General features: G+C 43.3%; 1 protein-coding gene and 1 long non-coding RNA gene across 3 annotated transcripts; both read right to left on the reverse strand.

Moving 5' to 3' along the window:
- Positions 1-8,831: 8,831 nt before the first annotated feature.
- LOC103646800 (uncharacterized) lies at positions 8,832-12,303 on the reverse strand. Its single transcript, XR_002267230.2, has 3 exons — positions 12,212-12,303; positions 12,041-12,123; positions 8,832-8,904 (listed from the first exon to the last, which is right to left on the reverse strand). It is a non-coding gene; the product is annotated as an uncharacterized lncRNA (long non-coding RNA).
- Positions 12,304-16,946: 4,643 nt separating this feature from the next.
- LOC109944013 (uncharacterized) lies at positions 16,947-21,003 on the reverse strand. 2 transcript variants are annotated; one of them, XR_002267231.3, is made up of 3 exons: positions 20,088-20,997; positions 19,917-19,999; positions 16,947-17,093 (listed from the first exon to the last, which is right to left on the reverse strand). XR_002267231.3 is itself a non-coding variant. In XM_020548377.2 (2 exons), exons 1-2 carry the CDS (start codon positions 20,359-20,361, stop codon positions 16,975-16,977), a joined length of 393 nt encoding a protein of 130 aa, XP_020403966.1. In that variant the 5' UTR covers positions 20,362-21,003; the 3' UTR covers positions 16,953-16,974. The 2 variants fall into 2 exon arrangements, 1 of the variants encoding a protein (XP_020403966.1); XM_020548377.2 differs by lacking the exon at positions 19,917-19,999 and having other exon boundaries at positions 16,953-17,093; positions 20,088-21,003.
- Positions 21,004-72,089: the final 51,086 nt, after the last annotated feature.

The raw sequence follows: 72,089 nt of genomic DNA on the forward strand, positions 1-72,089 counted from the left end.
TGTGTGATGGTGGATATGGATGGCACTTAGATGTGACTTGCATTCATCGTGTCGTTTGTATATGTGCGTGTCAGCCATCATGCTGTTAGATCTATTTGCAGGTTTTGGAAACCTCCCCGTACAAGGGAAGTGCTGCCGATTTTTTTGACATGCTTGTTTATTTTTTACAGAGAAGATACTTGTCTTCCTGACCACGCGGGTCTGCCTGCACCGCGTCGCGTCGCCACTGCACCAACCCGCCACAGCCCCGCTAGCCTGATTCCACCGTCACCCTAGGTATAACCTCAATTTCCGCATCATGGTCGTAGATCACGTAACCCAGTTAGGTGTCTCCCGTTCAAAAGAGATACGGTGTAGATATGCAGATCTTTGCATATCTACAAATGTATCAGTTTCGAATTGTCCACGTTTTTTGGACAGCCCGCGGTTGCGTAGATGGTGTTAGTTTCCATGCTCTACTCCGGTCCGAGACAGAGTTTCGGCGTCACCTCCCTGTTGTTCTCCGGACGGTACACTCTCCCTGCCAGGATGTGTATCCGGAGAACAGCGGGGAGGTGCTGCCGAAATTCTATCTCGGATCAGAGTAGAGCATGGAAACTAACTCCATCTATGCAACCGCGGGTGGGATTAGGACCTATCCTCACCTATTAGAAGGTAGGAACGTAGTGTACATGCATTACATGTCTATATTAAACTATACTCGGTTATATATGTTAGAGGATGGAGGACCGTGAGTGGATGTACACGGGCCGCGTTCGACATAATGATGTCACCCCTGAATGGATTAGGAAGACCGATGCTTTCATGGAACGGGCATTTGGCGAAGCTGCTAAAGGAGCTAGTCTAGTCCCTTGTCCGTGCAGCAAATGTGCCAACAGGAAAAGGAAAACAAAGAAGGTCATGGTAGAACATATTTGGAAGAATGAATTTACGCCGGACTATACTCGGTGGATCTTCCATGGTGAAGCGCATCGCACGAGAGAGGAGGTGGTGAGACAACGCGTCGAGGATTACGATGCTGATGCCGGGGTAGCGGACATGTTGAACGACTATCACGAGGCACAGTTCGCCGAAGGACGTATGGAGGACGAGCCAGAGGTGACCGCAAAGGCATTCTACGACATGTTTGACGCGGCACAGAAACCCCTTCACGGCAAGACAAAGGTTTCTCAACTGGATGCCATTGGGCGTATAATGGCGTTCAAGTCGCAGTATAGCATGAGTCGAGACACCTTCGATGGTTTGTTGACAGTTATTGGCAGCCTGCTTCCGGAGGATCAAGTTCTGCCAAAGAGCATGTACGAGGCACAGAAACTCCTTCGTGCACTCAAGATGACGTATGAGCAGATACATGCTTGTCCGAAGGGTTGCGTCCTATTTAGGAAAGAACACACTGAGGCAAAGTATTGTCCGAAGTGTAAATCGTCTAGGTTCATGGAGGTAGACTCTGGTGATGGACAGAAGAGGCAGCTCGACATCCCCGTGACAATCCTACGCCACCTTCCGTTCATACCGAGGATCCAGCGTCTATACATGACAGAGGAATCCGCGAAACAGATGACATGGCACAAAAAAGGCAAACAATACAATCCTGACAAGATGGTTCACGCATCCGATGGTGAAGCATGGACCCACTTTGATGCCATTCACCATGAGAAAGCCAAAGAGGCTCGTAATGTTCGTGTTGCGCTGGCCACAGATGGGTTCAATCCCTATGGAATGACCGCTGCCCCATACACATGTTGGCCCGTGTTCGTTATCCCCATCAATCCCCCCCGGCGTATGCTTTCAAAGACAGAACATATTCGTATCATTGATAATTCATGGACACACGGGGAATAAAATGGGCGTGTACATGGAGCCTTTGATTGATGAATTGGTCCGTGCTTGGGAGGAAGGGGTATGGACGTACGACCGAGCTACGAAGACAAATTTCAAAATGCATGTTTGGTACCAGTACTCCATGCATGACTTTCCAGCGTATGGGCTATTTTGCGCCTGGTGTGTTCACGGTAAGTTCCCATGCCCAGTTTGCAAGGAAGCTCTTAGGTTCATTTGGTTGAAGAAGGGTGGCAAATATTCGTCATTCGATAAACATCGACAATTTCTCCCTCCTGACCATGCATTCCGACTAGACATCAAGAACTTTACGAAAGGTGTCGTGGTGACAGACCGCCCACCTGCAATGATGACTGGTGCCGAAGTTCGCCAACAGATAGATGGTCTCATGGCCAACCCAGAAGGTGGTTTTGTGGGATATGGTGAGCAACATATGTGGACACATAAGTCGGGCTTGACTCGGCTCCCCTATTATGATGACCTGCTCCTTCCACACAACATTGACGTGATGCACACTGAAAAGAATGTCGCCGAGGCACTTTGGGCAACAATTATGGAGATTCCTGATAAGTCAAAGGATAACGTAAAGGCAAGAGTGGATCTGGCAGAGTTATGTGATAGACCAAACCAAGAGATGAAGCCGCCTAGTGGTGGAAAGACATGGAGAAGGCCTAAGGCCGATTTCGTCCTGAGCAGGGTCCAGAGGAAGGAAGTACTGCAGTGGATCAAGATGTTAATGTTCCCTGATGGGTATGCAGCCAACCTTAGTAGGGGGGTGAACTTATCTACTCTGCGAGTCTTAGGGATGAAGAGTCATGACTTCCACATATGGATTTAACGAATTCTTCCGGCGATGGTTCAAGGCTATGTCCCGGAGCATGTCTGGCTAGCACTTGCAGAGTTGAGTTATTTCTTCCGCCAGCTTTGTGCAAAAGAGTTAGCTCGGACCATGATTGTAGACTTGGAAAGGATGGCACCCGTGTTACTGTGTAAGTTGGAGAAGATCTTTCCACCCGGCTTCTTCAATCCGATGCAGCATTTGATTCTTCATCTCCCGTATGAGGCACGAATGGGGGGGCGTGCAGGGACGTTGGTGCTATCCAATCGAGAGATGTCTAAAGACTATCCGAAAGAAATGTAGAAATAAATGCAAAATCGAGGCTTCCATTGCAGAGGCATACATACTGGAGGAGGTGTCAAACTTCACAATAACTTACTATGGTGACAAACTGTCGAGCGTGCATAATCCACCCCCTCGTTACAATGATGGCGACAATGAATCGGACCTCAGCATTTTTCGAGGGCAACTCGGAAGCGCGAGTGGTTCGACCACCAAGACCCTGAGACATGAAGAGTGGCGCCATATCATACTATATGTATTGACCAACCTTGAAGAGGTGACGCCATACATGGAGCCATTTCTTCATGAATTATGGTGTCGATCAAGGGACCCAACTCCACAGGAATATGATACCCTTCTTGGAAAGGTGCGGGAAATGGATTGCCCAATTTCATTTCCTGGTTTAAACGTAAGGTACGTGCTTAGTTTGTCATTTGAAGTTGCTCTTACGTGCGAATAATATAACAATCTAGCGTGTTTGAACTTGCAGGGCCAAAGAGAGCCGTCTATGAGTGCCGAGTTGAGACAAGTAGCCAATGGCTTTGCCTATAGGGTCAGGAAATTTTCTGGGTATGACGTTAATGGATACCGTTTTCGCACAACAAGCTACGACCAAAGTCGACCCAATCGAAAAACCACGTGTTCTGGAGTCTTTACGCCCGGGCTTGACGAGGTCGAGTATTATGGAAGAATTGAAGAAATATATGAACTCAATTTTTATGGTTCCAAACCTCTTACTCCAGTGATATTCAAATGTCATTGGTTTGACCCTGAAGTTACGAGACGGACACATTCTAATCTTGGGCTAGTCGAAATTCGACAGGATTCCACCTTACCAGGAGACGATGTCTATATTGTGGCCCAACTGGCCACACAAGTGTATTATCTTCCATATGCGTGCCAAACGAAACAACATCTTAAGGGTTGGGATGTTGTGTATAAGGTATCACCGCACGGTAAATTACCTGTTCCAAACGATGAAGATTATAACTTAGACCCGGACACATATGACGGAGAGTTCTTCCAAGAAGATGGGCTCGAAGGGCGATTTGAGATAGACTTAACCGAAGCGATCGGAATGGAAGAAGATATTGAAATGGTTGTTGATGAGGAGGATGATGAGGTGCAAAATGAGAATGACTTAGAAATGCTTGAAGGCAATGCCAATGACGAAATTGCGCCTTCATATGGTGTTGACTATGAAATGGTTGATAGTGATGATGACACTTATGATCCGGCTAACCCGGACACATATGAAGATTATTTTTAATCGATGTAATGCTATATTTCATTTATTTTGCATATGTTTCTAAATACATATTTTTTTATCTGTGCTTAATTGCTTACTCTTAATTGCGGGTTGTTGGACAAAGATGGTGGGCGGTGGGACGAGGACGAGGAGGGGGAGGGGGAGGGGGAGGAGGAGCACGCGTAGGACGGAGGAGGAGGCGCAGCAGGACGACGTCGTACAGCAGCAGGTGGAGCAGCAAGCCGCTGTCGATGCGGCGCAGCAGGACGACGACGATGCGACGCAGCAGGACGACGACGACGACGCTGCTCAGTAGGACGTCTTAGGTTCTGGCTCCTCAGGTTCGAGGAGCATCTACCTGCGAGGTCCCGCGAGTCTCCCTCAGCGACCCATACTTTGTGACAGACGTCCGTTGATACGACCCGATGGAGAGAGGTAGGTAACTTTAGATGTTGTTGCTGCTTTTTCATATTATATGTTCAAATTAATAATAGAAACTAATACTTTATCTTAGTCACTTGGACAGGTCTTGGATGGTTTTGGAGACTGCAGGGGGTCACGGCCGCAACCCCAATGGCATCCTCGGCCTTCTATGCAGGGAACACTTCCCTGGACTTGTCGAGTACGCCGGAGTGACGAGCCCAGCATACACCTTCGACCACTACGCCGTCGCCCCCGATGCAGTAGATTGGGACGACAGACAATTCAACAACAAGGCGGAGCGGGTGAAGCAAGAGCTGTGGGTAAGTCTTCATCGCACTATATTGTTTAATAAGTCGCATTTGTTGCATATTCTTGAAATAATATATGGATACATCGTCTTTGTATGTAGGATTTCTTCAAATGTGAGGCTGGATACAAGGCCAGGGCGGATGTGGTGGCTACCACGAGCTGTAAGAAGCTCGTCGTGGACATGCACTATGAGGCGCGCATCCAGGCCATCGTCACTTACCACGGCTCTGTCCTTGGGGAGAAGGTGAGCAAGAAGGACGCCCGAACCATGTCGTTGACTCCAGACCAGTACTTGCAGGTAAATACAAAACTTTATTATTGGTACTAAATATGCTTAATTTTATCTTCTGATATGCCGTGTACTTGTATTTTTTTAGATGATTCCTCATTGGTGCGCCGCGCATCCTGAGTGCTGGGAGCAGATGGTGCAGAGGTGGTGCTCGGCTGAGTGGGACGAGGCGCACAACGCTAGCCGGGAACGACGTTTGATGATGCAAGGTCCCTCCCACCATCAAGGCAGCCGCAGCCTGGGCAAATACGTGGAAGCATGGGTACGCGCTTTTTTATTTAGGTATATAACTTTCGATTAGACATGATTTCTAACCATCTCGTTGGTTTTCTCGCAGTCGGCGGCACATGGTGGCGCGCCTTGCTCCAAGTTCTTGGCATATGCTATGGCCCACAAGGGGAAGGCGATGTCCGACGTCACCTACAACCCGGATGACGGGCCCGAGGCGTACACCAACCCCGCCGTCCACAACCGCCTCAGTGAGTACACCGCCATGGCCAAGGAGGTCCATGGGCCAGATTACGATCCGAGGACCGAGGACATCGACGAAGATGTCCTCATGAGGGTCGGAGGAGGCAAGAGGCATGGGCGGTATTGGATTACCGACGGGGCAATCGACTCGTCCTCCACTCCCACTCTCTTTCAGGTGCGAGCAAGGAGCACGAGCGCGAGCCCAGCCATACGACCTCGGCAGGACAGCTCACAGCATCGTATCCAGCAACTCCAGGTTATTCCTTATCTATTCATCGTTCATTGATTATTATATATCTTCTCTTTGCATTATCGTAACATTAGGGCGAAATATTACAAACTCAGCTAGATGATGAGAGGAGGCAACGTGAGGAGCTAGAGAAGAGGATGGCGGAGATGTTCGCGTACATGCAGAGCCTTGGCGCCGCACAGGGTCATGCTCCACCACCTCCGTTGTTCCCTACAGCTGACCCTACTGAGTTCACTACTCCTGTGAGTATCAAAATTTTAGTACTGCATGATATATATTCATATGTTCTCACACATGCAATCTCTTCTCTGTGCAGGGTCAATCGGCGGCGTCGAACAACCCTCACGCTTCGTCCAACCCTTCGCCGAACCAGTCCAGATGCCCACCTCGTTGATGATCTGTTTTGTGATGATCCAGACTTATATTTGTGAGTGTTGGTGATGTTAGTTATACTTGGTCTTGTAAGATACTTAGTGAGACTTATGTGCTGTGAAACCTGATTTATGTGGTGATATTTGTGATATATATGGTGTTGATGATAAATGTGTTGATTCTGTGATGCGATTGATATATAATGTGATGTGAATGATATATATCTTTTGTTTGTTTGGATGGAACAGCAAAAACAAATAAAAAAAGGGACTTCCTGGTCACTTTGCCGAGTGTAACACTCGGCAAAGGGTAGCTTTGCCGAGTGCTATGACCATGGCACTCGGCAAAGAAGGAAACCTGGGAACCGGTAAAGCCATCTTTGTCGAGTGCTGACCATGGCACTCGGCAAAGAAGGAAACCTGGGAACCTGTAAAGCCATCTTTGCCGAGTACTGTGGTCAAGGCACTCGGCAAAGGGACTGGCAAAGGGGCCCACTGGAGGACTCTTTGCCGAGTGCCAGTCCACTAGACACTCGGCAAAGAAGCCTCCTTTGTCGAGTGCCTACGAGAGCTCTCGGCATAGGGACTGGCGGTGGGGTCCACTGGACCCGTCTTTGCCGAGGGTCGTGAGAGCAGACACTCGGCAAAATTGGCCTCTTTGCCGATTGCCAAAGAAGACACTCGGCAAAGGATCCGTCACCGTCACTTGGCGCCGTGATGGTGACTTTTCTTTGTCGAGTGTCAAATGGCACTCGGCAAATTCTTTGCCGAGTGCCCGACAAAAAGTACTCGGCAAAGAGGCCGTTGCCGATGTCCAGTTCGCCGAGCGTTCTTTGCCGAGTGTCTGAGACACTCGGCAAAGGAGCTGTGTCCGGTAGTGATGAGTTCTACGCCAGCATGCAGGTTCACTCATGAAGGTTTTTATGCACGAGTCACTGGAAACTAGTGTATAGTGCACGTCCATGTGCGCGCACTACAGGAAACAGATAAATCTATATCGGCCAAATTAATTTACGTCGGCTCATAAGAAAACCGATGTGGCGGAACCGCCCGAATTATTCCAACTTAAGTGCCTAAGTCCCGCCTTAGAGGCTAGACCACACTTAAATAGGAATAAACCGTCAGTCCCTCGGATCTAGTCCGATAAAGCCACTTAACCAGGATCGAATACCACTAGCTCACTCGAAGGTGAGGCACAGAGAAATACAATAAAACATAATACCACAAATTTAATAAGTACCATTAGTGATTACATTACCGGAGTTTTAGAAATAATAACCATAAATTTAATGCAGCGGAAATAACTAACGGAGAAAACCGAGTAACATGGCGAAGCCTGGCCATGCTACTCCTCCTGGTCCTCTCCTGCGGAAGCAATAACCCTCTCGACCATCTATCCCGGTGGCAGGGATGAAGGCCAAGTCACACCAGCAACCAATCATCCTAAGGAGTACCTGCAAAAATTGTGCCACAAGCAAGGCTGAGTATACTAATACTCAGCTAGACTTACCCGGTGTGAGGAGTCTACTCCTCTACCTCTAGACATGCAGCTGTTTGGCTGAGGGGTTTGGTTTGCCAAAAGCACTAGCTGAGTCTAAAATCAAGTTTTAGCTTTTCAAGTTTTAGTAAGATCCTTTTTAAACTAGATGAGTACCTAGCTACTCATACATGGTATCAAACATTTTTAACAATCAACATGTTTTGCCAAGTCAACACATTTCCACTTGTTACTCAATGTAGCAGCATGGATCAAGCAGTCTCATTAGCTGCGAGAAGCAGACGATTCGAATCGAGTTTTTATCCTTGCAAGGTAAACCTAAACACACGACGTGGCGAGGCACTCCGTCCCCACACACATCAACCGTCCCCATCGATTCTCCGTTAGCAGATCAGGGCTCACCGCCTTGGCGTACAATGCCTCACTGACCCGACTGCCGTCGTGCAGTGACCACACTTGTACCCACCATAACCGGAATGGGAGACCTCGTCTCAGGTCGCGTGAGGGGATATGTCCACTGCCAGGTTCACTCAGGTACTAGGCTTACCGATTTACCATATTTCTCGGCATGTGCATAGTACGTTCAAACGCTTGACTCACGGTACCACACCATAATCCTTATTCAAATTTTTATCCCGTAGACAACCAATCCCCATGGATTGTTGCCCACAAACCAGCATCATTATGATAAGAAGGTGGATACAACCAATTCCCTGATCTCGCGCGAGTGCTAGAAAAATCACTCGACTTCTACCGAGATCCTAATTAATAAAGCAGCTACTCGTCCTAGCATACTAGTATCCATCTTAATAGGATTCCTGAGATCATGCAACTAGGGTTTCAACACAACTCCTACACCTAAGTGCACAATCAATCCTACAATCATTAAGTGAAGTAAAATATCATAAATAACAGGTTATGCATAAACCGGGGCTTGCCTTTAATTTAACACTTAGACAGTGTTTGCTGGGGGAGGTACTCGCTTGGCGAGCATCCAGTGGTTAAGTCCATCCTTCCTTGGGTCGTCCACCAACGGCATCCTGTGGTTGGCACCATATCACGTGCATGATCACCATCTCTCGGTCCTAAATGAGATGCAAGATGCATATGTATGAATATAATGAAAAGTTATCACAAGATATACAATACACGGTAGCGAACTAAACACCAAGTAGTAAGACACTGCAACGACTATACGCAAGCGCTAGCTATTCGTACGTTATCAGCGTTCATCATTAACACCATTAACAAGATGGCCATATCTTATTTATTTACGCAACACAAATACGATATCACAGGTACACACATTTATTTAATTGCTACGACTTTGCATTAGTTCCATTGATCACACAAAAGCATCACAACACAAGTTTAACAGAGGACCGATGCATCAATGTCGATGGACTCATCTATCACAATCAACTATAGCAAGCAAGCACCTTAATCTTGGAACACATGTTAGCCTATATTTAGCCATTACGAGTCTATGTCCGCTAAGTGCTAACTAAGCATTTTTAGCCAAAAGGGTGAACTCAATCATCAAATGGGCACTTGCAGATTTTTGGACAGCAATACAGCAGTCACTTGTTTTAATCATAACTTTTCAAATATCAATCCAAAACTAGCAAACTAGGACTTTCTGGAAAGCTTAGAAAGTGCTCTAAAATTTTGGTATTTTTATCACAACATGGTTCCACACTTAGCAAGGCCAAAAAGTGCAATCACAGCAGCTCTGTCCAGATTTGGACAGATTCAGACTTGCAACTTCAAAAATTCACAACTGAAGATTCAGACATCCAAACAAATTGATTCTAGACTTTCTGGAAAGCTAATTAAATGTTCTACAAATTATTTATAAACATCTCTGGCTGGTTTAGCATGTATCAAGGGTAAAATATACTATGAAGGCTGTGCTGTCCAAAACTGGACAGATTCAGTCTTCACACTTCAAACACATGTAACTTAATCTTCAGACCACCAAAAATAGTGATCCAAGACTTTTTGGAAAGCTTAGCAAAAGCACTACATAACTTTTATAATCACCAAGAAGTGATTCCAGGTTTAATCAAATCAAACATTACAGTTTTCGAAATCTGTTCTGACAGAGGACAGAACACAGCAACCAGTTTGTAAAATTCCTAACTCTTAAACTATCAGGCATGTGTTTATGAAATTTTAACACAAGCAAGATCAGAAAAGCATCTACAACTTTCTTATAATGACCATGAACAGATTGTAACATTAACTTAAGCAAACAGTGCAGTTTCTGAAATCTGTACAGAAAGTGGACAGATTGAGTTACTGAATTTGTAAAAAGCATAAATCCTAAACTGTCAGACCTATGGCTGTCAAATTTTAACACCAGCAAGATAATAAAGTTATCTACCACTTTTCTATAGCATATATCTACAGAAAACACAATTTAGTTCATAAAATATATAGCACGACAAAAACAGCGCGTGCAGCCCAAAACAGCAATTACTAAAATTCAGCTTCTATACAATTCAAGAATTTCCGCATTTTAGAGACTTGACTTACTCTAACTTAGATCAAGACACACTTAAACATAGTCACACAATAGGTGACGTGACGGCTACGTAGTCATGCCATCACTTCACCACATACCCCTAAGTAACAAAACAACTCTAACCGAACTTGTCATTTGGCCGGTCGATTCCCAACCCCTTTTTCATACCACCACCACACCACACATCGCAACATATACTAATCCAATCATACTTCACATGGCAATTATACAGAGTTGCAGAGGGACAATATTAACACATAGGTAAGCGACATTTCTTCACGACTCTCGGCTAAGTCACCAAACAGACGACATGATGAATACGAAGGCATGTCACCATTTCATCACACACATTCATCTCCTATATGCGCACTAATCCATTTCTTGCGACATATGTACTCAAAATCAATCCACACTACACAAGTACACTTATCTCTTATTTATGCACAGACTTAACACCTTTCGGGATAAAGTGTCCCTATAACACCTTACACATAATTGCTTTAGGAACTTATTAGTTTACTCGAAAACATCTATTCAAGTCATAAACACAAGCATACACTCATTTGTGAAGCACAATTTAAGGAACGCCTAACGTGTAAAGACTCGACTTATAATTATAGAGGAAGTGATGACTACTTACGGCATGTCATCACCTCTCTACATAAGCCAAAACAATTTCTACTATCGACCAAGAGTTCTAAGGGTGTGTTTGGTTTGACTTTTGGCTTTTGCCCCCTAAAAGCCAAAAGCCAACCAAAGGGTTAGATCCAGGAAGCAGCTTTTTAAAAGCTGGCTTTCTCACAGTGCAAATCTGAAAGCACCCCTGAACCTGCTTTTAGTGGCTTTTCGAATGGAACTGTGAAAACATATATCGAAGAACTTTTAACGACTTTTAGTGGTTTCCACCAAACAGTTTTTAGCTTTTTAACGGCTTACAGCCTACAGCAGCTTTTTCCACAGCTCACAGCCCACAGCAACTTTTTTCACAGCCACAGCCCAACCAAACAGACCCTAAGTATTAAACACACTGTTACTTTCCACGCACAAATCAACCTCAACTTAACACTAGTGACCCCGATGGATTCTTACTAAACTCATCATGCGCACAACCTTGTCTCGCATACAACCATATTATGGCGTGCACTCGAGACACTTCAATCAATGTGGCACGACCACTAATATATGAACTCCGATACTCATGTTTTAATAATTCATCCTATACGCAACTAGCATTTCCTAACTACTCATCACATCAATAAATATACTCCCTATATAATCACGAATCCCATCACATTGCAATAAACCATTATACTTTTCGCATAACTACATATCGATACATTTTCCAAAACATAATCCGCATTTTGTAACTTAGTTTTTCGCATCAAACAACGCATTGCATATTTTCTTCCTACCAAGATATAAAAACATCGGAGTTCTTTTCTACTTCATTTTCCTCTCTACACGCTTCCACCCATACAAATGTATTTTCACACAAATAATCACACATGCACATCATCGACCGAAACATAATTAGAATAACTACAAATCGCACACATCAAATAACCTCTTGTTCTCCAATCGCAAACGCGATCCTAACAATGCGCATAACCGAAACATTTTATACACATCCACACATACATGCACTGCCTACCATCAACCAAAACATACGTATTGTAAACTATAAATCAATCAACCTGAATGGGTCGTGACTAGACGCATGGCTGTCCACATGGCTCGGTATTTCGTCGAACGGGCAAGGCACGACGTCGACCACTAGCTGCGAAAACACACAATTTGTTGGCGGCAGTTCATCGAACATCACACACATTGGAAGATAAACATCGAGAACAGCGGGGGTTTCTCACCACGGTTTTCGATGGCGTCGCGGATGGGCTGCGCAAAACAGCGAGCACACGGCGGGCGTCGACGGCGTGTTGTCCACTGGGCTTCACGAAACAGCGAGCCGGCAGCGCGCGGCTTGCTACGCATTTTGACGAACAGCCGGCGGGCACCACGACGGACAGCGAGGAAGGGGGCTCGCTGTTGGTTTTCCATGGAAGAAAATGGGGCGCGCTGGATAGAGAGAGCTAGGCGCAGGGACAGCAAGGGGCGTCCATGGAGGGGGCAGATCCGGCCATGGCATGCTCCTGCTCGCAGCTCTGCGCAGAATCGCGACCACGGGGAAGAAGAGCAGAGGAGCCGAGCTGCTATTTTCTGGGCGCCATGGGGAGCTAAGGAGAGGTGCAGGGGGGTCGAGCCCATGGAGGAGCAGAGGGACTCGCGCCCATGGAGGCCCTGCTCATGCGTGCGTGCTGCTGCAGGGGCGCCGAGCACAGGGGGCAAAGGGAGGCGCTGGAGGGAAGGGACGCCATGGGCAAGGAGAGGGAGGGAGCTCGCCCACGCCATGGATAGCAGGGGGAAACGCTGGGGAGCTCGACCAGCGAGGTTGCTGGCCGACCATGGAGACACCCTGCTGCCGAGCGCCATGAATCCGCGGGGAATGGAGGTGCTGCTGCCCTGCGCGAGGAAGGAGCAGGGGCGCCATGTACAGCAGAGAGAGGGAGGAAGGGGGCCGAGCTCACTGCGCTGGGGAAGAAGGCTTGGGCGCCATCCATGGGAGCGGCTGCTCCCTGCTCTGGCGTGCGTGAAGGAGCGTGGGCTGCTGCCGTGAGGGAGAAGACAGGGAAAGAGAAGGTGGCGGCTAGGAGAATTAGAGGGGTGGGAGTGCAAAATAGCCAAGGGCAAGGAAGGAGCACCCCTATTTATAGAAAAAAAGCTAGGGTTAGGGTTTCAAATGGGCCAAATGGGCTGGGTTGGGCTGGCCCAAACACGTTATCGGGCAGCGCTAATTTATTTTCGGAAAAAGTCTCGTGCGGATTTCGTCGGTACGCAAAACAACGTGAACTAGAGTTCGGACGAACGAACGGTTGCGTGATTAACTCGGCCGGGAGTCTATTTTGAATTCGCTCATAAATTAATTCCCTACGCGTGATTGGAAAATAAATCGTCCTGAGATTTGATCGGCCTTGGATTTTAGTCGGAGAAATCGGATCGTGACATTTTTAAAATCACGGTCGATACGAGGTTGTGAATTTGGTTCAAACATAAGATATTTGGCCAAAACAGATAAAATTGATTTAGAGGACGACATATTGAGTATTCCGTTTGAGAGTACGGATCCGAATAAAATAGTCGAACATCGATCGAAGTTCGAGGAATTGGATTCGGCTCAGATCAGATAACAGTCGTCGAGAGTTTGATTTTAAAGAGCTTCAGATGAGATTTATAATTCGAGAATGATCTTCGAGTCTGCATTAGTTCCGAGAATTAAAAGTTTTAACACGCTCCAAAATTGGTTGTTTCTCGCGATCGATTAATCTCTGAATTCAGTGAACTTCCAAGAGAAAGCCTGATAAACAGAGATAGGCACGATCGAGAAATAGAAATTTTCACTGAGCATTCGAGATTAGGATAATTCTTCCGACGTAACACGAAACTGACACCTGGGGTGTCACAGCCTTCCCCCCTTAAAAAGAATCTCGTCCTGAGATTCGAATGAGGATATTTAAGGGTGGAGAAGCATGTAACTCCCAGACTGAAGATAGATGCAAATTCATGAGAGGGTATCTGACAAGATACTGAAGACAGATTTGGATAGAATATCGCGACATATCGAGAATAAATGCAGCGATCATTCTGAGAGAGGGTCCACCAATGATGGCACATCAGTATAGTCTCGTAATGGATCACAACTATAAACCACGATACCAGCGCGTGCCGAGCAGCTCAACCATGTGTGCACCATAGTAGGCTCTCGGTCTCGTCGCGGCACCATCAGTCGTTAGTCATGACATCATTACCAAACGCAACCAATAAGAAATTCACATAGCACAGATAGATGGAGCCCATGAGAGTATGGCTCAGAAAAATAAGAATGTGATCGGAGTTGAAGCAGAGATTGTTGGCAAAAGAGCATCACATGAGAATTTCTTTAACTCAGAGAACTATCTTATGATCATCACGGGGATTATCAGCCAAAGATTGATACGATATTTAATATGAGGAGGAACCAACCATGAGACCGAGATTGATAAGCTTTTAGAGACATGAGTGATCCAAAGATAACAGCAACATCCATTGAACTAAATGGATACGCCGTTTAAAGAAAAAATTGATAAAACAACGTCATGATCCTCGAGGAACGAGTATAAGAAGTATCAGAATTGAGAGATTTAGGCAGATCAACATCCGATACTTGAGAACGGGTTATAGCAGATAACCAGATAACGGGGCAGAATCAATAGGGGATCCCGAGATTCGGATGATAAAGCCAACATGATTCACAAGAAAAAGGGTTACTAGATCTAGGCAAAAGGAGAGGTAGGAAAACAAGATCTGCTAGGATGAGCAGCAGAAATGCTATGAAGATTCGAGACAGGATTTATGGAAAGAAACATGGCTCGGACATGGCTTGCGCAACTAGACACCAAATGATTTTTTTTGACACAACAAGTGCACAAGGAGACTTGGGTTGGTCTAGCGGTCAAGTTGTGGTGGTCTATATGTTGTGCAAGTGTAAATTCAAGGGTAAAACACTCGAGGGTCAGAAAACACCAACACAAGCATGTGATTTGATTTTTTTTAAGGGTTTCACTTGCTGACCACTAGGTTGTTTAAAATGGGGGGGGGGTCTTTTATGGGGAAAACAGGCAACAATTTTTATTGGTTAGAGGCAAAATGGACTAAATAGTTACCGTACCTCCTAGAAAGCAAGGTAAGAGAAACACATAACACGACGTAGTCAAGACTTACCAATCTAGCACAAGGTAAAACATTTCTTATAGTTCCTAACATAACAGTACAACACATTATTCACAAGTTTTTATTATTGGAATAAGGTGAGAGAAGCATGTGGGTGCACAAGAGACAACGATGCGACAATCATGATGCATGCTCATTCTAGTCGTCTTCTCAGACCTAACTAATTTTTCGGCATCCCTATTAATAGTAGTAGTAGCCTTTATGGCCTAAATAACTAGCCACCTAGCTACCCATCTATTCCTAGGGCTTCACGTCCTAGGTCTAACTTATCGTCCTGACATCTATCCAACTTTGGTTTCTAAGCCAGTTTTACTTTAGAAAAGGTTGGTAATCATGACTTATTGACTTCTCTGTACTGGTATTCGCTCCGATACTAGCTGTGGCGGAACCGCCCGAATTATTCCAACTTAAGTGCCTAAGTCCCGCCTTAGAGGCTAGACCACACTTAAATAGGAATAAACCGTCAGTCCCTCGGATCTAGTCCGATAAAGCCACTTAACCAGAATCGAATACCACTAGCTCACTCGAAGGTGAGGCACAGAGAAATACAATAAAACATAATACCACAAATTTAATAAATACCACTAGTGATTACATTATCGGAGTTTTAGAAATAATAACCATAAATTTAATGCAGCGGAAATAACTAACGGAGAAAACCGAGTAACATGGCGAAGCCTGGCCACGCTACTCCTCCTGGTCCTCTCCTGCGGAAGCAATAACCCTCTCGACCATCTATCCCGGTGGCAGGGATGAAGGCCAAGTCACACCAGCAACCAATCATCCTAAGGAGTACCTGCAAAAATTGTGCCACAAGCAAGGCTGAGTATACTAATACTCAGCTAGACTTACCCGGTGTGAGGAGTCTACTCCTCTACCTCTAGACATGCAGCTGTTTGGCTGAGGGGTTTGGTTTGCCAAAAGCACTAGCTGAGTCTAAAATCAAGTTTTAGCTTTTCAAGTTTTAGTAAGATCCTTTTTAAACTAGATGAGTACCTAGCTACTCATACATGGTATCAAACATTTTTAACAATCAACATGTTTTGCCAAGTCAACACATTTCCACTTGTTACTCAATGTAGCAGCATGGATCAAGCAGTCTCATTAGCTGCGAGAAGCAGACGATTCGAATCGAGTTTTTATCCTTGCAAGGTAAACCTAAACACACGACGTGGCGAGGCACTCCGTCCCCACACACATCAACCGTCCCCATCGATTCTCCGTTAGCAGATCAGGGCTCACCGCCTTGGCGTACAATGCCTCACTGACCCCGACTGCCATCGTGCAGTGACCGCACTTGTACCCACCATAACCGGAATGGGAGACCTCGTCTCAGGTCGCGTGAGGGGATATGTCCACTGCCAGGTTCACTCAGGTACTAGGCTTACCGATTTACCATATTTCTCGGCATGTGCTTAGTACGTTCAAACTCTTGACTCACGGTACCACACCATAATCCTTATTCAAATTTTTATCCCGTAGACAACCAATCCCCATGGATTGTTGCCCACAAACCAGCATCATTATGATAAGAAGGTGGATACAACCAATTCCCTGATCTCGCGCGAGTGCTAGAAAAATCACTCGACTTCTACCGAGATCCTAATTAATAAAGCAGCTACTCGTCCTAGCATTCTAGTATCCATCTCAATAGGATTCCTGAGATCATGCAACTAGGGTTTCAACACAACTCCTACACCTAAGTGCATAATCAATCCTACAATCATTAAGTGAAGTAAAATAGCATAAATAACAGGTTATGCATAAACCGGGGCTTGCCTTTAATTTAACACTTAGACAGTGTTTGCTAGGGGAGGTACTCGCTTGGCGAGCATCCAGTGGTTAAGTCCATCCTTCCTTGGGTCGTCCACCAACGGCATCCTGTGGTTGGCACCATATCACGTGCACGATCACCATCTCTCGGTCCTAAATGAGATGCAAGATGCATATGTATGAATATAATGAAAAGTTATCACAAGATATACAATACACGGTAGCGAACTAAACACCAAGTAGTAAGACACCGCAACGACTATACGCAAGCGCTAGCTATTCGTACGTTATCAGCGTTCATCATTAACACCATTAACAAGATGGCCATATCTTATTTATTTACGCAACACAAATACGATATCACAGGTACACGCATTTATTTAATTGCTACGACTTTGCATTAGTTTCATTGATCACACAAAAGCATCACAACACAAGTTTAACAGAGGACCGATGCATCAATGTCGATGGACTCATCTATCACAATCAACTATAGCAAGCAAGCACCTTAATCTTGGAACACATGTTAGCCTATGTTTAGCCATTACGAGTCTATGTCCGCTAAGTGCTAACTAAGCATTTTTAGCCAAAAGGGTGAACTCAATCATCAAATGGGCACTTGCAGATTTTTGGACAGCAATACAACAGTCACTTGTTTTAATCATAACTTTTCAAATATCAATCCAAAACTAGCAAACTAGGACTTTCTGGAAAGCTTAGAAAGTGCTCTAAAATTTTGGTATTTTTATCACAACATGGTTCCACACTTAGCAAGGCCAAAAAGTGCAATCACAGCAGCTCTGTCCAGATTTGGACAGATTCAGACTTGCAACTTCAAAAATTCACAACTGAAGATTCAGACATCCAAACAAATTGATTCTAGACTTTCTGGAAATCTAATTAAATGTTCTACAAATTATTTATAAACATCCCTGGCTGGTTTAGCATGTATCAAGGGTAAAATATACTATGAAGGCTGTGCTGTCCAAAACTGGACAGATTCAGTCTTCACACTTCAAACACATGTAACTTAATCTTCAGACCACCAAAAATAGTGATCCAAGACTTTTTGGAAAGCTTGGCAAAAGCACTACATAACGTTTATAATCACCAAGAAGTGATTCCAGGTTTAATCAAATCAAACATTACAATTTTCGAAATCTGTTCTGACAGAGGACAGAACACAGCAACCAGTTTGTAAAATTCCTAACTCTTAAACTATCAGGCCTGTGTTTATGAAATTTTAACACAAGCAAGATCAGAAAAGCATCTACAACTTTCTTATAATGACCATGAACAGATTGTAACATTAACTTAAGCAAACAGTGCAGTTTCTGAAATCTGTACAGAAAGTGGACAGATTCAGTTACTGAATTTGTAAAAAGCATAAATCCTAAACTGTCAGACCTATGACTGTCAAATTTTAACACCAGCAAGATAATAAAGTTACCTACCACTTTTCTATAGCACATATCTACAGAAAACACAATTTAGTTCATAAAACATACAACACGACAAAAACAGCGCGTGCAGCCCAAAACAGCAATTACTAAAATTCAGCTTCTATACAATTCAAGAATTTCCGCATTTTAGAGACTTGACTTACTCTAACTTAGATCAAGACACACTTAAACATAGTCACACAATAGGTGACGTGACGGCTACGTAGTCATGCCATCACTTCACCACACACCCCTAAGTAACAAAACAACTCTAACCGAACTTGTCATTTGGCCGGTCGATTCCCAACCCCTTTTTCATACCACCACCACACCACACATCGCAAACATAGACTAATCCAATCATACTTCACATGGCAATTATACAGAGTTGCAGAGGGACAATATTAACACATAGGTAAGCGACATTTCTTCACGACTCTCGGCTAAGTCACCAAACATACGACATGATGAATACGAAGGCATGTCACCATTTCATCACACACATTCATCTCCTATATGCGCACTAATCCATTTCTTGCGACATATGTACTCAAAATCAATCCACACTACACAAGTACACTTATCTCTTATTTATGCACAGACTTAACACCTTTCGGGATAAAGTGTCACTATAACACCTTGCACATAATTGCTTTAGGAACTTATTAGTTTACTCGAAAACATCTATTCAAGTCATAAACACAAGCATACACTCATTTGTGAAGCACAATTTAAGGAACGCCTAACGTGTAAAGACTCGACTTATAATTATAGAGGAAGTGATGACTACTTACGGCATGTCATCACCTCTCTACATAAGCCAAAACAATTTCTACTATCGACCAAGAGTTCTAAGTATTAAACACACTGTTACTTTCCACGCGCAAATCAACCTCAACTTAACACTAGTGACCCCGATGGATTCTTACTAAACTCATCATGCGCACAACCTTGTCTCGCATACAACCATATTATGGCGTGCACTCGAGACACTTCAATCAATGTGGCGCGACCACTAATATATGAACTCCGATACTCATGTTTTAATAATTCATCCTATACGCAACTAGCATTTCCTAACTACTCATCACATCAATAAATATACTCCCTATATAATCACGAATCCCATCACATTGCAATAAACCATTATACTTTTCGCATAACCACATATCGATACATTTTCCAAAACATAATCCGCATTTTGTAACTTAGTTTTTCGCATCAAACAACACATTGCATATTTTCTTCCTACCAAGATATAAAAACATCGGAGTTCTTTTCTACTTCATTTTCCTCTCTACACGCTTCCACCCATACAAATGTATTTTCACACAAATAATCACACATGCACATCATCGACCGAAACATAATTAGAATAACTACAAATCGCACACATCAAATAACCTCTTGTTCTCCAATCGCAAACGCGATCCTAACAATGCGCATAACCGAAACATTTTATACACATCCACACATACATGCACTGCCTACCATCAACCAAAACATACGTATTGTAAACTATAAATCAATCAACCTGAATGGGTCGTGACTAGACGCATGGCTGTCCACATGGCTCGGTATTTCGTCGAACGGGCAAGGCACGACGTCGACCACTAGCTGCGAAAACACACAATTTGTTGGCGGCAGTTCATCGAACATCACACACATTGGAAGATAAACATCGAGAACAGCGGGGGTTTCTCACCACGGTTTTCGACGGCGTCGCAGATGGGCTGCGCAAAACAGCGAGCACACGGCGGGCGTCGACGGCGTGCTGTCCACTGGGCTTCACGAAACAGCGAGCCGGCAGCGCGCGGCTTGCTGCGCATTTTGACGAACAGCCGGCGGGCACCACAACGAACAGCGAGGAAGGGGGCTCGCTGTTGGTTTTCCATGGAAGAAAATGGGGCGCGCTGGATAGAGAGAGCTAGGCGCAGGGAACAGCAAGGGGCGTCCATGGAGGGGGCAGATCCGGCCATGGCATGCTCCTGCTCGCAGCTCTGCGCAGAATCGCGACCACGGGGAAGAAGAGCAGAGGAGCCGAGCTGCTATTTTCTGGGCGCCATGGGGAGCTAAGGAGAGGTGCAGGGGGGTCGAGCCCATGGAGGAGCAGAGGGACTCGCGCCCATGAAGGCCCTGCTCATGCGCGCGTGCTGCTGCAGGGGCGCCGAGCACAGGGGGCAAAGGGAGGCGCTGGAGGGAAGGGACGCCATGGGCAAGGAGAGGGAGGGAGCTCGCCCACGCTGTGGATAGCAGGGGGAAACGCTGGGGAGCTCGACCAGCGAGGTTGCTGGCCGACCATGGAGACACCCTGCTGCCGAGCGCCATGAATCCGCGGGGAATGGAGGTGCTGCTGCCCTGCGCGAGGAAGGAGCAGGGGCGCCATGTACAGCAGAGAGAGGGAGGAAGGGGGCCGAGCTCCCTGCGCTGGGGAAGAAGGCTTGGGCGCCATCCATGGGAGCGGCTTCTCCCTGCTCTGGCGTGCGTGAAGGAGCGTGGGCTGCTGCCGTGAGGGAGAAGACAGGGAAAGAGAAGGTGGCGGCTAGGAGAATTAGAGGGGTGGGAGTGCAAAATAGCCAAGGGCAAGGAAGGAGCACCCCTATTTATAGAAAAAAAGCTAGGGTTAGGGTTTCAAATGGGCCAAATGGGCTGGGTTGGGCTGGCCCAAACAAGTTATCGGGCCGCGCTAATTTATTTTCGGAAAAAGTCTCGTGCGGATTTTGTCGGTACGTAAAACAGCGTGAACTAGAGTTCGGACGAATGGACGGTTGCGTGATTAACTCGGCCGGGAGTCTATTTTGAATTCGCTCATAAATTAATTCCCTACGCGTGATTGGAAAATAAATCGTCCTGAGATTTGACCGGCCTTGGATTTTAGTCGGAGAAATCGGATCGTGACATTTTTAAAATCGCGATCGATACGGGGTTGTGAATTTAGTTCAGACATAAGATATTTGGCCAAAACAGATAAAATTGATTTAGAGGACGACATATTGAGTATTCCGTTTGAGAGTACGGATCCGAATAAAATAGTCGAACATCGATCGAAGTTCGAGGAATTGGATTCGGCTCAGATCAGATAACAGTCGTCGAGAGTTTGATTTTAAAGAGCTTCAGATGAGATTTATAATTCGAGAATGATCTTCGAGTCTGCATTAGTTCCGAGAATTAAAAGTTTTAACACGCTCCAAAATTGGTTGTTTCTCGCGATCGATTAATCTCTGAATTCGGTGAACTTCCAAGAGAAAGCCTGATAAACAGAGATAGGCACGACCGAGAAATAGAAATTTTCACTGAGCATTCGAGATTAGGATAATTCTTCCGACGTAACACGAAACTGACACCTGGGGTGTCACAACCGACATAGATAAGTTCTTTTATGGCGAATTGTTAAGCAATATTGTATGGTGTGTGGTGATTGTATGCTTGATAGAGAGTAAATAAGGACATAAAAGCAGAGACAAAGCAAACCAGCTTTAGTGTTTCAAATGGTTGTACATTGTTCAGAGGTGATTACTGTGGCAGTTAGAGTAGCTGCTGTTGGTCATTGCTATACATGTACAGTTGAAAACAAGGTAACTCAATGTTATGAAAGTAATTAATCTTCGTCCTCGAATAGTTATCCCCACGAGATATCCCCTTCGAGAATGAAGGTCGAAGTTTAATCAAATGAACCATACGAAAGTATAAAGATGAATACATGAGAGGTGTAAAGAAGTTAAACATGTTATCTCATCTCAGATATTTTGACTCTTCACTTCTTCCTTCGCACATAATGAATTTACAATCGTACCTTTGGCTCTAAGGCGTAAGCTAGAGCGAATGTGTCCTAAAGAATGAATTACACAGGGTAATTGTCCAGCCTCCAAAAAAGGTACATTATGCAAGGCAGTGTTCATATATTTATAAGGGAAGGTACAACTTCGTACGAAATTACAAGCATGTCCGCAAAACCAGTACATATGATTTACAAATAACGAGAGGGTAATATTGTCTTCTGCCTCTAGTATTTTGGCCATGGGATTATATGAACACCTTCTCCCGACATTGTTGATCCTCTGTCTTTGTTTCTTTGTGTTGTCATGATGAAGCTAACATCTTCGTCTTTCTCCATGTCCTACTCCGAAGGTATTTAGTGCCGAAACACCTGCAACACTTAAGGATATGTTGACAACCAATAGTTAAATATGTTTTTGAGGATCTTCGAAAGACGAAGGCCCCCAACAGCTGCATAGTCAACCGACATGTTCGTACAAATTTATATATTACATCATTAGGAGGATTCAATAGCTGGGGATCGCTTCAATATATAAAACACTACGAAGCTTTCAACAGTTTGGTTATATATACACAAAAGCATTCGTGCTCAAAAAGTGACGATGCTCGTCATAGGTCCGCACCCCAAGTACATGTACAGAAAAGGTGAGCATCAGTAGTTAAAGAGTCTTTGAGTTGCTGTGTTTTTGTGGTATGGTTGTGAAGATGAGTGAATTTTGTGGTATGGTTATGAAGGTGAGTGTAGAAGAATACACAGATTATATTGATTACAAATTATGTAGAGCGCAGGAGAGTAGACGATGTAGTACCTTCATGAGAACTTCATGAGAACGACGATGATCTAATGATTAAGGTTGTCAGGGTCTGTAGAACCTAACTGGGTAGTCTTGATCCTATGTGTTTGTTGGTGTTAGTATGAACTAAGATTCATACCTACAGAATTGAATAGTATTTACAAATCAGGTATGCATTCTTTTAAAGATACACACTTCTTAGGAGGTGACGCAAGGCTGTCTTTGTTGAGCTGATTTGAAACCTTGTCGTCAACTTGTAAATAAGTGGATAAGAAGTGTCAAGTAACGTGGCTCATATAAAATAAAAGTGAAAAGGTTATTTTCTAGCCCATTTTCGCAATGTTGTTCAAACTATTATATGGTCGGTATGAAGTTGTAAATGAAAAGAACTTAAGGTACCTCGTATTTTGTCATACTTTTGAAACTAAATGATGGTGGATGTAAAACACTGGATTTATCTTGCGAACTTGCACAAATTGGTCATAATTCATGTATAGTTAGACAAGCAGGTTTATAAAGTAATTAGTATTAATTCATGTTAGGATAGTTGTGAAGTACCTTGTGGCATATTACTAGGGGATATAAGGATTGGTATGGGCATATAAAGGGGTGTTTAGTTTCTAGTGGCTAATTTTTAGTCTTTCCATTTTATTTCATTTTAGTCCCAAAATTGGTAAATACGAAAATAAAACTCTATTTTAGTTTCTGTATTTGGCAATTTAGGGATAAAATGGAATAAAATGGAGGGACTAAAATTTAGTCCATAGACACCAAACACCCCCTAAGTCGATGTTTGCTACTCTTGGATAACATGGTATAGTACTACTTTAGAAGTTCACCTATGTTAGCTGATCGATCTGTATCTTTATTAGAAATTGAATTTGTATCAGCAAGCGTGTGCATATAAATGTGACCATGGAAGTAATTTAAGATATCTGAAATCATTTTGTCCTATACATGGTGCTCTTTTTAATCTTCAAACTTCTACTATTTAAATTCGTGTGATCAGTGATGTTTGCACCTTCTATAAGAGTGAAACTATTTATTTGTGATTAGTATGAACAGGTTAAAACAGTGGAAGGCCGTCATACATTGTGCTAGAGGAGCTGTAGAATTTTCTAGTCCTGATGGTTATAGATTTGAAGTCACAGTTGCCCCAACCCCATCCACCCAACCTGCCATCTACCTAATTAATGGTAAATTTGTGGGCGACCATATCCGGGTTGTTAGAGAGTTCCGAGATGTTTTTCCAGAAGGGTTACTGTAGGATCTAGGACACCGGCTAGAGGGGGTGAATAGACGGTTTTGACTTAAAATCAAAAATACTAAATAAATTTAATCAATACAACAAGAGGAATAACTTCTCTAGTGACAATAAGTAAACAATGTATGAAAAATAACTACGGAGATTGAATACTTGAAGAACAATAAGCAAATCACTAATTAATTGCAAGGCAATAAGTAATGCGAGAAGGTATAGACACCGAAATTTATCCCGTGGTATCGGTGATTTGCCGATCACCCCTAATCCACGTTGAGGTGGACTTCAAGCTCTCACTTGCTCCTCTATCAAGACACGACTTGATCTTTGAGCCAAGTGGACAAGAAATCACTCAATACCTCGGTTCCACTAATGTCACCTTTGCCGCTCCGGCGAGGTAGGCGCGAACCCCTCACAATCAACACCGCGGCTTCTCCACAATCTTCTTGGAGAGCTCGACGGAGACAATCACCCGAGCCGTCTAGGAGACGGCAACTCCAAGAGTAACAAGCCAAAGACGCTTGCTCGGTGTACCACCTAGTGCCTCAAGAATCACCAAATGATGCAAATGCACTAGGAACCCTCAATCTCCCACTAGAATGCAATCTCAAGCAAAGAGTGTGAGAGAGTGAGTTGGAGGATCACAAATGAGCTCAATGTGTGCAAGGAATGGCCAAGAGAGCTCTCTCACACGAGCTACCCTTCTATTTATAGTCCCCCATCAAAATCCAACCGTTATGTGCAAAAGGTAGCAGTTCTGCGCACACGCGGACCGTCCGCGCCCTAGGGCCGGACGGTCCGCCGTACATATAACGGCTATAATGACCGTTTGAAAACATGTCAGAGCTGACTCAAAAGGTGGGTCCGGACAGTCCGCCCTTCAAGGCCGGACCGTCCGCGACCTGGCAGCTTGAAACACCCGAGCCTCGGATCAAGAGAAGTTAACACACGCGGACCGTCCGGCTATAAATCCCGGACGGTCCGAGACCTGAGACAGTACTGTCCGGACTGGTCCCTCGAACAGTCCGTAGTACAAATCTACAAAAGCACACAGTCCCTGTCCAAAAACGAGTTTGACACTTGCGGACTGTCCGCCTATCACAGTCGGACCGTCCGCCTATAATTCAGGGACTGACCCGAAGCCACCCTTCTCTGGTCATGACTGCGGACAGTCCGGCCCTAAGGCCCGGACGGTCCGCAGTGCAAAAGAACAAAGTATCCACACAAATGGTCAGACTTCGGACCCTTCTGAAGGATCACGGACGGTCCGCCCCTAAGGCCCGGACAGTCCGCGCGTCCATGACTTCGCAATTTTCAAACATGCTTTTGAAAGAACTTTTAACTCGCGAAATGTGAAGCGCTGTTAGTCCTCATGTAAATGCAACTACTTGATGCTCTATGAGGCACTAAGTTTTACACAGATCTAAGTCATTGACCCCTCTTAATAGTACGGCTATCTAGCCTACTAATCCGGTCAGGTATCTTCTCTAAACTCCTTAAGACCGGCAAAAATGAAACCTATATTATACCTTTCCCTTCATCTGATCCACAACCAATGCGTATGATTCTTCAACATTTCCTGTTCTATGTGGTTCAACCCTGCATTCTTATTTCTCCAAGAATCGTTAGTCCACAAGCAGTTGTCATTAATTACCAAAACATTACCAAAGGGGCCTAGATGATTCACAATCTCCCCCTTTTTGGTAATTGATGACAACACCACATAGTATATTAAAGAGAAGTTTAGTTTTTCCAAATCTCTCTCATACCTAAGGTATAAGATAGATCTTGGAGATGAGTTTCATAGGACTTATCTTGATTTGAAGTTCTGTCCGAGAGATAGATAAATCCCAATAAAAAAACTCAGTATGTAAGAAAGGCTCCCCCTAAGTGTGTGCAGGATTATTTGAAGCTGAAGATATAACACACATAATATATTGGAGTTTGATGGAGACTTTCCTACAATCATGGTTATCGAGGCATACAAGAGATGATCCGTAGAGTGAGCGCAGCAATTATAATCACACCTCGATTAACCACACACAGAGTAATTTGAACTAAAACATAGTTCATCCCACAGAATATTACAGATAATAGTCCACAGACATACGACATAGAGTTAACAGATCAAACCAGTTCCAAATGCGTAAGACATAAACTAATGCAAGCGGCATGAAAAGGTAAAATGCATATGCATGGTCTTAATGTCCACATAGAACCACCAACTTCCCCTGAGGAGACGCCAGACAACTTCTCTTCTCATCACTTCTCTCCCCCTTTGGCATCAATTTCCATAAAGGAGAGGCCTCACTGATCACTAGGCGGAGGATGCATGTTGTAGTAGTGAGTGCTGAAAGTGTCAAACAGGGAGGAGAACTGGCCAAAATCCTGCTGGAGCTGTTGCTGCCTCTGACTTATATCATGCATGTTGTCATTTGTAGAAAGATTGTCAAATTGACTGGAGAGAGCACCCATGTTATCTTGAAAACTCTGTTGCATATTATTCAGCCTGGTCATGATGGGATCAGTGACATTAGTGTGAATTTGATCACGAAACTCAGAAAACTCAGAGTTGAGCGCATCCCAGTTACTGTCAAACCGAGACTGCATGTCATCGAGGCGGTGATCCACATGTGTCATCAGGCCCTCAAAGCGAGTATCAATATGAGTCTCAAGCCCCTGCTGCATATTGTGAAAATAAGGATCAAAGTATTCTGGAGCAGGCTCCCAATATTGCTGAGGCTGAGGAGGAGGTGGAGGAGGAGGCATCTGCTCTCCCTCAACATTAGGAGCTGCTCCACCCTCATAGCCAGGGTCTTCCTCATCATCTGGGAAGGGAGTGAGTGGTCTGGTGAGAAACCCTATCTCATTCTTAAAAGGTCTGAATGGTGTGTGAACAATCTCGCATGGGCCCTCAAATCTTGTCTTGGATTTGATGAGAGCCATAATGTAAGGAGCATATGCTAAATTTTGATTCTTGTCCATTTTCAAATCATTAAGCTGTCTCATCATGAAAAGAACAATATTCATGACTTCACCATTCATGATGTGCTGGATGATGTTCCAGAACTTATCTCTTATTTTACTCTTATCACCACTCTTGGGAAGAATGGTGACTCTGGCAATCTTGTTGATTACAGCAGGATGATGTCTGAGTCCTGCTGTCTCTCCAAACCTCCTGGGTATTCCGAGCCTGGCTGGCTCATAAAATTGCACAAAATCCTCAAAATTATCTTCAGTATAAAGATCCAGCCCAGCAGAAATGGTGCCATAATCCAGACTGTTTGCAGTGGCAAAGTCAGCAAAAGAAGCAGAATAGCGCTTGAAGCCAGTCATCCAGGTGATAGATTCTTCTTCAATATCAATCTCCGAGGTAGCCAGGAATTGCTTAACAGCCATTTCATTGAAATCTGTGCGTTGCCCCATAAACTGATACAGTCCACATGTTTCAAACTTAGGGATCAGACCCTCCATGACTGATTGACTTAGCAAGAAGGACCAATCAATCACCTGATGCTTATGAAAATTTGTATCCACCAAGGTGCCCCAAAAGACATCAAACTGCAGCTGAGTGTGGAAAAACTGGATATTAGTGTCAGATGGCAGAGTGTACTGGTTCACAGTCCGTCTAGAGCAGTACTCAGCCATAGAAAACCTCCGCTTAGGATATGTCCATCCTTGGGTATCAATGGGATAATCGGGATGAACATGAGGAAAATCTTCAGCATCCATGGATTCAGTGCCCCCAGCTGAGGATTGGGCCTCTGAATCAGTGGATGGTGTATAGTCATCATCATTGCCCCGAGGGCGCTTTGATTTAAAGCGACCTGCAAGTTTCTTGCGGAGACCACCAAAACCACTGCAACAATGTGACAGACAGCCATATATAAATAATTGATACCAATCACCACTATAAAAAGGAATGGAACTGTAATGCTCTGCCAGGGTCCGGACGGTCCGCGCTAGGGGTCCGGACAGTCCGCGCCAGAGGCCCGGACGGTCCGCGTCCACCAGGCGGACGGTCCGCGACCGACCAGGGGCGACTCCAAAGAACCCTAGCCGCCACAAATGTTGAATTTGATGATTTTGCAGAGAATACTCATCCAAGCGAGTTCAAAATTTTGCATAGCATTCACATTGTGGAGAACTAACAATTCCACCAATCAGATTTTGAAAACTACTGCTCAATTTTAGATCAGAGAGGAAACCCAAATAATCTCAAAATTGAAGAGATTTGATGAAATCCACAAGATTTGAAGATACCATGATGAAGACATGTTGATGGAATGTTGCAACAAGCTGCCGGACTGTCCGTGCGCAACGTCACTTCACGGTCCACGCACACTCGACACAGGAGAGTATTTGGTGAGTGGAGAGCAAGAGAGAAAGGGCGAATGAGCACAAATGACAAGTCGGCGGCCTCTGCCCGATTTTACTGCCCTGTCGCGGACGGTCCGCGCTGGGGCGGCGGACGGTCCGCGCCCTGATGAGTTCAGACGGTCTGCGAGGCTGATCGGACTGTCCAGTTCCTGATGCTGCGGACGGTCCGCGGTCCATGGGCGGACGGTCCGCGGCCTGATACTCAGTTTTCCAGTTGCTGTCCACTTTCTGATTTTGAATTTCGAATCCGAATTGGTGCTTATATATGGACATTTCGACCAATTCAAGAGTTAGCATGCATGCATATACATATTATGTAATTGAGTAATGCAAAATTTTTGAATTAAACTATCTAGAGCAATTTGAAATGAAAAATGTACCAATAATACCAAATAAATAGCATAAAGAGCATATTTAGACCCGAGATGCAATACGACGCATGTGTGATCAACTTCAAGCCACATTTGAGAGATCGATCACATTCATTTCACTTCTTAGAGAACAAAATCTTGTTTCATCCAAAGGCTTTGTAAAAATGTCTGCTAATTGATCATCCGTGCCAATGGAATAAATAGAGATATCTCCCTTGCCAACATGATCCCTTAAGAAGTGACGTCGTATATCAATATGCTTAGTTCTTGAGTGTTGGACCGGATTGGTAGCCAATTTTACCGCACTCTCATTATCACACATAAGAGGCACATTCTTGAAAATAATTCCATAATCCAATAAGGTTTGTTTCATCCATAATAGTTGAGCACAACAATTTCCGACCGATATATATTCCGCCTCGGCGGTAGATAGAGCAACCAAATTTTGTTTCTTAGAAGACCATGAAACAAGAGATCTACCAAGAAATTGACAACAACCGGAGGTGCTTTTTCTATCAACTTTGCACCCCGCATAGTCCGAATCCGAATATCCAATTAATTCAAAGTGAGCACCTTTGGGATACCATAGACCAATATTGGGAGTATACTTCAAATATCTTAGAATTCTTTTAGCGGCCTTCAAGTGAATCTCTCTAGGTGAAGCTTGAAATCGAGCACACATGCATACACTAAACATAACATCGGGCCTAGATGCGGTAATATAAAGTAAACTACCAATTATTGAACGATAAAGTTTTTGATCAACCATAGTACCTCCTTCATCTAAGTCTAGATGACCATTTGTTGCCATTGGAGTCTTGATAGGCTTAGCATTTTCTAAACCAAACTTCTTGAGCATGTCCTTCAAATATTTTGATTGACTTATAAAAATTCCATCTTTCAATTGTTTGATTTGAAGGCCAAGAAAGAAGCTCAATTCTCCTATCATAGACATTTCAAATTCTTTTGACATCATTTTTCCGAACTCTTCACAAAATAATTCATTAGTAGATCCAAAAATAATATCATCAACGTAGATTTGACAAACAAATAAGTCTTTGCCAATTCTTTTAGTGAATAGAGTAGTGTCAACCTTCCCAATTTTGAAGTCTTTGGAAAGCAAGAAATCCCTAAGCCTTTCATACCAAGCGCGTGGAGCTTGCTTAAGCCCATAGAGAGCTTTAGAAAGCTTGAACACATGGTTAGGTCTTTTGGGGTCCTCAAAACCGGGAGGTTGTTCAACATACACTAGTTCACTAATCTTACCATTTAGGAAGGCACTCTTTACATCCATTTGGTAGAGCTTGATATTATGTGCACAAGCATAAGAAAGTAGAATCCGGATTGCTTCTAATCTTGCTACGGGAGCAAATGTCTCCCCAAAATCCAATCCTTCAATTTGAGTATATCCTTGTGCAACTAATCTTGCCTTGTTTCTTACTACCACACCATCTTCATTGTGCTTGTTGCGAAACACCCATTTTGTACCAATAACATTGTGGTTCTTTGGTCTCTCAACAAGCTCCCAAACTTCATTTCGAGCGAAGTTATTTAATTCTACATGCATTGCATTCACCCAATCAACATCAAGTAGAGCTTCATCTACACGGTTAGGTTCCATACAAGATACAAAAGAGAAATGTTCACAAAACGAAACTATGCGAGAGCGAGTTTGAACACCCTTACTAATATCACCCACAATTTGATCAACCGGGTGATCCTTCACAATGGAATGATGAATTCTTGATACCGTTTGATAATTGCTTGTTGAAGCATTAGGAGGAACCGAAGGTCTTGAAGTACCTTGATCATGAGTATCCATGGTTTCATTGAGTTGTTGGCTTTGGTGATCTTCCTCATTTAGAGTTGAGGATGAAGGAATGACAACCACACTATTTTCATCATCATCTTCCTTTGGTTTTATTTCACCAATGGCCATTGTTTTCATTGCATTTATCAATTGAGTTCCCCCAACATCATCGAGATTATCACTCTCATCTTGAGACCCATTTGTTTCATCGAATTCAACATCATATGCTTCCTCAATAATACCATGAGTTTTGTTGAAGACTCTATAAGCCTTACTATTTGATGAATATCCAAGAAGAAAACCCTCATCACATTTCTTCTCAAATTTAGAAAGCCGGCTTCCCTTTCTCAAAATATAACATTTGCAACCGAATACCCTAAAATATGAGATATTTGGCTTTCTACCAATGAGCAATTCATATGGAGTTTTCTTCAAGAGCTTGTGACAATATAGTCTATTTGATGAATGACAAGCGGTATTTATTGCCTCGGCCCAATAAGAATCCGATATACTATATTCCGCTAACATAGACCTAGCCATATCAATAAGAGTTCTATTCTTTCTTTCAACAATACCGTTTTGTTCCGGGGTATATTTGGAAGAGAATTCATGTTTGATACCCTTGTCATCACAATATTGATCAATTCTTGCATTTTTGAATTCCGACCCATTATCACTTCTAACCTTTTTTATGTCGAAATCAAATTGATTTTGAGCCAATATAGCAAATGACTTGAATGTTTCAAACACATTGGATTTGTCTCGTAGAAAATAAACGCAAGTAAATCTTGAATAATCATCCACAATCACTAGACAATAAGAATTACCACCAATACTTACAAAAGATGTGGGCCCAAATAAATCCATGTGAAGTAATTCCAAAGGTCGATGAGTGGACATTTGACTTTTATTTGGATGAGTGTTTGCCACTTGCTTACCGGCTTGACAAGAGCTACACAATTTGTTCTTTTCAAACTTCACATCTTTTAAGCCTCGAACTAAGTCATGCTTGGTTAACCGATTGAGTTGCTTCATCCCAACATGACCAAGTCTTCTATGCCATAACCAACCTAGTGAAGCTTTTGAAAATAGGCAAGTTGTGAGCTTTGCCTCATTAGATGAGAAATCAACAAGATAAAGATTTTCATGTCTAAAACCTTTAAATTTAAGATTGCTACCATCAACACTAGAGATAATAACATCTTCAACCGTGAAATTGCAACAAAATCCTAAATCACATAATTGAGCTATGGAAAGTAAATTAAAATTCAAAGACTCAACCAATAGCACATTTGATATAGAATGATCATTTGAGATAGCAATTTTACCCAAACCTTTAACCTTTCCTTTACGATTATCTCCAAATGTGATACTATCATAATTTGAGCAATCTTCCTCACTCATTTGGGTAAACATTTTCATATCCCCGGTCATGTGTTGAGTACATCCACTATCCAACACCCAATGATTCCCTCCCGCCTTGTAGTTTACCTACAAAAGGAAATCAATCTCTTTTAGGTACCCAAACTTGCTTGGGTCCTCGGATGTTAGTGACCAAGGTCTTTGGCACCCAAATAGCTTTCTTTTTGTTTCCAACAATTGAAGTACCAACAAATTTAGCATGAACACCTTTTGCATTATGAGAAAGAACATAACAATGCTCAAAACAAGTGGAGGATACATTTTTGAACTTGGGACAATTTTTCTTAACATGTCCCTTTTTGTGACACTTGTGACACACTTTGTCACATTCTTTCACAAACAATGTCTTTTGCTTTACAAAAGCATTCTTTCCTTTCTTGGGAACATATCCAAGACCTTCACGGTTAAGAGAGCATCGTTGACTTCCCAATATGAAATCCAATTTAGCCTTACCACCATATGCCTTTTCTAGGTCATGAGTTAGAGTGTTTATTCTATCTACTAACACTTTATTCTCAACAATAATTTTTGATTCATCAAGAGCAATGTTATCATTGAGAGAAATTTTGCATTTATCACAAATAGAGTTAGTAGGTAGTGGTTCACTTGTAAGACTATCAAGTAAGTCACAAGTGACTCCAACATCCTTAGTGACCACCTCAACTTCATGCACAATAGATGATTTTTGAGCATCCGCAAGCTTCTCACAATTTTCTTTTAGGTCATTGTGAGAGGTCTTGAGCTCCTCAAAAGACACTTGGAGGTTTTTATACAATTCCTTCAAGGTCTTAAATTTTTCTTTTTCTTTGTGCATGTAGTCATCGGCCTCACCTAACATTCTAACAAGATCATCATATGAATAGCCATCATCATCAACATCATCGATATCATCATCATCTTTTATATCATTTAAATCGGTGATGATTTTTACCTTAGCATCTCCCTTTGCCATGAGACAATGGGGGGATGAGAAGAGTGAGGGAGCTTCCTTGATGGCAATTCCGGCATTAAGCTTGGATGAGGTGTCATCATCATCATCATCCGAGTCCCATTCAACTAAGTAGGCTTTGCCATCTTTCTTCTTGTTATAGTATTTCTTTTTCTTCTTGTCACTTTCATCTTTGCCCTTCTTCTTCTTGCTTGGGCAATTCATGGCAATGTGACCGGGTTCCCCACACTCAAAACACTTTCTATCATTGAAAGCATTTCTTCTAGATGTTTGACCTCTTCTAGGTTGACCTCTCTTCATCTTCATGAATTTATTGAATTTCCTTACAAATAAAGCCATGTCACCATCACTCTCACTTTAATTTTCTTCATCATTGCTATCTTCTTTTTCAATTGCCTTTGAGGCCTTGGCTTTGAGAGCAATAGATTCATTTTTCACCTTCTTTGCCAAACTTAAAGCATCGGCTTGTGACTTCTTAAATATATCTTGAGTGAGAATTTCTCCCAATACTTCGGTTGGAGAAGTTGTAGATAGATCACTCCTTACTAGCATTGTCACAATAGTCTCATATTTCTCCGGAAGTGATCTAAGGAACTTGTGTGTGAAATCCACATCCGGTACATTAAAACCAAGTCCTTTGAGTTCATTTACTATCTCATTCAATCGATTAAACATATCGGATACACTCTCATCTTCTTTCATAATAAATTGCTCAAACTTCCCTTTGCACACATATAGTTTGGCACTCTTCACAATTGTAGTTTCTTCATGAATTTCCATTAGTTTTATCCAAATCTCATGAGCGGTTGTGAGATTCTTGATACGATTGAACTCATTTATATCAAGAGCATCATAAAAGACATTCATGGCTTGATCATTTGTTAGGATATTCTCATTATCACTAACGGATGGTTCATCTTCCTTCAACACAACAAATCCATCCCTGACAATTGGCCAAATTTTTCCACCCATTGCTCTAAGATGCATTGACATTCTTATTTTCCAATAATCATAATTGTTTCCATCAAAGTGTGGTGGCTTCCCAATGTGCACATTGTTGTTACTAGCCATTTTGTCCCACTCCGGGATGATTAGATCCACAAACAATGGAGTCCTCGGCTCCGATACCACTTGTAGGATCTAGGACACCGGCTAGAGGGGGGGTGAATAGACGGTTTTGACTTAAAATCAAAAATACTAAATAAATTTAATCAATACAACAAGAGGAATAACTTCTCTAGTGACAATAAGTAAACAATATATGAAAAACAACTACGGAGATTGAATACTTGAAGAACAATAAGCAAATCACTAATGAATTGCAAGGCAATAAGTAATGCGAGAAGGTATAGACACCGAAATTTATCCCGTGGTATCGGTGATTTGCCGATCACCCCTAATCCACGTTGAGGTGGACTTCAAGCTCTCACTTGCTCCTCTATCAAGACACGACTTGATCTTTGAGCCAAGTGGACAAGAAATCACTCAATACCTCAGTTCCACTAATGTCACCTTTGCCGCTCCGGCGAGGTAGGCGCGAACCCCTCACAATCAACACCGCGGCTTCTCCACAATCTTCTTGGAGAGCTCGACGGAGACAATCACCCGAGCCGTCTAGGAGGCGGCAACTCCAAGAGTAACAAGCCAAAGACGCTTGCTCGGTGTACCACCTAGTGCCTCAAGAATCACCAAATGATGCAAATGCACTAGGAACCCTCAATCTCCCACTAGAATGCAATCTCAAGCAAAGAGTGTGAGAGAGTGAGTTGGAGGATCACAAATGAGCTCAATGTGTGCAAGGAATGGCCAAGAGAGCTCTCTCACACGAGCTACCCTTCTATTTATAGTCCCCCATCAAAATCCAACCGTTATGTGCAAAAGGTAGCAGTTCTGCGCACACGCGGACCGTCCGCGCCCTAGGGCCGGACAATCCGCCGTACATATAACGGCTATAATGACCGTTTGAAAACATGTCAGAGCTGACTCAAAAGGTGGGTCTAGACAGTCCGCCCTTCAAGGCCGGACCGTCCGCGACCTGGCAGCTTGAAACACCCGAGCCTCGGATCAAGAGAAGTTAACACACGCGGACCGTCCGGCTATAAATCCCGGACGGTCCGAGACCTGAGACAGTACTGTCCGGACTGGTCCCTCGGACAGTCCGTAGTACAAATCTACAAAAGCACACAGTCCCTGTCCAAAAACGAGTTTGACACTTGCGGACCGTCCGCCTATCACAGTCGGACCGTCCGCCTATAATTCAGGGACTGACCCGAAGCCACCCTTCTCTGGTCATGACTGCGGACGGTCCGGCCCTAAGACCCGGACGGTCCGCAGTGCAAAAGAACAAAGTATCCACACAAATGGTCAGACTTCGGACCCCTCTGGAGGATCGCGGACGGTCCGCCCCTAAGGCCCGGACAGTCTGCGCGTCCATGACTTCGCAATTTTCAAACATGCTTTTGAAAGAACTTTTAACTCGCGAAATGTGAAGCGCTGTTAGTCCTCATGTAAATGCAACTACTTGATGCTCTATGAGGCACTAAGTTTTACACAGATCTAAGTCATTGACCCCTCTTAATAGTACGGCTATCTAGCCTACTAATCCGGTCAGGTATCTTCTCTAAACTCCTTAAGACCGGCAAAAATGAAACCTATATTATACCTTTCCCTTCATCTGATCCACAACCAATGCGTATGATTCTTCAACATTTCCTGTTCTATGTGGTCCAACCCTGCATTCTTATTTCTCCAAGAATCGTTAGTCCACAAGCAGTTGTCATTAATTACCAAAACATTACCAAAGGGGCCTAGATGATTCACAGTTACCCAGAATGCCACCAGATAGAGATGTGGAGTTCATTACTGACCTACTACCTGGAACTGCCCCTATCTCAAAAATACCCTACCTGATGTTCGTAGATGAATTAAAGGAACTTAAGAAACAGTTGAAAGAGTTGTAGGAATTGGGGTATATTTGTCCTAGTTCCTCACCTTGGGCAACGCATGTCCTGTTTGTTCAGAAGAAGTATGGTTCACAAAGAATGTGTGTTGATTACCGGTCTCTTAATGATGTGACAATTAAAAATAAGTACCCCTTACCACGTATTAAAGATTTGTTTGATCATATGAGATGTACCAGGGTATTCTCCAAGATTGATTTCAGGTTGGGTTATCATCAGATGAAGATTAGGCCTTCTGATATTCCCAAGATGGCCTTCTTTAATCAATATGGGCTATACGAGTTCACTGTTGTCACGGAACCTCCCATGGTATTAGGCCCACCTACATATGTCCTTGTCCTGAGGATCTCAGACAGTCATGCGCACAATGACTCAGCAGGTCCAGTTATCTGTATCTCCATCACATCGCCCAAGAGCGCTTATCCCATAACGCAGACATTACACATCATCAGAGTAAGCGGAAAGGATTACAATAACATAATTTACATTCATAAGTATAATATAGAAAGAGTTGATTATTACATAATGGGTACTGAGTGCTTAAACTTATTATTACATCATAGGAAGGCAAAACACCTTCCCCAGGTAGGTCTTAGTTTTCTTCCTCCTGCTTTGGAACCACCTTGGAACAGAAACAACAGAACTCAGCAGTTTCATCACCTACAACAACGTGGGTTTGAAAACCCTGAGTACGGAGTGTACTTTCACAAGTCTTACCCGTCAAAGGAAAAAGACTCTCAAGGATATGCTGGCTTTTGGGAATCAAGGTAAAGTTTATCAAGATTCAAAGACTCTTCTTGCGGAAAATCTTACTATGAGTGGATCCGTAAAAAATCATTTTACTTATCAAGTTCAGTAATAACCTGCATCTAGATTTTTTTCTATTCTAGATCAAGCACTTGGCCTATAATACTCATCCTTTTATTACCCCTCCAGTTCACTTGTTGCTACGTGTAGGTTAGTGACCAAGTCTTCTTGTTCGAGAAGTAATGACAATCCGAATCGATTAATACCCAGCTGGAAATCTCCAGCCACATGACATATGTAGCACTTAACCCTTGCATATGTCAACTCGCACATGGGTTTCTCAAGACTAGAATGGGTTCACGCCAACCGAGAGCACAGATACTACACCGTCCAGCCTCTTGCCATGGAGGGTACACGCTACTCTCGCCATCTGTCCACTCTCATTGCGTGGTAGCCTTTCTGGTATTGGTCGGGCCGAGGCAAAGCTTACCCATGACGAGGCATGTGGCCAGTTAAAAGGTCCTCGATCATCAAGCCTACATCGGCTCAGTCCTTAACCGACTCAGACGGAGACACTACACTGAGACTCCCTTCTCGTGCAAGTCACCCACACAGTCTCGTCTTTATTATTTAAAACCCAAAGTTTGGTACCTGACAGAGGTACCCATTTCAGATGTTGAGCCCATCACGGCCATGATGGATTCACCGTCAAGTCTTTTCTTTGTAAAAATCCCCATCCAGTGTGAAGCATCACCTTTTTCAAAACAAAACATTTTGTTTTCTACAGCAAGACTAAGCATTATGAAAACTTGTTTAAATAAAACAGGTAAACAAGAAATGGTAACCAATTTTCCAAGGAAGGAAATGCATCAACTATTGAACACCCAATTCCTATCACCTAATGCATCATATAAGGTGAATCAACTAATGCATCATATAAGGTGATAAAGATTTTAAAACAACAAGGAACAGGGATAATGAACTGGGGCTTGCCTTGTGTTGTAGGAGTTTCTGTTTCCAAACCATAGATGTCGAAGTAAAAGTTGTTCTCTACTGGAGGATTCTCAGTCTGGTAAAAGTTGTCCTCTACTACGAATTCTTCCTCGTGTTCTATACATGATAATACATGTATATTAATGCTTATGCTATGTCATGAATATGCAATCATACAATAGAAATATAGTAAGTTGCGTCTTGAATACAACTTTCCTTCACTGTACGAATTAATCACTAAGATTTCCTAGTTAGGTGTTCCTTTGGGATTAGTATCACATAATTAATCCTATGAAGCTAGTTATTGGGTTTTCTGGTCAAACAGTTCCCAAACCATTTCAAACTTCACTCAGGGTTTCTAATCATCATATTAAGCCTACCCAAAAAGTTTTATGATTTTTGGAAATACTAAGTTATTTCTAAAATTCTAAAAGACTTTATTTAAGCATCTTTAAATGCTACATAATTTCAGGTTTGGACAAAAAATCTTGGAATTGTTTTATTAAATACTACTTGATTTTAGAAATCTAACAAAATTGGTGCCATAATTTTACCATTTTTCTACAGATTTCCCAAGCTGACTATAAAAAGAAAAGAATAAAATATGAATAGTAACAGGGTCAATTCAGCCCGACCGGCCCACGGACAGGTGAAACGCGCCCGCGTCCGCGCCCGCGTGAAACCTTTTGCACGGAACCCCCTGGGTATTTTAATAACCGAAGATCAATCCAAGGCACTGTTTTTTGAGTCACTAACACTTACAAAGAAACCCTACCTTTCTTTCTTCTTCACATGACAGGGTCCCCGACCACGGACGGCGGCGCAATCGCTCCGGCGAACCTGCGCAGGCCACTATACCCTATAATCCATGCAAAAATTCACTCTTACACCTAATTCAACCCTTGGCTTCTAAGGATAAAAAATCGGGCATGAACTCTGTTGTAGAGCTCGGTTCATGAAAACCTGCGGAACCAAAATCTTCACGAGCTCGTTCCTAGTGACACAGTGCGGTAGCGTTCGAATTGGAAGTACGATGAGCTTTATTAACTCACTAGGGCTCAAGGGCGATGACCAAGAAGACAGACGAAAGGACAGAGTGGTGGGTCGACGGGGAGAGTGCTCGCGACGGCGTTCTACAGTGGCGACACGGCGTTCTGGGGATCCTGTAATGGTAGAGTTCAACTGGGCAGGGCGATGAGCATCACCACACGTAATGGAACCCAAAACACCCACAAGCTCGACCGTAGTTACCTCAGAGAGCTCTGGCCACGACGAGATGTCTTGCGGCGGCGCTAGCGGCCGATTTGGGGGGAAATCCGGAATTCACGAGCTATGGTTGATGATCGGGAGTGAGGGGTGGTGCGTTGGGTTTGTAACAAGAAGGCGGAGCAAGGAGAGGCAACAATTTATAGGGTCGATCAACAGTGCCACGAATTTGAGCGAGGATGAGCTTACGGCGGTGAGTGGATGAGTAACCAGAGCTCATTCACCGTGGCACTCTGATAACCCGATGACCCAGGGGTATACTTCGACAGCTGCCACGACTACTGCAAAGTAATGAATGGACTATCGTGTGGCACAACCGGGAGAACCGATGGATCAACGGCGACGATACTACAACCACAACACCGGGCAAGTGGTGCTACGGCAAGCTTGCTCCAGGGCCCAAGTTCACCCCCTCAGCGATCTTTTCACCCTCCCCACCGATATTTTTATGCTCCAGCGTGCACACATCTCAACCATCGCGCGGATCACGACGCACGATCGTCGGCGGTGAAGTGCTCTGAATCCCTGATCTTTTTCAGTCACTGTACCATGCCACAACCGATTCAGGGTGTCTGACAGAGCGACTTTAGGGCCCTTAGCCACTAGTCCGACTACATTAAAGTTATTCTCCTAACAAACATGTCGGGCCTGTTTGGTTCAGCTTTTTTCTGACCAGCTTTTCTGAGAATCTGGTTGTGGGAAGAATCTGTCTGTGTAGAGAATCTGAGTATCATTAGGATTACGTGCGGAGGAAGATAAAGTTGTCCATAGGGCTCAGGATCTAGAAAGTGATGGATTCCTACTATTGCAACGACTCAACCGATTATGTGTTTATGTTGATTTTAAATGGTTTTTACCTAAACGAATTTTATAGAAGCTGGTTGAAAAGCTGAGTGTTTGGCAGTCCACAACAGCTTTTGGTGGCCAGAAGCTGCATAAGGATCTTGAGTAGTTACTCACTAGATCAAGCACAATTTGGCTCCAAAGTTGATCAAATACCACTGACCGTCCAATTTCAGAATTCTGCTTGACTGACAACCCAACTTCCAAGGTGTTTTACTCCAAATTCCATACCATTCATGGGCTAAGTCACTTAATCTAATTTTTACTACTATAGTAGCTCTACAACTTTGTTGTGGTGACTCATGAGAAAGTCCTCATATATCAAGAGATATAGAGGCTTGAAGTTGGCTTGTTAACCCTGTTTTTCAGAGTTGAGAACATGGGTGTTATTGGATCTTTTGCAATTTACCCCAATTTTCACCACAAAACATGGAAATCCCCAAACATGAAAGTTGCTTAACCTGTGTTACTCTATCACTTTGATGTATACACTTTTGACTAAAATTGCATAGAACTTGAAATCACCCAATAGGGCACTAATTAGGATTTTAGGGTTCCAAACTAGGGTTTTGAGTGTTCTAGGGTATATGTGGCACTTAAGTTCTCTAAGCTTAACCTTTCTTGAACATTTCTACCAACTTGTTGAGATCATCCGTTAGTGCTCATCTCACAAGGTCACAGGTCTCCAATCCTTAAAGAGAGATACTCTAACCTAGGGTCAAGAATCCCTTTTACCAAGTCAGAGCATCACATCACATGTTTGTTTTAAAATTTTAGCCTAGTGGATGCATCCTAGGTGTGTCATACAGAATGAAATGCCAATGCATATGATGTATTGCCAAAGTTTTAGTTCTCGTAACACCAGGGGTCTTACATCCTTCCCCCCATAAAAGAATCTTGTCCCGAGATTTAAGGCTCTAGGGTAAGTAATGGAAAAGGAAACGCGTCACAACTTTATTTCCTATTTTCTCTTAAAAAGGAGGGGGTGGGTGTGGGGGTTTGTTCTAGCTTTGCAACAAAATGCATAAACACTAAAGGTTACAAGTGGCTAAGAACTTAGGAAAATGCTTTTCTAAGAAATATTAATACTCCCATGTAGCTTTTTCTTCTGTGTGTTGGTTCCACTGTACCTTGTAGAACTTGAGAGTCCTTTTTCGAGTAACTCGGTCTTTCTGATCCAATACTCGGATGGGATATTCCGAATAGGTTAAGTCTGGTTCCAAATTAACATCAGACACATCCATAGTTTGATCAGGGATCGGAAGACACTTCTTCAATTGTGATACGTGGAACACATTATGTACAACAGATAGTGAATCTGGCAGCCGAAGTATGTACGCAACCTGCCCACATCGTTCAAGAATAGGGAACAGGCCAATGTATCAGGGTGCTAACTCTCCTGTTACCCCAAATTGACTAACACCCTTCATCGGTGATACTTTCAAGTACACATGATCTCTGACTTGAAAAATTAATGGTCGACGTTGTTTATCAGCATAATTCTTCTGCCGTGCTTGAGCTTCTCTCAAGTTATATCTTATGTGTTGGACTTTTTCTTCCATTTCTTTGACTAAATTAGTCCTGAAGAACCACTGTTCTCCTGGTTCTGATCAATTCAAGGGTGTTCTACATCGCCGACCATACAGGGCTTGGAACGGTGCCATTTGATGTCACACCCGGGTTTTAGGGGGTCCAAAACATGGGCGCGAAATAATCACTAGGTGTGCTAGGACCAAGTCTCACACATTTGATGAATCATGGCACAGGATCGAATGTCACATCTTTACTACATAACAGGAGTTCTATACAAAATAAATAAATAATTACATCATTGTCGAGGTTAACCTTCTTCTTAGGTCTCATTTAGGGATCATTGGTTGTGGTGTTAGATGTCTTTATCTAAGTTGGGATAACCACTACGGGTACATGGGTAGGTAGATTAAACAGAGTTTTACTTTGTTTTTGGAATAAATGGGTTGGGCAACCTATAACATAGGCTAGCTTAGAATCTCTGTTAGGTTAAAACAGAGGGGTTATGCAACCATCGGGTGGTTAAGGTAGTTGCATATGGTCGGGTTGATCTGTCGTGCTTTATTTAGTGCAGAGTGAACTAAGGTAAAACACGTTCTATAGGAGTAGAGTCTCATTTATTTTACCACTATTAACTGGTTAAGTGACTACCCTTAGGTTAGCTCAACTTAAGGTTAGACTTCGTTAGGTTAGATTAACCTATTAGATTGGATCAGATCTAGAATAAATTGATATAACTATTTTGATGCGGACATCAACACCAACACGAGCACATCTACACCAGCAGCACCTTCTCCAGCCCAGGCGCCACCCCTTCCACCTGGGCCAGTGACTCGGGCCCGTGCAAGAGAATTGAACTACATCATGTTGTTAAAGAACGAAGGCCCGGAAGAATAGACGACCAGCCCAATTGCGGCCCATAATGGACGACCTAGGGTTGGCCGCCCCTAGGGGCTGCGCCCCCTCTCTATTTATTCAGGAGCTGCGCCTCCTTTATTTCCTGAGTTTTGTTTTACGTTAGCCTTAGCTACTCTCGAACACGCGCAAATCTGCGCTGTCTTCGTGTATTCAGAACTCCACCCCCGAGTAATAGATTAGATTGCTCGCATCTTGTTCTTGTTCGTTCTTCGATTGCGCACAGGAAACGATCTTCGTGATCAGGCCGATCTCGCATCAGCAAGGTCGGTAACCACAGGGAGTTGGTTCAGCGATTGCATTGGCGCCTCAGGCTTGCTCGTCGTAGTCGGATCGCAAGGGTCATCTTCCGACAAATCGGAATTATCTCTACTCGCCGAAAGATCGGGCACCTCAGCTTCATCATATTTTCGACCAGATAAGACATAAATAAATTTTGGATTAGCTCATGGTTGTTATTCTAGAGTGGGATAAATATGCTAATTATGGCAAGATGAATCCATAAGGATAAGGTAGAATCTTTTGAGGTCAGTTAGATCTATTAGGATGACATAAAATCTTTTCAAGATAAGATGAATCTACTGAGGTAATAGAGTATCTTTTAAGATAAGATGGATCTATTAAGATGAGATGTATTTTAATTAGGATAAGTTAGGATCTTTGAGATGAGATGGATCTATGAGTGTAGGATAGAATCTTTTAAGATGAGATGGATATTATTAGGCTAGATACTTTAATGAGAGATAATCGAGTTTGTCTAGTTATCTTGTAAATATTCTTCTTTATGCCTAGATGTATATGCAGATGTAATTGTGGATATTACTCCACAACTCATCGCACTCAATCAAATATCCAAATCAGACAAATACCATAAGAACAATCATTGAAGTACATAGATACTTATATATAAAAAATAGTTTTGTTTTTGTTCTATGAGTAGGTCTCCTATTCCTAAAGGTCACTTTAGGCACAGGATTTCAAAGTGTGAAATCCACATTTGTCTTTAGAGTGAAAAGGTAAGAATAATCAGAGTAAAGCAGCAGTGGATAAGAAAAGTTTAGAAAGAATAAGAGTAGCAAAGGTAAGTAAGTATTGGTTGTCCAGTTCTATCTAGGTTTCGTCCTACAGTCAACATTCCTCTGATACCACTTCTGTCACACCCGGGTTAGGGGGTCCAAAACCCGGGCGCGAAATAATCACCAGGTGTGCTAGGACCAAGTCTCACACATATGATGAATCATGGCACAGGATCAAATGTCACATCTTTACTACATAATAGGAGTTCTATACAAAATAAATAAATAATTACATTATAAGGAGACAACGGTCCAGCAACCCAAAGTTGACTGGGAGACGACAGCCTAGACCTCTCACGAACTCGTCACAGCATCCTCCAAGCGCCTCATCATGTGGTACCTATTCTTGACCTGTGGGGGTGTGAGACAGCAAGAGTGAGCTCACATACGTTCATAGCTCAACAAGTTGTGGGGAATAATGTGCATGGACTCGCCAAAGGTGGGAGCTCATGTGAAGTGTAAGGCTTACCAAAGAGGATGGTTAGAGCTGAGCACTGCTTTTAAAGTTGGTCAAAATTTTATTAGCAATTACTAAGTACAAGTAAATACCAACCCAATTAAGTAGTAGAACAAAAGTAATAACAACACCTGCGATGCAATGCATATGACAAATTGAATTTTAGTTCCATAAATTAATCATGTGAGTGTCCGAGCTGCTCATGACCGTGAGCACGCCTAGTATACCAGTTTTACACTCTGCAGAGGTTACGCATCTTTACCCACAAGTCATGTTACCCATCTGCCAAGAGACGGCCAATCCCATACACCTCTACCGAGGAGGCGAGGCAGGGTAACACTATGAGGCCGTTACAAAGTTTCACTAGCTTCAGAAAACCCGCTACAGTTTCTAGGAAGCTCCAATGCAGGGACCCTTCGCTTGACCACCATCGCAGCAAAATCAACCCAAGGGCCTCCCTACACTGACCACTCCCCTACTGCCCTTGCCCCTTTCAGGTAAGGTAGTCCTCCACTAGCTTTCCTAGTTAGTCAGCCAAGGGCGTCCCATACCACCCTTGTGGTAGCACTATTTTCCCGGATGGTTCTCCATGTTCCAATTAACATAATGATCTTAACATGAACAGTAAATAACAACTGATAATATAACATAATCATGAACAAAATGTATCTCTATACCCAAAACCACATTACGCAATAGCAGGTACTACCCAAGATTCAGTGGTAAACAAGGTATAAAAATAGTCAAACTAGGGTAACCTATTGGGTCCCATCAAAATTAACCTATGCAGTTCATTATGATTTAATCAGAACATGATTGGGTAAAAAGAAGTGTTCAAGGGCACAACTTGCCTGGCACTTGAGATTCCAGGTACCAACTTGCTCTTCAGATGACACGTGTCCTCACTGCTAAACGTAGCAATACAGACAAACATGGTATAGGCAAAATTAACGTCACACCAAACATAATATCAACTGCATAATAATAATCTACGCGTTGCTACGAGATCGTGGGTTCGAGAATCGCTAAATTCGGGTTACGGTTATGAAGTTATGGTTTTCCGAAGATCCACATGGTTAAATATAGAATAGACTAAGTGCAACATTTTACCTATATTTCATGACCAAACAAAATTACCACATGATAATAAATATTATTGTGAGACTAATGCAACTAGAATGGATCAAAATGGAGTTACGGTTATTGAGTTATGAATTTCTGGAGTTATTGAGTACCTAGAACAGATTAATTCGAATGAACAATTTTAATTCAAGTTTCATGGCTAAACAGTGTTACTGGTTGGTAGACAATATTAATACAAAGTTAATGCCACTGGAATGGACCAAAAAGGATTTAATATGAATTTTTTGAGTTTCTGGGTTTATTTATGTAGTAAAAAGTATTTACTATATTATTTTTACTATTTTCTTGGTTCACTGGACCGGGCGTCAAATTCCAGAAAGGTCAGGGGCCAAGATATAAATTTTCCCATACATAGTTGTACCTGAGTAGTACTGCGGGTTGATTCTTAAGATTTCCAGGGGCTCATAAGCAAAAAGCCAAGGCGAAGAGGTTAGGAGCAACCAGAGCCACCCGATTGTATTTCCACGGGCCAGATTAGAACCAATCTTACTCGAACCGGTACGCTACCCGACCCCTTAGATCCCAATCCAACGGACCAAATAGATCATGATCAACATAGGCCCCCAACCACCCGATCAAAGATCAACACCCAGTTTTCATCGGCTTGAACCGCTATCCCAACGTTTAATCCCGGTCGAACGCTGCGAGATTGACGGCTAAGGCTTCATCTTCCTCGCCCAAACTCCATGGTGCGGCAGCGCACACGACTACCCCATGACCGAAAGCCACCGGCGTGCGACCAATCCGACCCTAGGCGCACCATACCCCAATCCGGCCACGCAACACAATGGGGAAACGGACTCGAGTCGTTTGGTGGGGTTCTTACCATCGAGGGTTGCGTAGAGATCCCCGCCCACGGAGATGTGTCATCCGTCGCGGTCATCGTTGCTCCGGTGAGCAATTGCCCCAGCATTGACGTCGTACTTCTCGAATTGATGGTCGTCGTATCTTCCATGCGCTCTAGAGAGGCATCGGGTGGATCGCCGAGAGGTCGTCATTGCTCTCTCCCTCCTCTTTCTCTCTCTGCCTCTTTTCTTTTCCAACTGAGCTCGATTTCAATGGGGTGGTGACGGACGAGGGTTGCGGCACTTGGTTTTATAGCCAGGGATGGTGACATGCATGGCTGGCCCAACTCCGAGATTAGTGCGAAAGTGGGGGAGGCCTGGTGCGGTCAGTTAGTGCCGATCCTAGGTCTTGCGGACGGCGCAGAGAGGATCACCGCGCTTTCTGTTGGGAAAGAAATGACTGACAAGGCGACCCCACCTGACATGGAGTGCACGTAAGTGCCTGCGGAACGGGGCCCACGGGCAGTGGCCCGGTGAGCGCGTGCGTGAGCAAGGACACTGGTGACGCGGCCCACATGGCAGAGATACGGCCAAGCGCACGGATGCTGTGCGGGAGTGGAAAAAGGAGATGGGCCAAAGACAGAAGAAATCAGCCCAGGTAGTATTGGTGAGTTTTCTTTTTCTATTTTTTGTTTTCTTTTCTTTTTATTTTATTTAAACTTCCAATTCCAAATCTCTATTTTAAATTTTAGATTTCCAATATTCAACATAATTCTAATGTAAATATAATTATTACAATTTGCAATATTATTTTATTTATTTATTTTTTCTCCCCTTCATTTTCAAATTCCATTTTGAATTTAAAAATCATGTTTGAACTTCAAATTCCCAAATATCAATCACAAGTCTCACCTGAATAATACTTTTACTCCTTGTAATTTATTCAATTAGTAAATGACTTTAATACAATTTCCTTTCTATTACTTCTTTTCTAAGTTATTTCTTGATTTCAAAATTCAATCCTCAACATTCAAAGCCCTAATAAAATTTGGGATATCGGAATTTAGTATTTTATTTCTTCATTTATTTATCTATTTTATTATATTATTTTTTACACAAATTTTTGGGCTTTACATTTGAATACTCTCTTGGTAGCTATTATTATAAGAAAACTCTGCCGACGGTAGACAATCATCCCACTTTTGAGGAAACTCCAAGACATAGGCTCGTAACATAACTTCCAGTATTTGATTTACTCTTTCTGTTTGCCCGCTTGTTTGAGGATGATAGGCCGAACTATGGAGCAATTTCGTGCCCAAAGATTTATGTAACTCTTCCCAAAATTTGGATACAAATTGTGGTCCTCGATCCGACACTATCGTCTTTGGAACTCCATGCAAGCTGAGAATACGACTAGTATATAGCTAAGCATAGGTAATAACTGGGTAATATGTTTTGACTGGAAGAAAATATGTTGTCTTTGTAAGCCGGTCCACTATAACCCAAATAGAGTCATATCCTTTAGATGTCTTGGGTAATCCCACAACAAAATCCATACTTATGTCCTCCCACTTCCACTTTGGGATAGGCAACGATTGTAGGGGTCCAACAGTTTTCATATTCACTGCCTTGACTCGTCTACAAGTGTCACAATTTGCCACATAGCGAGCGATTTCGATCTTCATCTTAGTCCACCAATAATGATGTTTCAAATCTTGGTACATCTTAGTACTTCCAGAATGAATAGAATACCGACTATAAGATAGGCTTCTGTAACACCCCTGGTGTTACGATAACTAAAAATCTGACATGTCATCATAAGCATTTGCATTAACTTGCTTGATACACATAGAATGTATTCACTAGGTCAAAAATTTTCAGTGAATGTGGTGTCGTGTATAAGAGTATAGGGCTCAGATTAAGAACTTTGTTTAAGAGATGGGAAGTGAAGTCATCTCTTCAACAAGTAATAAGTTGGCTTGGAATTTAAAGTATTAAAGGTAAGACTTAGGACCTAGAGCAACTCTACTTTCAAAGGTGGGTTAAGTGGAAGAATTAATTGAGGAACTGGATTAACCTTAAAAACCTTAAGTGAGATTTGAAAACCTTGTTTGGAATTGAGTGTAAGCAAACAACTCCTAAACCAAGGATACTTTGGACCTAAGTTCCATAAGCCAAAGTTGGATTTGAGATTAAGGAGTAACTTTGCTTTAAAAGGATGGAGAAGTTTGCTTTTGATATGTGGATTAGAAGTGGTGAAGCACTTAGGGTGGTTGAGTATCTATGAGCCCTAAACTAGCCCAAAAGTGGAATTTAAAATCTAGAAAGGACTGGTTAAAAGTTCATATACTAAAGTTGTAGAGCTTGGAAAAGTGGATATGTTTTTTATTTGGAGATTCCTAAGTTGTGTGGAAGAATTTGGAGTTAAGTACAAAAATTCAATTTTGGGTTCATTTTGGAATTGCTAAAAATAATATAAACTAGACAACTTTGGACCCTTGTAACTTCTGATCTAGAACCATTTTGAAGATGGTCATTATAACAAAGTTATAGAGCTACATGAGGAGTATAAGTTTGATTGAGTCACCTAGCTCTAAAGCTATTTGGAACTTAGAGAAAAACTGGTCCAAAGTAGAGATAACAGAGTTTCTGGATTTCAGACTTAGTGAAATTCAGATTCTGAATTTCAGCAATTGGAGCAAACGTTGGGCTATTGTAGTTTAGAATCCAAGAGGTTTTGATTAATGGTAACTATATAAAACTTCTAGAGGAACTATAGGAGTATAAACTTTATTAAGCAACTTGCCCCTAGAAACATTTGGAACCCAGGAAAAAGAGTGGTTCCAAGTGGTGCTGCTATATTTCTGAATTTTCAGATTGGAAACAGTAACTGAATTTCAATGTTGATAGCCATTTTGGAGCTGGTTTGTGGCTGTTCTATAATGTTTTGTTCTGTGGTGTTTATAAAGAAGTTGAAGCCTATATGATGGTGAACAAGTTTCTTTAAGTGACTTTGGCTTGTTCCCACATAAAAAGTGGAGAAAAATGCCCCCAAAGATCAGCTGCTAGGGATTTCTGTAACTGAATTTGGTTCAGTGGCTGAAACCTGAAATCAGTGAATGGTGTCTATTTTGGAGCTCATTTGTGATTAATGCAAGTGGTTTTGTACTAAAGTTGCTATAGCTAAGTTGGAGACCTTAGTAATGAGAACAAGTTTCATAAAGTGGGATAGACTTGGTGCTACACAAATTTGGGAGAGAAGTTAGTTCCAAGATGGGCTGTCAGGTTGCTTTGATTGAAATTTTGTTCAGTTCTGTGAAACTGAAATTCAGTAAAAGGTACTGAGTTTGGAGCTCTTTTGTGACCAGTGCATGAGCATTTGGACTAGAAAATCTATAGAAAAGTCAAAGACCAAGTATAGGGAAAAAGTTTCATACAAGGAGTTAGCCTTGCTGCTATGTAAAATTTGGAGATAATGGTACTGCAATCCTCTATGTCTGGTTTGGCATGGAGCTGTATCAGTTAGCTGAAATTGTAGTGTTTCAGTGTTTGTACTAAATTTTGGATCACCACAACCTTTGTTCTATATCATTTCAACCATCAGTTGCTATACAAAAGAGATAGAGATATCAATAGAGAATAGATTGGTTAAGGAAAGTGGGTTTGTTGTTGAGGGAAATTGGGAGTTACGAAGCACTGAACAGAGGGAGAGGAATGGAGCAACGGTAGATGAATCTAGAGATCTGAAAATAGGTTCAGTGAAATGTGGCTAACTCTTAGACACCATAACTTGTGATACATGCAGTTTGGATCCTAGATTCTTGTAACAAACTTGAAGAGTCTTAGTCAATGAACAAGTTTGATTATAGGGGACTGGTCTGTCCTTAACAGGAATGAGGAGAAAAGGGGGGCTGAATAGGGAGGATCAGGCTAGCTAAAGCAATTCAGTGCTTCCAAAATATCTGAAGAAGATTTTTTTCCCTGCAGAAAATATCAAACCTTTGGATGTGTTTGAGCCTGCCGCAGTGGAATTTTTTTATCCGTCCTTCCTCTGTCTGTATTACTGGACAGTGGATATTTGTGGGCAGTGAACCTTATCTGCTCTATTCCCTATTTGAGTAATTGGACAAGTTGATATTTTGGGCTGAAAGTGCTGACTAGGTTCAGTGTTATGGGTGTGTCTGTGCATCTGTGAGGAACTTGAGCATGAAAGACACGTAGGGGATGTCCATGTACTGCTGGCACCCTGGGAATACATTTGCACTGAATTTGTGCAAGTCCAGGGACACCTGCCCCACTTTAGCTGCCATAAAAGACATGGTTCAGTGAACTTCTTTCCCTGAGTTCCTTGCAGCGTGTGGTCCCTATGCCTTCAGGTTCGTGTAGCTTCTCCTTTCCCCAGCCATCATTGTGCTCTATCCAGAGCTGCACGCGCCAAACTCCTATGAGTTGTGACCACGCCTACCAATTTGTCACCTCGCCGTGGCCAGGCTAACTCAGGCAAGTATTGGTCTTTGTTGTGCTTGTTCCATGTCCCCCTTAGATCAGTGAAGCTCACCGAGCTGTTATCCCTAACGATACTGTCATGTTTTGGCCGGAACAAGAGCGCACCGCCGCAGACTGACACCGTGAACAGCTCCGCCGTCGCCCGACCGACTTGCTTCGTCCTCGGCCGGTTTTCCGCGAGCATAGGAATCTAGGTATGTCACTGATGCTACCCGTGGTGTTTGGTTAAACTTTACTATAGAGGTGGCTCAAGTACGTGGTCGCCGTACTTAGCTCGCTGTCATGGCCGTCGGCGGCATAGGTCCAGTGCAGTAGTGGTTCGATTCTTGAAGTATATTTGACGGGTATACCTCAGGGTCGGAGTTAGGGTGCTGGTCCTCGCTGAGGAACTCACCGGCGACGGGATCGGGTGAGCACGGCCAGGTGTTCAACCTGTGCTAACCGTTGGAGTGGAGTCATGGCCGAGACCTTGTGAATAGAACAAAACCAAGGGGTTTAAGTGTGGTAGTCACTGACTCTGGTGAACAGTGGGGGAAGCTTGGATTGGTTTAACTAGACCGCGGGGTCTTTTGTGCAAAAGCCGGGCGCGCGGGCTCCCCAGCCACGGGCCAGATCTGCCCGATGTTGGGCCAGCTGGGCTGGTCGTGGTCCAATACTGTTCATAGTTTGGTCTTTTCTTTAACACAGAACTTATAAATTGTGCCATAAGTTGTAGAAAAATCCAAAAATAGCAAGACAAATTTTGTTGGATGTCTAAATTCATGTGCTCTCTGGTAAAGTTGGATTTAGGATTTTTAGGGCAATTATAAAACATTAAGTGAATTAAAGGTGCTCTGGGAAGGACTGTTTGAATTTTAGAAATAAGAATATAGCACCAGAAATTGTGAAAATTCTTGGAGAATCTAGTTATTAGAAGCTGAAACTGTGGGCAAAAATTTGGAACTATTAGGATGTGATTTGCTTAGTAAACTAATTATTGCCCAAAAAGAAAAGGACTTCACCTATGGAATGAGGACACCTAATAGTTTAGTGAAGTGATGAAGTTGCTTAAGAAGTTTTAAGCTTTTGGATGAGATCTAAGATAGGTTAGTTCTCTGGTTTGTCTAAGTAATTCAATTTGGTCACTTTTAGCAAGTGTTGGTGGTGTAGAACCATGTGTATGCTTGTCATGTGTTTTAGTTTGTGGTGTTTATGTTCCCCACCTCTCCTTGTGAGAGTTTGCATTTCATATCATTGCATAAGCATACATGTATTTGTAATTGACTTGTAGAACACCTAGAAGAAGTGGTGTTTGAAGGAGGAGTCTACTCCAGTGTCTGTTGATCAAGTGGAGGAGCCATCTAACTGGGTATTTGATAGAGGGATCTAGAACCACTTCACTGCAACAAAGGCAAGCCCCGGTGCATGCAACCTTTCTTGTGTTTTTAAATGATTTTTACACACTTTAAGTCTAGTGAAATGTGCATTAGGTTTATAGGAGTTGCTTGGAAACCCTTTGATGCATTGGCTACCTTGAAATCCACTCCTTTATAGATACTGCTAATGAAGTATCAAAATACGATTTAAAAAAATGCTTAGCCCTGCTTAGATCTTGTGGATAGAAGTTGTCTTTTGCAATAATGCCTAGCTCAAGGGTTATCCTGAGAAGGATGGCTTCTACCTGCAAGAATATTTTCATTGGGAGCATGGCGGGATCTTACTGCAAAGTTCCCTATATTGATCTTTCCATCCTTAGGAACACAAAACAATCCTGAGGGTGGAAGTACTTAACTCGAGACTTGGGCTAGGAACAGGTGATGCTCCACCCAGGTTAATTAAGGATTGGATACTTATGTAGGCCTGTATGATCAAGGACTATCTTAACTGGCCACATACCCTGAATATGGGACAGGGTAAACTTGAACCCGGTTATTCCATATGTGAAAAGACAACGGTGCACTGGGCGTAGGAGATGGTGGGAGTAGCGTGTACCCTACTGGATAGAGGCTGGACGAAGGAGTATTGTGCTCCCGGGTAGCGCAGACCGGTTCACATTGTGGAGGATCTGTGGGAATGGTTGACATATGCAAGGGTTAAGTGCTACATATGTCGTGTGGTTAGAGATCCTCAGCTGAGTAAATCGATTCGGATCGCCATTATATCCCCGGACAGTGGAGACTTGATCTCTGACCTGCAACCTAGGTCAGGATGTAAACATTATGAATAAAAATGATGTTGTATTGATGAGATGGTGAAATTAGACTAGATGCAACTAGAGTCTATTAATATTTAATCTGGTGTTAAAATATTGAAAGTAAGGACTCACTTTAATAAGCTATTACCGCAAAAGTATCTAAGTTGATTCTTGCTAAAGCCTTTTCCTTGATTCCTATTTAACCAGCATATCCTTGAAAGTCATTTTTGCTTAGTCAGGTAATACTTGCGAAAGTACACTCCGTACTCAGGGTTTTCGAACCCATGTTGTTGTAGGTGATGAGGAGTACTCTAGGTGTTCCTGAGGCTAGAGGGCGTTTCCAGTTCTAGAGGAAGATTAGTTAGGCTTGTGTATAAGCTTTGGAGGGTTCCTACCTTCCTGCTATTGTAATAAGTTATGCACTTTGAGTATATCAGGACTTGTAATAAATGTAACTCTTCCTACGTAATAACCTTCAGTTTTAGAAATAAAAAGAATGTTTTGTAAAGTCTTCCGCTCTTATCTCTGAAGTGTGTGTCTATCGAATGTGATTACTTTAATATGCATGTATGGTGGGAGATCCTTGGGATGATGAGTTCAAGTTGTTGAACTCGTGATAGCCTTGTTAAGTTACCTGGTACACGTGCATAGCCATCTGAGGCCATCAAGCCAAGGATTGGTGCATGTGGACCCGATAACTTGGGAGTGCTGCCACAGCTTCATCAAAGATTTGTTGACGGTGTTCAGCATCCTTAGGCACCACTATGTGGTCTTTAAACCATAACACTCCTTGATCATCTTTCCTAAAACTAGTAGCTTTGCCGGCTTCCATTTTCTTGCGGATATACTTCATACCCTTATCAATCCTCTGAGCATCAATAATCCTTTGTTGAATAACCGACTCAAGCTTCAAGTGCATCAAGGCTCCTTGTTGCACTATCCCCAGATTTAATCTTTCCATTTCCTGACATAAGGTGGTGTCAGGCAATCCCACAATGAGGCAATGACAAAAGGCTTTACGACTTAGAACATCAGCCACCACATTAGCCTTTCCTGGATGATAATGAATCTCTAGGTCATAGTCCTTGATTAACTCGAGCCATCTTCTCTGTTGAAAGGGAAATGTGCCTTTGGGCCATTTCTAAGTATTTTGGTGATTGAGTGCCAACACAAGTGCTTAAATGTGAATCTATGCCCATGGATGAACAAAGTGCAAATCACAAGTAAAGGTATGTTTATAATCCTTAGTACATTGGTTTTGTGTACTAATATATTTGTCTAAGTGTTAGAAACAGAGAGAAGAAGAAAAGGAGAATGTTGGCTGTGTACAACCAACAGGCTGTTTCGGTCTGGGGCACCGGACTGTCCGGTGGTGCACCGGACAGTGTCCGGTGCGCCAGGCTGCCTCGACCTGAAGACGCCTCTCTCGGGAATTTGCCGACGGCGTACGGCTAAAATTCACCGGACTGTCCGGTGTGCACCGGACTATCCGGTGAGCCAACGGTCGGCCGAGCCAACGGTCGGCCGCGGAATCTGCGCGCGACACGTGGTCTGGCCAACGGTCGGAAGGAGGCACCGGACTGTCCGATGTGCACCGGACATGTCCGGTGCGCCAGATCTGCAACGGTCGGCAACGGTCGGCTGCGCTGTTTAAGGAAATAAATCGAGCACCGGACAGTGTCCGGTGTGCACCGGACTGTCCGGTGCGCCCGACGACAGAAGGCAAGGATGGCCTTCCAGATTTGTTCTCAACGGCTCCTAGCTGCCTTGGGGCTATAAAAGGGACCCCTAGGCGCATGGAGGAGTACACCAAGCATTCCTACAACATTCCTAAGCACCAAGACATCGATCTTGCGCATTCGTTTCATTGTGATAGCATATAGAGCTCTAGTGGAGTTGTGAACTCTTTGAGTTGTGTTGCGAGCTCTTGTTGCTACTTGTGTGCGTGTTGTTGCTCTGATCTTTTGAAGTCTTGTGTGCGTTGCTCATTCCCCCCCTTGCTCTGTGTTTCTTTGTGAACTTCAATTGTAAGGGCGAGAGGCTCCAAGTTGTGGAGATTCCTCGCAAACGGGATTGAGAAAAAGTAAGCAAAACACCATGGTATTCAAGTGGGTCTTTGGACCGCTTGAGAGGGGTTGATTGCAACCCTCGTCCGTTGGGACGCCACAACGTGGAGTAGGCAAGCGTTGGTCTTGGCCGAACCACGGGATAATCCACTGTGTCATCTCTGTGATTGATCTCTTGTGGTATTGTGTTGTTGAGACTCCTTTCTAGCCACTTGGCAATTATTGTGCTAACACTTAACAAGTTTTTGTGGCTATAAGTTTAAGTTTTACAGGATCACCTATTCACCCCCCCTCTAGGTGCTCTCAATTGGTATCAGAGCCGTTCTCTTCAAGAAAGGGACTAACCGCCCGAAGAGATGGATCCTAAGGGGAAGGGAATCGTGATCAATGATAAGGAGAAGGAGTCCTTCGTCAACGAGCCCAAAGATGACAAGCCTACCGACTCCGGCTCGGGCCATAGACGGAAGGAAGGGAAGAAGAAGAAGACAAGGCGCATCAAGGAGATCGTCTACTACGACGACAGCGACGAATCTTCCTCTTCCCAAAAGGACAACAACGACAACGACTATGACAAACAAAAGACGGTTAACTCAAACTTTTCTTTTGATTATTCACGCATTCCGCATAGCTCAAATGCTCATTTGCTCCCCATTCCACTTAGCAAGCCTCCTCACTTTGATGGAGAGGACTACGGATTTTGGAGTCACAAAATGCGTACTCACCTATTTTCTCTCCATCCAAGCATTTGGGAGATTGTGGAAAGTGGAATGAAATTTGATAGCTCGGATAGCCCTTCGTTTATTAATGAACAGATCCATAAAAATGCACAAGCTACTACTGTGTTGCTAGCCTCTTTGTGCAGGGACGAGTATCACAAGGTGAGCGGCTTGGACAATGCCAAGCAGATTTGGGACACCCTCAAGATCTCTCATGAGGGGAATGACGTCACCTTACTCACCAAGATGGAGTTGGTGGAGGGCGAGCTCGGACGATTCGCGATGATAAGGGGCGAGGAGCCGACGCAAACATACAACCGGCTCAAGATCCTTATCAACAAAATAAGGAGCTACGGAAGCACGCGATGGACGGATCACGACGTCGTCCGCCTAATGCTAAGGTCATTTACCGTTCTTGATCCTCACTTGGTAAACAATATTCGTGAAAATCCTAGGTACATCAAGATGCCGCCCGAAGAAATTCTTGGAAAATTTGTAAGCGGGCGAATGATGATCAAGGAGGCGAGGTACGTGGACGACGCGTTGAATGGCCCAATCCATGAGCCTCAACCCATTGCTCTCAAGGCAACAAGGAGCAAGGAGGCGCTACCCAGCAAGGTGGCGCAAATTGAGGCGGCCGGTCTTAATGATGAAGAGATGGCCCTCATCATCAAAAGATTCAAGACGGCACTAAAGGGTCGCAAGGGACAGCCAAGCAAGACTAAGACCAAGGGAAAGCGATCATGCTTCAAATGCGGTAAGCTTGGTCATTTTATTGCTAACTGTCCCGACAATGATAGTGACCAGGAACACGGGAGCAAGAGGGAAAAGAAGAAGCATTACAAGAAGGCCAAGGGCGAGGCACATATCGGAAAGGAGTGGGATTCGGATTGCTCCTCCTCCGACTCCGACAATGAAGGACTCGCCGCCACTGCCTTCAACAAGTCATCCCTCTTCCCCAACGAGCGTCACACATGCCTTATGGCAAGGGAGAAGAAGGTGTGTAATCAAAACAATGTCACTTATGATTCTTCCAGTGATGATGAGTCTAGTGATGATGAAATAGATTACTCTAGTTTGTTCAAGGGATTGGATAGAACTAAAGTAGATAAAATTAATGAATTGATTGATGCCTTGAATGAAAAAGATAGACTCTTAGAAAAACAAGAGGACCTTTTATATGAAGAGCATGACAAATTTGTAGAGGCACAAAAATCTTATGCTTTAGAAGTTAAAAGAAATGAAGTGCTTTCTAGTGAACTATCCTCTTGTCATGAAACCATTGCTACTTTTAAGAGTGTTAATGATGACTTAAATGCTAAACTAGAAGTAGCTAGTAAATCTAATTCTTGTGTAGAACATGTTGAGATTTGCACTAGGTGTAAAGATTTCGATGTTGATGCTTGTAGTGATCATTTAGTTTCAATTTCCAAATTAACTGAGGAATTGGCTAGTCTTAATGCCCAACTTAAGACTAGCAAGAATGAATTTGAAAAACTAAAATTTGCAAGGGATGCCTACACGATCGGTAGACACCCCTCAATTAAGGATGGACTTGGCTTCAAGAGGGAAGCCAAGAACTTAACAAGCCATAAGGCTCCCATTCCCGCTAAGGAGAAAGGGAAGGCCCCTATGGCTACTAGTGCTAAACAGAACCATGCCTTTTTGTATCATGATAGGAGACAAACTAGAAATGCTTATAGGAGTTATAATGCGTACGATGATTTTTCTCATGCTATGTTTGCTTCTAGTTCTTCATATGTGCATGATAGAAATGTTGGTAGAAGGGATGTTGTTCATAATATGCCTAGGAGAAATGTTGTTAATATTCCTAGGAAAGTTAATGAGCCTTCTACAATATATCATGCTTTGAATGCTTCCTTTGCAATTTGTAGAAAGGACATAAAGGTAATTGCTAGGAAGTTCGGGGCAAAATGCAAGGGTGATAAAACTTGCATTTGGGTCCCTAAGGAAATTGTGACTAACCTCGTAGGACCCAACATGAGTTGGGTACCTAAAACCCAAGCCTAAATATGCCTTGCAGGTTTATGCATCCGGGGGTTCAAGCTGGATTATCGACAGCGGATGCACAAACCATATGACGGGGGAGAAGAAGATGTTCACCTCCTACGTCAAGAATAAGGATTCCCAAGATTCAATTATATTCGGTGATGGGAATCAAGGCAAGGTAAAAGGGTTAGGTAAAATTGCAATCTCAAATGAGCACTCAATTTCTAATATGTTTTTAGTTGAGTCTCTGGGATATAATTTACTATCTGTAAGTCAATTATGCAATATGGGATATAACTGTCTATTTACAAATGTAGATGTGTCTGTCTTTAGAAGAAGTGATGGCTCACTAGCTTTTAAGGGTGTATTAGACGGCAAACTTTATTTAGTTGATTTTGCAAAAGAAGAGGCTGGTCTAGATGCATGCTTAATAGCTAAGACTAGCATGGGCTGGCTGTGGCATCGCCGCTTAGCACATGTGGGGATGAAGAACCTTCACAAGCTTCTAAAGGGAGAACACGTGATAGGTTTGACTAACGTGCAATTCGAAAAGGATAGACCTTGTGAAGCTTGTCAAGCAGGTAAACAAGTGGGAGGAGCACATCACAGCAAGAATGTGATGACCACTTCAAGACCTCTGGAGCTGCTACATATGGACCTCTTCGGACCCGTCGCTTTTCTGAGCATAGGAGGAAGTAAGTATGGTCTAGTTATTGTTGATGACTTTTCCCGCTTCACTTGGGTGTTCTTTTTGCAGGATAAGTCTGAAACCCAAGGGACCCTCAAGCGCTTCCTCAGGAGAGCTCAAAATGAGTTTGAGCTCAAGGTGAAGAAGATAAGGAGCGACAACGGGTCCGAGTTCAAGAATCTTCAAGTGGAGGAGTTCCTTGAGGAGGAAGGGATCAAGCACGAGTTCTCCGCTCCCTACACACCACAGCAAAATGGTGTGGTAGAGAGGAAGAACAGGACGCTAATTGATATGGCGAGGACGATGCTAGGAGAATTCAAGACCCCCGAGTGCTTTTGGTCGGAAGCCGTGAACACGGCTTGCCACGCCATCAACAGGGTCTACCTTCACCGCCTCCTCAAGAAGACGTCATATGAGCTTCTAACCGGTAACAAACCCAATGTATCTTACTTTCGTGTATTTGGGAGCAAGTGCTACATTCTAGTGAAGAAAGGTAGAAATTCTAAGTTTGCTCCCAAAGCAGTAGAAGGGTTTTTATTAGGTTATGACTCAAATACAAAGGCGTATAGAGTCTTCAACAAATCATCGGGTTTGGTTGAAGTCTCTAGCGACGTTGTATTTGATGAGACTAATGGCTCTCTAAGAGAGCAAGTTGTTGATTGTGATGATGTAGATGAAGAAGATGTTCCGACGGCCGCTATACGAACCATGGCGATTGGAGAAGTGCGGCCACAGGAACAAGATGAACGAGATCAACCTTCTTCCTCAACTATGGTGCAACCCCCAACTCAAGACGATGAACAGGTTCGTCAACAAGAGGCATGTGATCAAGGGGGAGCACAAGATGACCATGTGATGGAGGAAGAAGCGCAACCGGCACCTCCAACCCAAGTTCGAGCGATGATTCAAAGGGATCATCCCGTCGACCAAATTCTGGGTGACATTAGCAAGGGAGTAACTACTCGGTCTCGATTAGTTAATTTTTGTGAGCATTACTCCTTTGTCTCTTCTATTGAGCCTTTCAGGGTAGAGGAGGCCTTGCTAGATCCGGACTGGGTGTTGGCCATGCAGGAGGAGCTCAACAACTTCAAGCGGAATGAAGTTTGGACACTGGTGCCTCGTCCTAAGCAAAATGTTGTGGGAACCAAGTGGGTGTTCCGCAACAAACAAGACGAGCACGGAGTGGTGACGAGAAACAAGGCTCGACTTGTGGCAAAAGGTTATGCCCAAGTCGCAGGTTTGGATTTCGAGGAGACTTTTGCTCCTGTGGCTAGGCTAGAATCAATTCGCATCTTGCTAGCATATGCCGCTCATCATTCTTTCAGGTTGTACCAAATGGATGTGAAGAGCGCTTTCCTCAACGGGCCAATCAAGGAGGAGGTGTACGTGGAGCAACCCCCTGGCTTCAAGGATGAACGGTACCCCGATCATGTGTGTAAGCTCTCTAAGGCGCTCTATGGACTTAAGCAAGCCCCAAGAGCATGGTATGAATGCCTTAGAGACTTTCTAATTGTTAATGCTTTCAAGGTTGGGAAAGTCGATCCAACTCTTTTTACAAAGACATGTGATGGTAATTTGTTTGTGTGCCAAATTTATGTCGATGACATAATATTTGGTTCTACTAACCAAAAGTCTTGTGAAGAGTTTAGCAGGGTGATGACGCAGAAATTCGAGATGTCGATGATGGGCGAGTTGAACTACTTCCTTGGGTTCCAAGTGAAGCAACTCAAGGACGGCACCTTCATCTCCCAAACGAAGTACACACAAGATCTGCTAAAGCGGTTTGGGATGAAGGACGCCAAGCCCGCAAAGACTCCAATGGGAACCGACGGACACACCGACCTCAACAAAGGAGGTAAGTCCGTTGATCAAAAAGCATACCGGTCAATGATAGGGTCATTACTTTACTTATGTGCTAGTAGACCGGATATTATGCTTAGCGTATGCATGTGTGCTAGATTTCAATCTGATCCTAAGGAGTGTCACTTAGTGGCGGTGAAGCGAATTCTGAGGTATTTAGTTGCTACGCCTTGCTTCGGGCTCTGGTATCCAAAGGGGTCTACCTTTGACTTGATTGGATACTCAGACTCCGACTATGCTGGATGTAAGGTCGATAGGAAGAGCACATCGGGGACGTGTCAATTCTTAGGAAGGTCCCTGGTGTCATGGAACTCTAAGAAACAAACTTCTGTTGCCCTATCCACCGCTGAGGCCGAGTACGTTGCCGCAGGACAGTGTTGCGCGCAACTACTTTGGATGAGGCAAACCCTCAGGGACTTTGGCTACAATCTGAGCAAAGTCCCACTCCTATGTGATAATGAGAGTGCTATCCGCATGGCGGAAAATCCTGTTGAGCACAGCCGCACAAAGCACATAGACATCCGGCATCACTTTTTGAGAGATCACCAGCAAAAGGGGGATATCGAAGTGTTTCATGTTAGCACCGAGAACCAGCTAGCCGATATCTTTACCAAGCCTCTAGATGAGAAGACCTTTTGCAGGCTGCGTAGTGAGCTAAATGTCCTAGATTCGCGGAACTTGGATTGAATTGTAGCATACATGTGTTTATGCCTTTGATCATGTTCATTCTGCATTTTGTTGCTTATTGTGGTGCTCAAGTTGTACAAACACTCCCTAGACCTCACAAGTCCGTTGCAAAGTGATGCACATGTTTAGGGGGAGATGTGTTACAACTTGACCCTTTGAGACTAACCATATGCTTGAGTTTGCTTGATTTAGTCTCGAAGGAGAATTGAAAGGGAAAAGGTGGACTTGGACCATGAAAGACTTCCACTGCACTCCGATGAGAGGGTAACTTATTCCAAGTCCATCTCATGAACTCTTATTGCCTTGGTATTCTTATTGAAGATTTTGGTGAGGCAATAGGGTTCTAGGGCCAAGATTGATCCCGTTTTGGTGCTTGATGCCAAAGGGGGAGAAAATAAAGGCCAAAGCAATAAATGGATCAGCTACCACTTGAGAGATTTTGAATAAAGATTTTGAAAATAGTAGAAAATCTTGCATTGTCTCTTTCGTCAAAAGTTGGCTTCTTGTGGGGAGAAGTATTGATTATGGGAAATAGGGGGAGTTTTTGAAATCTTTGATCAATCTCTTTTGGAATGACTCTCTTTATGCTTCAACATGTGTGTATGACTTAGAGATAGAGAATTGAGTTTGATTTGCAAAAACAAACCAAGTGGTGGCAAAGGATGATCCATATATGCCAAAAATGATTCAAAATAGATTTGAGTTCTATTTGAAGTGATTGTGCACTTGTTCTAGTTGCTTTACGTTGTGTTGGCATAAATCACCAAAAAGGGGGAGATTGAAAGGGAAATGTGCCTTTGGGCCATTTCTAAGTATTTTGGTGATTGAGTGCCAACACAAGTGCTTAAATGTGAATCTATGCCCATGGATGAACAAAGTGCAAATCACAAGTAAAGGTATGTTTCTAAGCCTTAGTACATTGGTTTTGTGTACTAATATATTTGTCTAAGTGTTAGAAACAGAGAGAAGAAGAAAAGGAGAATGTTGGCTGTGTACAACCAACAGGCTGTTTCGGTCTGGGGCACCGGACAGTGTCCGGTGCGCCAGGCTGCCTCGACCTGAAGACGCCTCTCTCGGGAATTTGCCGACGGCGTACGGCTAAAATTCACCGGACTGTCCGGTGTGCACCGGACTGTCCGGTGAGCCAACGGTCGGCCGAGCCAACGGTCGGCCGCGGAATCTGCGCGCGACACGTGGTCTGGCCAACGGTCGGAAGGAGGCACCGGACTGTCCGGTGTGCACCGGACATGTCCGGTGCGCCAGATCTGCAACGGTCGGCAACGGTCGGCTGCGCTGTTTAAGGAAATAAATCGGGCACCGGACAGTGTCCGGTGTGCACCGGACTGTCCGGTGCGCCCGACGACAGAAGGCAAGGATGGCCTTCCAGATTTGTTCTCAACGGCTCCTAGCTGCCTTGGGGCTATAAAAGGGACCCCTAGGCGCATGGAGGAGTACACCAAGCATTCCTACAACATTCCTAAGCACCAAGACATCGATCTCGCGCATTCGTTTCATTGTGATAGCATATAGAGCTCTAGTGGAGTTGTGAACTCTTTGAGTTGTGTTGCGAGCTCTTGTTGCTACTTGTGTGCGTGTTGTTGCTCTGATCTTTTGAAGTCTTGTGTGCGTTGCTCATTCCCCCCTTGCTCTGTGTTTCTTTGTGAACTTCAATTGTAAGGGCGAGAGGCTCCAAGTTGTGGAGATTCCTCGCAAACGGGATTGAGAAAAAGTAAGCAAAACACCGTGGTATTCAAGTGGGTCTTTGGACCGCTTGAGAGGGGTTGATTGCAACCCTCGTCCGTTGGGACGCCACAACGTGGAGTAGGCAAGCGTTGGTCTTGGCCGAACCACGGGATAATCCACTGTGTCATCTCTGTGATTGATCTCTTGTGGTATTGTGTTGTTGAGACTCCTTTCTAGCCACTTGGCAATTATTGTGCTAACACTTAACAAGTTTTTGTGGCTATAAGTTTAAGTTTTACAGGATCACCTATTCACCCCCCCCAGGTGCTCTCATCTATCTCATATTTAACTCTGACTAGGTGAAAATGTACTTTAAACTCTTATGATCAGTATACATATGAAATACATTTCCCAGCAGATAATGACGCCAAATTTTAATGGCATGAACCACTGCAGCCAATTCCAAATCGTGTGTCGGGTAATGTTCCTCATGCCGATGCATCTGTCTTGAAGCAAAAGCTATTACTCATCCTTCTTGCATCAGAACACATCCAAGTCCAATGTCTGATGCATCACAATATACATCAAACGACTTTTCAATATCCGGTTGAGCTAAAACTGGTGCAGTGATCAGTAATGTTTTCAACTGCTCAAAGCCCTTGTTACACTTAGGAGACCAACTAAATTTGACATCATTCTTCAGCAGCTAAGTGATAGGTTTAACAATCTTGGAGAAATCCGAGATAAACCTGCGGTAATAACTAGCTAGTCCAAGGAAGCTTCTAACCTTATGCATTGTGGTAGGAGATTTCCATTCCAGAATATCCTTAACCTTGCTGGGATCAACCGCAATTCCCTTAGCTGACAAAATATGCCCTAAGAATTGGATTTCCTCTAACCAAAATGCGCACTTGCTGAATTTAGCATAAAGTTGATATTCTCTTAAGAGCGTTAAAACAATCCGCAAATGTTCTGCATGTCCTCCTTATTCTTGGAATGAATCAGAATATTATCGATAAAGGCCACCACAAATTTGTCTAATCCGGGCATGAGCACCGAATTCATTAAGTATGCGAAATGGGCTGGAGCATTTGTTAATCCAAAGGACATAACCAAATACTTGAATAATCCATATTGAGTTGTGAAAGTCGTCTTGAGTATATCTTCGGGTCGAATTCTTATCTGATGATAGCCTGATCTGAGATCAATTTTAGAAAATACTCAGGCTCCAGTAAGTTGATTGAATAAAAGCTCGATCCTAGGAAGGGGATACTTGATTTTAATGGTAACTTCATTAATGGGTCGATAGTCCACACACATTCGTAGCGTTTGATCCTTCTTCTTGACGAAGATGGCTGGACATCCCCATGGCGATGAACTCGGTCTGACAAATCCCTTCCCTAGCAAGTCTTGTAATTGTGTCTTTAGTTCTGCCAATTCATTGGGGGCATACGGTATGATCTTCTAGAAATAGGAGTCGTACCAGGTTTCAACTCAATCACAAACTCTACATCCCTCTCAGGAGGTAATCCGGGCAAGTCTTCAGGGAAAACATCCGGAAATTCACATACAACTGGGATGTCTTGTATCCCTTGCACTATGGCTTCAAAAACTTGTCTAGATACTTTGACTAGGGCAGATACAGGGATAGACAACCTGACTTCTTCTTGTTCATGACTTAGCTAAATAGTCCTTTGATCGACATTGATAACAGTCTTACTTTGGGCTAACCAATTCATGCCCAGAATCACATCTACGTCTTGCCCCTTTATTAACTATCATATTGGTGGGGAAATCATATCCGGCGAAATTCACGGGTAAGTGGAAGACTACTTCCTTAGTAAAAATTTGACCCCCAAGTGATTGAATAATAAGACCCTTCTTTGATTCAACACTAGGTATGCAATGCTTCTCAACAAAAGCCTTGCTCATGAAAGTATGTGATGCACCAGAATCAAAAAAAATTATGGCAGGATGATTGGCAACGGAAAATGTACCCATCATCACAGGCTCTCCTTCCAGGGTGTATAGTAGACTCGTCTAGTTTTCCTTTCACCTTTGTCTGCCTGAGTGCCTGCCACATTTCCCTTGCCTTGAGATGTGCTTCCAGAAGCTTTTGAAAGTTGGATTTATTTTGCTTTGGATAGGGACAATCCTTGATGAAATTCCTAAACTTCCCACAGTTGAAGCAGCTGTTAAATGAACTGGGTAAGGCCGAGAAACGAGTACCATGGGCACTCGACTGATTGTTTTGAGCAGGGGCAGTAATGGGACAGATGAAAACTAATTGATTGAAAGGATAAGCGGGTGAACGAGGAAAAGAGCGATTTGGGTTAAAGGGACGGATCACCAACCTTGACCGCTTCTTGGATCCTTGAGAGGATCCTTCACCCCATTCACACCCAAATCTCTTTGTCTTTCCCTGCCCCGAATTCTTGGCCTCCACCGAAAGTGTTGTGCTCATGACCCTACTGTAAGTGAGATCTAAACAAGTGGCCATCTTCCGCTGTAGTCGATCATTCAGACCTCTCATAAAACAGTTCTTCTTTTTCAGGTCCGTGTCAACTTGCTCTATAGCATATTGGGAGAGATGGTTGAATTTGGCAAGGTATTGCATCACCGAGTCTCCTCCTTGCTTTAAGCGAACAAACTCTTCTAGTTTCATCTGCAGAACACCATCTGGAATGTAATGTTCCTTGAACGCTTGCTTGAACTCTGCCCACATGACAAGATGTCCTTCAAGTTGAACAGCTACAAAGTTTGCCCACCAGGTACTGGCGGGACCTCTCAATTGTTGGGCTGCAAACAGGGGCTTCTGGATCTCTGTGCACCGAATCAGTCCAAATTTCTGCTCCATGACCCGAATCCATTTGTCCGCCTCCAAAGGTTCTTCCACCTTAACGAAAATAGGTGGACGAGTTTCTGAAAATTCCATGTACATAGTGTCTTTGGGGGCTTGGTGTTGACCTCTGCCTCCCTGCTGATGAATTTGATTCCCAGCCATTTCTTGAAGAAAACGAGTGTTATCAGCAGTGTCATTAATTAAGGCAGTGATAGCCTCTGCCAGCGTGGGAGGTACATGCGGCGGGTTCAGAGTTTCCTCCCCACCACGGGAAGTTCCAGCCCCGTCATGAGCACGGGTTTTGGACAGCATCTGAAGAAGAAAACATACTTGATTATTACATGCCACAATTACACAACCTCTATTACATTATTCCAAACTTTCTCTAATTATACATACTCAACTTATACAACTCACTTTTCCTTATTTAGATTACATAAGGAAACAATCTACTACTACACTAATCTAGTCATCCGCGTCCTTGGCTGCTCCCGCTCCACTGCTATCTTCAGGAGAATGATCATTCGCGAAGTTCATGGAAGGAGGGGCTCCAAAGAGATCCAACTCCCCATAAGGTCCTACGCCAGCTGCTCTTGATGCACCAGCTCCCATCGCCACAACCTCCGGTGGCACGTTCGGATGTAGCTGGTCATACAACACGTGCACTTCCTCGTGCAGAGTATTATTATATGCTTGCAGATTTTCCAGGGCTACGCTTAGCTCTTCCACCCAGGCTTGGGCAGTCGCCTCGCAATCTCAGACTATAGATCGTGAATTTATAGCCCAGTCAATAGCCCTGTCCCGCTCCACAATTTCCCGCTGCAAACAGTCAACCTCTGCTGACAACTTAGCGATGCGACGACTATCACGCGCACGCTCCCTGCTTCCATGGTGCAGTTCCATCGTTAGACGTTCAACTCTGGCCTCCAGATCCCCTATGTGGTCATTTCTGCCACTACTGCTCCCCTCATGTCGAGGAGCCAACTGGTGCCGAGGTACACCCCAAGGTCTGGTCGCCTTCCGCTGGGTAGTCTTGGTGCGTGCCATTTCTCCATAAGAGGGGAAGATTACTTAGTATTGTTTAAATATGATGCATGCATATCCTACGATTATGAAATCAACCACTTGTTCATCCCATGCCTCCTATATATAACCTATTATTTGGCACTCTTTTACTCGATTTTAAAGGATAAGTTGCTATAAGAAAGGGCCAAGGTAAGAATGAAAGAATGTTCACAGGTAAGTATTTTAAAATCTTTTGAAGCACTAAGTACTTTCCAAGGAAATGGGCTTCACTCCGATACCAGTTGTCATGGAACCTCCCAAGGTATTAGGCCCACCTACAGATATCCTTGTCATGGGAGGACCTCAGATAGTCATGCAGGTGCGCACAATGACTCGACAGGTCCGGTTATCTATATCTCCATCACATTGCCCAAGAGCGCTTATCCCATAACGCAGACATTACACATCATCAGAGTAAGCAGAAATGATTATAATAACATAATTTACATTAATAAGTATAATATAGAAAGAGTTTATTATTACATAACGGGTACTGAGTGCTTAAACTTATTATTACATCATAGGAAGGCAAAACACCTTCCCCAGGTAGGTCTTAGTTTTCTTCCTCTTGCTTTGGAACCACCTTGGAACAGAAACAGTAGAACTCAACAGTTTCGTCACCTACAACAACATGGGTTTGAAAACCCTAAGTATGGAGTGTACTTTTGCAAGTCTTACCCGTCAAAGGAAAATGACTCTCAAGGATATGCTGGCTTTTGGGAATCAAGGTAAAGTTTATTAAGATTCAAAGACTCTTCTTGCAGAAAAGCTTACTATGAGTGGGTCCTTAAAAATTTATTTTACTTATCAGGTTAAGTAATTACCTGCTTCTAAATTTCTTTATATTCTAGATCAAGCACTTGGCCTATACTAGCCATCCTTTTATTACCCCTTCAGTTCACTTTGTTGCTACGTGTAGGTCAGTGACTAAGTCTTCATGTTGGAGAAGTAACGGCGATCTGAATCGATTAATACCTAGCTAGGGATCTCCAACCACACGACATATGTAGCACTTAACCCTTGCATATGTTAACTCACACCTAGGTTTCTCAAGACCAGAATAGGTTCACGCCAACCGAGAGCACAGATACTCCACTGTCCAGCCTCTTGCCACGGAGGGTACCCGCTACTCTCACCATCTCTCCACTCCCATTACGTGGTAGCCTTTCTGGTATTGGTCCGGTCGAGTCAAAGCTTACCCATGACGTGGCATGTGTCCAGTTAAAAGGTCCTCGATCATCAATCCTACATCGGCTCGGTCCTTAACCGACTCAGACGGAGAGACTACATCGAGACTCCCTTCTCGTGCAAGTCACCTGCCCGGTCTCGTCTTTATTATTTAAAATCCAAAGTTTGGTACCTGATAGAGGTACCCTTTCCAGATGTTGAACCCATCACGGTCGTGATGGATTCACCATCATAAGTCTTTTCTTTGTAAAAATCCCCATCCAGTGTGAAGCATCACCTTTTTCAAAACAAAACATTTTGTTTTCTATAGCAATACTAAGCATTATGAAAACTTATTTAAATAAAACTAGGAATGGTAACCAATTTTCCAAGGAAGGAAATGCATCAACTGTTGAACACCCAATTCCTATCACCTAATGCATCATATATGGTGATAAAGATTTTAAAAAACAAGGAACAGGGATAATGCACCGGGGCTTGCCTTGTGTTGCAGGAGTTTCTGCTTCCATACCACAGATGTCGAAGTAAAAGTTGTTTTCTTCTCGAGGATTCTCGGTCTGGGAGACAACTTCTTCCTCTACTATGGATTCTTCCTTGTGTTCTATACATGATAATACATGTATATGAATGCTTATGCTATGTCATGAATCTGCAATCATACAAAAGAAATATAGTAAGCTGTGTCTTGAATACAACTTTCCTTCACAGTACGAATTAATCACTAAGATTTCCTAGTTAGGTGTTCCTTTGTGATTAGTATCACATAATTAATCCTATGAAGCTAGTTATTGGGTTTTCTGGTCAAACAGTGCCCAAACCATTTCAAACTTCACTCAGGGTTTCTAATCATCATATTAAGCCTACCCAAAAAGTTTTATGATTTTTGGAATTACTAAATTATTTCTAAAATTCTAAAAGACTTTATTTGAGCACCTTTAAATGCTACATAATTCCAGGTTTGAACTAAAAATCTTGGAATGATTTTTATCAAATACTACTTGACTTTAGAAATATAAAAAAATTGGTTTCATAATTTTATTATTTTTCTACTATTTTTTACAGATTTCCCAAGCTGACTGTAAAAAGAAAAGAATAAAATATGAATAGTAACGGGCTCAATTCAGCCCGACCAGCCCACGGATAGGCGGAACGCGCCCGCGTCCGCGCTCGCGCGAAACCTTTTGCGCGGAACCCCCTGGGTATTTGAATAACCGAAGATCAATCCAAGGAACTATTTTCTTTGTCACTGACACTTTCAAAGAAATCCTCCCTTTCTTCTTCACATGACAGGGTCCTCGACCATGGACGGTGGCGCAATCGCTGCGGCGAACCTGCGTAGGTCACTATACCCTATAATCCATGCTCAAATTCCCTCTTACACCTAATGCAACCCTTGGCGCTACTCTGAGGATCAATAATCAGGCATGAACTCTATTCTAGAGCTCGGTTCATGAACACACGCGGAATCAAAATCTTCACGAGCTCGTTCCTAGTGACACAGTGCGGTAGCGTTCGAATTGGAAGTATTTTGAGCTTCAATAACTCACCAGGGCTTAAGGACAACTACCAGGAAGACGGGCGAAAGGACAGAGCAGTGGGTCGACGGGGAGAGTGACTGCGACGGCGTTCCATGGTGGCGACACGACGTTCAGCGGATCCTGCCACGGTAGAGTTCAACCGAGCGGAACGCTGAGCATCACCACACGTAATGGAACCCAAAACACCCACAAGCTCGACCGCGGTTACCTCAGAGAGCTCTAGCCACGGCGAGATGTCTCGCGGCGGCGCTAGCAACCGATTTGGGGGAAATCCGAAATTCACGAGCTATGGTTGATGATCGGGAGTGAGGGGTGGTGCGTTGGGTTTGTAACAAGAAGGTGGAGCAAGGAGAGGCATCAATTTATAGGGATCGGTCACCGATGCCACAAATTTGAGTGAGGATGAGCTTACGACGGTGAGTGGATGAGTCACTAGAGCTCATTCACCGTGGCGCTCTGGTAACTCATTGACCCAGGGGCTTCGATAGCCGCCACGACTACTGCAAAGTAATGAATGGACTACCGCGTGGCACAATCGGGAGAACCGATGGATCAACGACGGTGATCCTACAGCCTCGACATCGGGCAAGTGGTGCTACGACAAGCTTGTTCGAGGGCCAAAGTTCACCCCCTTGGCGATCTTTTCACCCTCCCCGCCGATATTTTTACGCTCCAGCACGCACACATCTCAACCATTGCATGGATCACGGTGCATGATCATCGACGGTCAAGTGTTCTGAATCCCTGATCTTTTTCAGTCACTGTACCCAGCCACGGCCATTTCAGGGTGCCTGACAGAGCGACTTTAGGGCCCTTTTCTCCAATTTCTATGTGATGAGCCACTAATCCGACTACATCAAAGTTATTCTCCTATAAACCTGCTTCAACATTGTCATAAGGATCTTGAGTAGTTACTCACTAGATCAAGCACAATTTGGCTCCAAAGTTGATCAAATACCACTAACCGTCCAATTTCATAATTCTGCTTGACTGACAGCCCAACTTTCAGGGCGTTTTACTCCAAATTCTACACCATTCATGGGCTAAGTAACTTAATCTAATTTTTACTTCTATAGTATCTCTACAACTTCGTTGTGGTGACTCATGACAAATTCCTCATAGATCAAGAGATACAGAGGCTTGAAGTTGGCTTGTTAACCCTGTTTTCAGAGTTGAGAACATGGGTGCTCTTGGATCTTTTGCAATTTACCCCAAATTTCACCACAAAACATGGAAATCCCCAAACATGAAAGTTGCTTAACTTTTGTTACATATATCACTTTGATGTATACACTTTTGACTAAAAGTGCATAGAACTTGAAATCACCCAATACGACACTAATTAGGGTTTTAGGGTTCCAAATTAGGGTTTTGAGTGTTCTAGGGTACACATGGAACTTAAGTTCTCTAAGCTTAACCTTTATTGAACATTTCTACCAACTTGTTGAGATCATCCCTTAGTGCTAATCTCACAAGGTCATAGGTCTCCAATCCTTAAAGAGAGATACTGTAACCTAGGGTCAAGAATCCCTTTTACCAAGTCAGAGCATCACATCACATGTTTGTTTTGAAATTTTAGCCTAGTGGATGCATCTTAGGTGTATCATACAGAATGAAATGCCAATGCATATGATGTCATGCCAAAGTTTTAGTTCACGTAACACCAGAGGTGTTACAACTGTCATGTCATTTGGCTTGACCAATGCACCAACCTACTTGATGAATCTAATGAATAAGGTGTTCATGGAATATCTTGATAAGTTTGTCGTTGTATTCATCGATGACATTCTGATTTATTCCAAGGATGATAGAGAACATGAGGAACATCTGCGGCTAGTATTGCAAAAGTTGAGGGATAACCGGCTCTATGCCAAATTCAGTAAATGTAAGTTCTGGTTGGATGAAATACCTTTCCTTGGGTATCATCTCCAATGGAGGAATCGTAGTAGATCCAGGCAAAGTACAAGAAATAGTGGGATGGAAGATACCTGAGTCAGTCACTGAAATCCGAAGTTTCTTGGAACTCGAGGGATTCTCCAAAATAGCAAAGCCAATGACCTTGTTGTTAGAGAAAGGGAAGGAATTTAAGTGGACTCAGGCATGCCATGATAGTTTCAATCAGCAGAGGTTGAAGTTGATCCACCAGTGTTAGTCATGCTAGATCTTCAATAAGAATTTGATATATATTGTGATGCATCCAGTCAGGGATTGGTATGTGTTCTTATGCAAGGACATGTCATTGCCTACGCGTCTCGCCAGTTGAGGAACACGAGCTGAACTACCCCACTCATGACCTAGAACTGGCTGCAGTAGTGCATGCTCTCAAGATTTGGAGACACTATATAATGGGGACCAAGTGTCAAATCTATACAGACCATAAGAGCTTGAAGTATATTTTTACCTAGAAAGACCTAAACCTTAGGCAACATCGTTGGTTGGAACTCATCAAGGACTATGATCTGGAGATTCATTACCACCCAGACAAGGCAAATCTGGTTGCAGATGCCTTGAGTCAGAAGGACCATGCCCATGCAGCTATGTCTACCTAGCTACCTCACAAATTGGTAGAGGAGTTTGATAGACTCTACTTAGGGATAGTTTCCCATGCAGCAGGAGTTACTATAGAAGTGGAACCTACCTTGGAACAAGAAATACGGAAAGTTCATGTTGGTGATGCTAAGATTCAAGAGATCAAAGACCTAATGGCTGAGGGTAGAGGTCTAGACTTCATGGAAGATGAGCAAGGCTCAATCTGGTTCAAGAACAGGATATGTGTTCCTGAGATAGTCAATCTCTGTGAGACCATATTGAAGGAAGCCCGTGACTCAGCCTATTCTATTAACCGTAGAAGTACCAAGATGTACCAGGATCTAAAACAAAAGTATTGGTGGTATGGTCTGAAAAGGGATGTCGTTGCACATGTGGTCGTATGTGACGTTTGTCAAAGGGTAAAAGCTGAACATCAGAGGCCAGCTGGATTACTTCACCCATTACAAATACCTAAATGGAAAGAAACCGGTATGGATTTCATAGTCGGGTTGCCTCACACCCTGAAAGGTTATGATTCCATATGGGTGATTGTGGACCGATTAACCAAAGTAGCTCACTTTATTCCAGTCAAGGCTATCTATAAGAGAACCCAGTTTGTAGAGTTATATATGTCTCGGATTGTATGCCTACATGGAGTACCTAAGAAGCTTATTTCT

This window comes from Zea mays, chromosome 2 (assembly GCF_902167145.1).
Source record: "Zea mays cultivar B73 chromosome 2, Zm-B73-REFERENCE-NAM-5.0, whole genome shotgun sequence".
Classification (NCBI taxonomy): domain Eukaryota; kingdom Viridiplantae; phylum Streptophyta; class Magnoliopsida; order Poales; family Poaceae; genus Zea; species Zea mays.

What these genes read in the sequence shown, in the direction of transcription:
- LOC109944013 (XM_020548377.2), bottom strand. Translation starts at nt 20,361, where the DNA reads ATGGCCGGATCTGCCCCCTCCATGGACGCCCCTTGCTGTTCCCTGCGC. An exon ending in CGACGCCGTCGAAAACCGTG is followed by an intron (nt 17,094 to 20,087) that starts GTGAGAAACCCC and finishes CATCTCATTTAG; the next exon opens with GACCGAGAGATGGTGATCGT.